The following is a 72089-nucleotide window of genomic DNA, read 5'->3' on the forward strand; positions in this document are numbered from 1 at the left end:
TTGTCAAATAAAAAGCTTTCATTCTAGCTCTGGTGTCAGTGAATATCTGCAAATATTAGCGTCATCTGGATCACTACCTCAGAGAGTCACTGGGTGGCAGCATTGCAGCAAAAAATGCAACACCAACGCTGCTTTATTTGTTGTACTCTTGTGCAACATATATCTGAATATTAAAAAAAATAAATATTTATATATATATATATATATATATATATATATATATATATATTTTAAGGTCCTTTACTTGTTTTTAAAGCTCTAAATGGTTTGGGAATGGACTACATTGCAGACTCACATTGCCTTCATGAGCTCTCAGATCTTCTACTGCCTGGTTTTTAAAAAACACAAAATCATACACACAACAAAATAAGCAGCACAGCCTTTTTTAACTATGCTTTAATATTGTGGAATGCCCTCCCGAAAGCTATAACAGATGCAGTCTCTGGATATTTTTAAACATCTTTTTTTATTTTTTGGCCTATAATTAATGTAATTATTATTATTATTATAATTATATTGTTTTTTAATATTTCGCTCATTTGTATTATTCCTGATGGTCACTTACATTTCTTAGCATCTAGTGTCTTTTTATTGTCTCATTTAATCACATGTTTTGTCCTTGTTGAATGTTTTTGGAGAGAACATCTCTTTTATGAAAAGTGCAAGAGTTACTATTATTATAATTATTATTAAATCAATTATTTTGTTGCAAAGCTTTAATGGTTTGATCACAAAATATATTTCCGCATGGGGGAATTAAAGTAACACTCAAATGTGTTTGATAGTATCTTTATAGCAAAAAACTATTTCCAGATGTGCTCTATTGCTTTAGTTCTTTTTTTAAACTCGGTCGGTTTGGTTTTTGTTTTGTATTTCTAATTTAATACAACATTGAATATAACTTTTCAGGATGATTGTGTTAAGAACAACGTTCCCCATCACGTTCTTCCTCGTCAGCATAATGATCGCCATGATTTGCGGCTACTGTACGATTTTTTTTGATATTGTATTAAATGTTATTATATGCTATTGGCAATGGAACAGTGGGACATTTTTATGCACAAAGGGAGTATATATGGAATTGGGTTGATGCTTTAATTTACAGTAAACTGCCTAGCAGCACCATTAGTACATATACTTTTAAGAATTGATGACTGCACTGGGAACTGAATCACATCTACTGACTCAGTGTGGTCAACGCTGCAGAGCTGCAGAGAAAATATGAGTGTGCGAGACAAATCTGAATGCAGGGCTGTAAGAGCTTGGGAAGTTAATTAGACCCTTTTGTCGTGGAGTGGTGCTGCAGCAGCGCCCTGAGCAGAACTGTACGTTAATCAATACCCCCGTCCTGCTTCCCTCATGACAGACCGGATCATGGGCACTAAATTAGCGCTGGGAGTGCTGGTTGATCAATAGCTATAGACAGGGCAGCTCGAAGGGCAGTAGATGAATGACTCTACATGGCAGAGGGGAAGTATTTGTGAGCCTAAATGAGCAACGAAGAGGGAGATGGGTCACTGTCTGACTCCTGTTATGGGGTGCGAAGATGTTTAACTGTGCCAGGCAAAGACTTAAACCAGCAGCTATGCTTCATGTTGGAGCTCTTTCAGATCTCGTCTGACCTTTCTTGAGTAGAAGCTAATTGTGCTGTGGACCAGAAAATCCACTCATCATCGCTGCTCCACATACATAAAGCATCATGAGTGTATAATTACAACTGTGCTTGAAAAAAAAGGAGGACAAAAAACTGGTACGCTGCCTGTGAAGAAACTTGAAAAGGCAAAGAATTGGCTCCCTTGTGACAACTTAAGGTTTCTTTTACTCCCCCTCCCCTGCTGTTCCTCTGTTAGTCCATACTGTTGTTTCTGATGTTTACTTGCAGTGTACAGTGTGAAGGGAAGAGCATCCCATCTGTTTCAATTTGAGTGAATGTGCGTGTGTGTGTGTGTGTGTGTGTGTGTGTGTGTGTGTGTGTGTGTGTGTGTGAAGATGATAAGGTAAAGGAAGCAGAGATCGAGGTGGATTTCATACTGCTGCTGGTCACATACTACATCCAAAGAGGGGAGATTTCCCTCTTCATTAACCACTGCTCTCACATACATTATGACTCCATCATAATGATACGACTGCAGCCCTTGACTCTTTATCTGAGGAACCCACAGCAGCTTCTTCATGCTTTCGTCAAGCTTATTGAGGTCATAAATATGCTTGTGAGGAGGATTAGGATGACGAATATATAATGAAAACTCTTGTGTCTGAATATTATAGCTGACGATTCTAACTCATAAGATTCACCAGCTTTAAAATGTCATCAGTCAAGACGAATAGGTAAATATCTAGAGCTGCAGTGCATAAAACTTCCACAATGTTTTTGTCATGAACTAAAAAAGCCAAGATTAAAACATTAATAACAGCATGAGACTGAAAGGTATTGAATGAAGCTTGAATACAATTGTACTTCATTGAAAAAGGTATTGAAGGTACAGAATAACAGAGACAATGGACAGTGGCAGTTAAGTAAAAACAGGAACGTGGTCCCGCCTCCTGCCGTGGCCCTGCCTGACACCCGCTGCTCTCTTATAAGTCACATTTCTGTTTCCATTTCTATTACTGATACCATTAATGCTTTTGTTGTCATGATTATCTCCTGAAGGTTTCTTCCTTTTTTCTCCCAGTCTAAGAGTGTTTTTAGGGTGTTTTTCATGTACCTTTGTGACGGTCCTGGGTCAGAGGATGTTGTAAGGATTGTAAAGCCCTCTGTGGCAAATTTGGGTTTTTGGGCTTCACAAAATAAATTGAAAAAATGCACTATTGTAGCATTTTAGTGGCCAGTGAGATGCTTTTTAAAAGCACCATCTCAATAAACTTTTACAGGTGATAAATGCAAAACAGAGTAGTAACCGTACTGACAGTGTTAACAGTGATTACCTGAGGGTAACTCAGTGGGTGGGAGCTGCGCTTATGTGCAAGTGCTGTCAGTCAGGCTTTGTCAGCAGTAAACTTCTGTAAGAGAGATCAGTGCAGAGCGGCAGCCGTGAGCTAGCCAGTGTGGCACGCTTACATGCACTAATAGTACACGTGGTTGGCCCGTATATGTCAACAAATCAAGGAGAAGCTTGGATAACAACACACAGAGGGAGAGTGACGTAATTCTCGGCTCAGGTAGACATTATTCCACTATATCTTTACATAGATAATAGGTATTTGGGTATTAATATTGCATGAAGCATATTTTCACTCTTATTTGCAGGAACAAATCTCTGCGTCACCGCACCTGCAGTGTTCATTATAGTTTTGTTCTCTTTTGTGATTTGTCTGATATTCATCTATCTGCACAGACTGCAGGCAGAACCAACATATCTGTGCAGCGTGTGGTGACAGTTTCCTTTAGTGAGGTGGTGCAATCAGCATATAAATACATGCAAATCAAAAGGTTTGCAGTCGACAAGGACGTAAACTGCTGATGGCTTGAATCCCTCTGCTTTTGAATTGATTCCACCTGTACCATATGCTCAGTCTGTTGAAAAGGATTAACATAGCAGTCTTTACATTTAATACATACATGATTTGTGTGAATAAGCATATTTGTTTATTTATGCTTTCCATTTCAATCTATTAAAATGCTAATGAGTGTATCTTGCCAACTATTCACATGCAGATAAGAGCTTTTGAGGCTCGGATGCTGAAGTGTGCCCCTGCTGCATAGTTGCCTTTGTTTAATAAGGATTTTTTTTGGGGAGCTTTCTTTCAGTCTGCTTGGTATGTGCATACATAACAAGTCTCTCCCTAAGTAGAGCTCACCTCCTGCTGGTAATGAGGCCACAACTCACGGTATTAGTTGGCCTTTCTCCCAAAAATGAACTGCCGTTATAGGCTTATGGAAATTCAGTGTTCTTTTGTAGGAACAGTGTTATTATTATTGCTTTCTGACAATTTATTTTTACTTCCAGTGAGTCTCAACAGTCACCAAACTAACTGGTGGATCAGCAAGATTTCACTGAATTTGGAACAAAGTTCTTCCATTCACAATGTTTCACTTGTGGCAGATGTTTTTTTGCCACATCCTTTTTGTGTTGGTGTTAGAATTGGCTTATTATACATCTGACATAATAGATAAGAGTATGTCGTCAAAAAGTCCCACGATGGAGGTAGAGGCTGAATGTGACGGAGTTGACAGAGTCATGTGCAGATCTCAATGAATATGCCTGTACTCCACAGCTCAGAGCCAGTAGCTGGGAGGTTGTGTTAGATAGATAGATATATTGTGTTGCTCTGTCCTTCCTGTTGGATGGCATGAAAAAGCAGCAGTGCTGCTGCTCATTCAAACGAACTTCCCGTGAAGAATTGCATTGGATTTTGGATTAGAATAGAATAGATGTTGTAGGTGTCGGCATGCAATATAAGAAAAGTTGTCTTTTATCTCCCAAAATGTGTGATATGTTTTCTGTGTATCTGCACAATAAAGAGCTTTTTTTCTACCATGCTAACCTAATGAGTTTGCACAGAAATGTCAAAATGTCTAGTCTGCTTTCATAAAGCTGGCAGGGAATTGAATTTGGCTCTGAGGTTGATGAAGCTTCGGCACACCTTTCAACATTTGCACCCCTTTCGACTTGAGGATGGTGTTATGTTTGCCGTTATTCAATTTAGATGGATTTAAAAAATTTTTAAAAAACACAAGCCAGTTCAATCCATCTTGTTCTTTTTTCCCTACCATTTCTACAAATATGCCCACTTGTTTGCATAGAACTGTTAAGCTCTTTTTGTTATTACACTAACTTGTTATTTTTTCTTTTTGTTATTACACTATTAGACTAACAGACACTTACTTAAGTAATTTGTATCTTTTGAATAATAACATTACAGTTATTTTTATATATATCATATCATAGATATGCTTGTGCTGGATGATATAATATCAACATTATACTATTATACTTTTAACTGAGATTATCTTTTGTTTCATTTAATAGAGATTATCCTCCTAACTTGTGATGCACAAGGACATCTAATCTCACACGAATACACTCAATTTGCTCCGCCTCCACTCATTGTGAACATGATGGTCATCTGCTACTGGTAATCTCCACTTTTGGAATCAATTGCTTATCATCACACACCACAGGGCTTGTTCAGGCCCCATGCAGATAGCTAGTCTGAATGGGCCGTTATAAATCAAGCTTGCCTTGTATTGTTCTATGAAGTTAGGTAACAAAAAGTAAAAGCAGTAAGGGTCCAAACTTTGATCCCTGGGGGACACCTTAAGAAAAAATCAAGTTGATTTTGACACATATTTCTAATATATAATATCAGTATTCTTCTACCTGAATGATGCCAGACAAGTCTTTGGTCCATGGAACTGCTACACTCATAACCCATAAAGCCGTCTGCCTGCTTCCTTAGAAATGTCATCGAATAAGTGTTTGAAGGGAAAATGGCCAACTTCCATACTGCAGCGTACGGAGCTCACTGGGGGGGGCTGTGTCAGACACATTTCCAAATTTCTGAAACCGACATTGCAACAGCTGTGCAAAGGCAAGGTTTGAACTTCTTCCGTTAGTTTTTTAATCATTCTTAAAAATACTTCTGTCATTTGTCTTTTTGTGTGTACAACCAAGACCAATACCATGATGACGAGAAACTGTCTAACAGAGTCCGGGTTATCCCCATTTGTACAATTATTTGTACAAACCTGTAGCCTACATGTCATGAGCAAGCAGTGTGTTGTTAGTGGTATTGAAGAATAAAAGCATCTAAAAAGGCCAAGGTGACATCTGCAGGTACATTTACATACTGTTTAAAATGCTGCAGCTGAGTAGCTAATTAGCTATTTAGCCTGCAAAGTGAAGAACAAAAGCCAAGGTGAATGTTTGTTTGATTGCATATTCAACAAGCTAGGGTGCAGGACAAGACTGTTAGATATGGAGGAAACCTTAGCAAGAAAGCTAATGCGGCTTGCTGTTCAATGTCTCTGGCTCTTGTGTTGTGCAGCTGCCGTCTGGCTCATTTAAACGTCGTCTCTGCCTTTGACAGAAGGTCACTGGTTTGAGCAAGATTTGGTTGGCTGTAACGAAATAAGGTCTCAATATTCCATCAATTTAATGCATCATAGCGCCTAAAATATTAAATATACATTTTGTGGTTCACAGAGCAGATATGTTTGACAAAAACAGCTATTTCATTCCAGTTGGACTTTAAAACAGACCACCAGCCAGGGATGTGCTTCTGTGTCAAACAAACAGCAGTGTTGATTCCTGTCGGTCCTTATTGATTTTACTGTGGTACAGTTACAACATGGAGAAAAAAAACAACACAGAAGTCAACTTCCCTTCCCTTTTGAGGTAATCTGAACGGATCTTATTTATGCTGACAGTGGCAGGAAATACGTAAAGAAGTGAAGGAGGATGTCACTGAGATGAATTGCAACCTGAAGTGGGTCAACTCTCCTGGGCATGCTCAGAATGGATGATGGTGACACAACTGAGCTGCCATTTGACAGCTGCTTCGAAATCTACACATCATTTTTCTCCATTCAGTCTAAGTTAACAACAGACACCCATAGAAACTGTAGTGTGAGTGCTCAGAACAAAAACAATGACTTTTACTGTTATTGCCTTCTGTTTGAGCATGTCTGTACGTGGGTGTGTGAATGACTTGTGGTGATGTATAATTATCAGTAAAGGGCTGCTGTTCTGGGCCTGACTTAACAGTTTGACACCCTGCAATTTCCCAAAGAGACACAAACCCCAATTACCAGAATGAGTTTGTGTTACACAGCTTTCATAAACAAACAAACAAACAAATGCCTCAATGAGCACAGAAAGAAAATCCTTCTCTGTAAAGTAGGTTAATGCACTGTTGGTCAGGGATTGGCAAATGTGTTAAAGTCAATAAATTGGTTTTGGATCGGGAAGCATCATCGCAATTAAAGTAGTTTTCATATCACATGAAGTCATTAGAATTTTCTAGCCTCATTATTTTGTTGTCAGACAGGGATAATTTTGCAGCAGTGTTTGTTATTAGTGCTCACTTAGGTGGCTTTGACTATTAATCAACTCAAGAGAATATTTTTAAATGTCAGTAAGTTGCAAAATAACTCTTAAATCTAGATGAATCTAACATTTGCACAGAAAGTCAGAAAGCACCAGATTTTAATTGGTATTTCAGGCAGTTTAGTTTTAGTTTCTATCCCCAGAGGCAAATATCACTGGAGTTTATCCACATCAAACCGTTTAAAATAAATTACTAAAATGCAATTAGGGCAGTAGTGGTGACCTAAAAGCCCTCAATTAACCCCAATGTTGTACTGGGCAGCTCCCAGGTGTAACTGTGTGAATGTGATCAAGGCATTTCTGAAAAAGAGAGCATTGCTCTCAGGAAAACTCCCTGCTGAATAAATGAAGGTGAAAAAAGCATGGGAATCCAAACATTTCTGTAACATTTGCCAGAGTCTGTTTTTAAAACTTTCTATGACTCTCCCGTTTTACAGCTGTAATGTTTCTAAAAGAGATGGACAGAATACAATGTCCCCTGCTATCTCTCTTTCAGTCACAAATGCACACACACAATCGTTCTCTACAACTCGTGTTTGTCTGTGTCCTCACTCATCATACAGACTGCAGTCATTAATAATACAAGACAAGAGTCAGTGCAGACAAAAGAGAAGAGGTGGAGCTTTGAGACAGTTTGGCAGATATGAGGGACTGCAACAAAGCCACTTGAAAGCATGCATCACATCTGAGTCATTTATCAATGTCTGCAGCTCTTCGCTAGTTGCGAATACTTTTTGGTCTTTAAACAGGAGGAAGCATCTTATCATACTGGTTGGGGAAAGTAGCTTAGATGATATTAACATCTGTATACCCTGCTTTTAAAAGAGAACATGAATGTAAAATTAGAGCCTTTAATAAAACAAGCAGATCTGTACCGAAAATTTGATTGTGTTGAAGTTGAAGCTGTGCGTCACACAGGAAGCGAGGCCACTGATCAAAACATCCCAAAATATGTCAGTTGTAATAACATAATAACATACGACAGGCAGCAGAGTCAAAAGGATCAAATAAAACTCAGCAAAGAATCGTTATTTTTTGATGGTGACTGAAAGATGTAGGTCTCCGGTAATACTACCCCCGGCTGCAGCAACGACATTGAGATGCTCCCTGAATAGCAATTACAGCGCTTGGCTGATTTCACGGCCTCGGTCCTCCAAGCAGAGCAATTTTTTGGGTGAGTAAAACCTACAGTAAAAAGTGATTTGTTCTTGATTGCTGGAGTGCTACTGCCGGGGATTTAAGTTGAATGCTTGGGATAATCTCATCATTAATTCATATTTCTAATTAATTCAGTGTGCCCTTTAAATAATGCAGGATCTATTTTTTTTTTGTAGTAGATCCAGAGAGATTACTGAATTATTAATTCCAGCAGCCATCACCAGGTTTAATAGAGGACTACTACCTCAGTAAATCCTGCTACATCTGGTCCATCCCCTCGACCTTTTCGAAAAAGCAGACCAGCGAGGACCTGTTTTCCCTCTTGTCTACTACGTTATCTGTATCTAGGGGCATTTCATCACTATTTATTATAAAACAACCCAATATGTCATGCTGCTGCCACGTGCTGTCTCAGAGAGCCGCAATCAGTTTCTGTCAGTGCTGCATATGTTATATGAAGGCGAGTGTTAAAAACAAACATGTTTCACAGGAAGGATAGTTCACATCCCTCTGAACAGAACATGCTCTCAATGAAACAGTGACGAATTGAGATATATTCTATATGTAACAAACACAAGGACTTTTGTTTGTGTTAATGGAGCCAAGGGAAGCTCCAGTCTAGGTCCACACAGCTTCTCTGAAGGGCACAGTTTGACGGAAAATAAGTCACGTCGTCACGGGTTCTTGATGTACGACTTCCAGACTCCATTACAGTTTGTCCAGACCGTCATGATCAACACATAGAATATGAAATGACAGTGATGTTTAGTGCGGGTGGATAAAATCAGGATGCAAATGGCTACTCACTTCACTTCATGACACATATTTACTGACTTACTGGTTTCGGTGTTTTTGTGGTTATACTGCATACCGACCATTGTGTTGCATAAGACAAACAGGAAGGTAGAGGAAGTGTACGTGTGAAAGCACGTACACCTCTTCAATCACTATTAGCAGGCGACAGGCATAAGAGAACGGGCGTAAAGCAGCAGCAGCAGCAATGTCTACTCTTTAATCACTCATCATGTGGCTGATGAGCAGAATTGCTTTGCAATTATACTGCCACTTAAAGGTCATCAAGGAATACAATCTGGGAGTTGGAGCAGCATTTTATGGTTCTATGCTTTGTGTCTTCATCCCAGAGGGTCAACACCAAAATAAGAACAATGAAGAATTGCAGTCATAAATCTTCCTTGTTGTCAAAAGTATTTTTCTGTGCTACACCATGTAAGATTTCAAGATGTTTACGTAATGTGAATGAGCTGTGTGGAAAATTGCTAAAGTGGAATTCAGCATGCAAGAGCTTAAAGTTCTTCCAGTGCTACAAGACAAATGTCCCAGAATAGTAAACTGAAAATGTATGCAACAACTTTAAAACAGTCAAACAAAAGAATTGCTCACAACACAGAGCTGTCAAACTTTCTTATGTATTTGCAACTGTTGCCAAAAAGCTTGCTGCAGAGTGGGAAGTAAGTGTTTATTGGTTTATTAAAGGTCAAACGGAGTGCACGGCAACTACACTTATCGATCGTGTCTTATCAGCTAAAAATTATTACCACAGAGCGGGGGGGGGGGGGGGGGGGGGGGGGGCGGGCACACAGAGTGGAGGATTGTCTTTCTTTTAAAAAGACTTAGGCAGTTTCACCATTGATACCATTGAGAATCACTGATCAGTCCCATGGGGACATGGCCACCAGGCAGATAATAAATCACTTCGCAGATCGCTAAACATGACACGTGATTGTCAGCTGATTGACATGAGAAAGTATCAGTTATATCCCAGTGGAAAATGAAAAGAGGAAAACTAAATCAATTGTGTTTGTTGCTTGAGGCAATAGTTGGCTGCAATTATGTTGATACAGGCCTACAAAGTGTTAGCTGAAAAGTTATTTTAGCCTTAGTGAGAAGTGGGGTCATTTTCTCATAGACTTCTCTACAATCAGACTTCCTTTTGTAACCAGCGGAGTCGCCCCCTGATGGCCATGAGAAAGAATGCAAGTTTAAGCACGTCCACATTGACGTCACTTTTCAGACCTGGAGGTTGCCGCCTGGCTAACATGCAACACGTTGAACATCACATCAGCATGCTAGGATTATCAACGTGCGCATGTTAGCATGCTGATACTGGCATTTAGCAGAAAAGTATCACTTTGCAAGTACAGTGTCACAGAGCTGCTAGCATGGCTACACTCTGATCTGGTTCAAATAAAAATGTCAAACAATTGCTGTTTCCAACTTCTCAAATCTGAGTATTAGCTGCTTTTCTCTGTTTTACATCATTGTACTGTAAATATTTAGGTTTTGACCTCTTGATTGGGCAAAACTTGGAATTTAAAAACGCTGCTTTGAATTGCTATGGGCAATGTTTTTTTTAAAGACATACTATAGTTGAAAAGGTAATTGATCAATTGAGGAAAAGTAGATAAAGAATGATGATGATGATCTCAAGTATAGTTGTGATCAGAGAACATAGTTTAGATGTAGGAAACAGCTAGCTCATCCTCACTCATGCTTCTGCCTCTCTGTTACATGCATGTGAAATTTAAACACCTCACCATGCAGAACTGATGTCAACTCTGGATGATGAGCTTGAGTAACAGAGCAGAAATTTCACTGTTCCCGATGTGCTAAAGACGACACTGACACTTCTCAAACTGTGCATTTGACCTGGTCCTGCTGCTCTCATGTGAGGAATAATAACAGTCCTAGCACTTCAATAACAGGCGTAACGGCACTACGACGATAGCGTTTCGGTTTTTGTTATGTGAGAGTTTCCAGCAAGAAACCTAAAACTGAATAATAATCAGTGACGATGAGGCACATGTTGACTTTTGACAGCTAACCGCTCTGCATGACAGCTTGTCTTTCATTCTTTTAGCATCTTGTAAGATTTCGAATGTCTTTTGATGAGCAGCAAAAATGTAGTTGTTCCCAAACTGTAGCTCCAGTAGATTTCTCATTGGGCTCTGTTTACAGCACAAAAGCTAGATCGGTCTATTGGGTGAAACAACAGGTGAATACAAACAGCTGATGTGTGGGATTATGCATAAAATTATCTTTGACAGACTTTGGTCTCATGCTTTGTGATTTAGATACGGGGGTGATGCACTGTATGTGCAAATCTGAACGAGAGGAAAATCCAACAGTAATTTTTCACAAGTTATTTTTTTGGATTGTGTGTGCTCACAACACCCATTTGTCATATGTGACATGAAACGGGCTCAACAGAAGCACCGTTTAACCGGTCACAATCTAAAAATGATAGATCATTTGTTCCCTTTTTCATACCGCCGCCTACGTATCCCTATGAGAGAGCAGAAATTTCATACAATGAACCCATTATCATCTATTTACTTCTGTCCTCTGCATCTGACAGGCAGATAATCCAGTGGTGGTCATGCACAGGCCAACGCACAATACACACAATGGAGCGACTGCAGATGTATGAGAGTTAGCTGACCTGGAGTCTTTATCTCTTGCACCATATGATTTACTCCCCACTCCTGACCTCTAACAATGCATGCATGTGTGTGTATCCATGAAAAAGAAAAAAATACATAACATAAAGTAGGAGAGATGTTTCGCATCTATCTGCAACGCTCCGCAGTTTAGTTACACTTCCTCAATCGTCAGCCTGAGAGTTTTAGGATTCTGTTGTTTGGCCGCTGTCCCGTCCTGTCTGCTTGATTCAGCATGAGTAATAACACTGCTGCACACTGGTGATTTCAAGAGTGTCCCTCTAAGTTGGAGTCCGTTGCTGAGTCACCATGTCGAGGAGAATAATTGTAGGTGACAGCGCTACGGGGGACAGACAGCACAGACAGCAACCAACCCATGAATTGATGCTGCTGAAATGTGCAGAGTCATCCTCTGAAGTGTCAGCACACCATCCCTTAAGGGCAGAGTAGCGTTAAGCTTGTAATAACCGAGTGGCTATTCAGACTGCAGGTGATGGAGCTAGAAGGGACTAAGTAGGCTACCTCACAGGTGAGACAAACCCACAATACTCCTTCATTAAAACATAATCTTTTTGGAAGAGCCATTTACCCAGAAGCACACCAGCCAGGTGCATTGGAGGCTCTAACTATCTATTCTGCTTGCATGTGAATGTCTATTTGTGTACATGCCCTTTAAAAGATCTGTGTAATGCAGTTGCTCTAAGCCATCGATTTAACAGCCGAGACTGTCAGGGACAGAGCGATAAAACTGATTGAAGCGCACAGTTTACACACAAGGAGATTTGCAGTTAAACAGAATGGATGATCACTCCGAACTGCGTCCAGCAGGGATACACACAGCGGCTGAACATCTGGAGGTGGGTATGAGAGGGGTGATGCAGAAATCAGGATTAAAATCAAAGCAAAAAAAAAGAAGCCTCTGGTATACCCATGTTTGGCTCAGAGAGAGGCAGAAAAGGGTGAGTTTTTGAACATGAATTCACTTCAGTGCAATTCTCTCACAGCTCTGTACGGGAATCCATGGATGCTATTAGCACACACATCTCATGGGCAGGGGCGAAAATTAAAATGGCACCAGCTGCATGTGGGGCACCAGCATACAGAAGGCATTCTAGCATGTAGGGCAGACTATATGGCATTGCATCACATTTTCTTTACTAGAACGGCACTTTTTGGGGGGCACCATGTTTCACCACTAGTGACACTTATGTAAGGCATGTAAAAAAAAAAAAGATCAAAATCCTAGAAATTGAACTAAAATACAAATTAAGACCTTACTTATATTCTGTACATTGTTTGTGCAAGTCTACAGTATATTGTCCTGTATATATTGGTATGACTAGTGGTGCTTTATTTGATTAAATGCTGCTGGTACACTGACAGCTTGTCTCCAGGGTCATGGTGCACTCTAAACTAACCCCGAGCCTGCTATTAATACCATTATTATTGCAATATATTGCAATCAGCAGGTTCCAACAGAGAGCCATATACACTGCACCGATCGGACTTCATATTGGTTCAACTTTCCTTTTTAAATAAACAGTATTTGAATGCTTTAGCAACATTTCGTGATTAGTTGTACTTAAAAGAGCTTCATGAAAGCTGACCAGCATGGTGCTAATCAAATCCGGCAACTTGCTTGAATGCGCCAAACTAACCTGGCCGCAGATCTACACCTGATTTTGGATTCTGACTGAAGCCCTCTCACCAAATCAAACTCGGATTGCCCTCCTGTAAGCGGAGATAGTGCCACCGCGTCAAACCTCTCGTGCGTCGCCCAGAGAGCAGAGCGCAGAGCGGCGGAACCAGCGCGCCTCCGCGTGCTCTGCCGTGTCTCTTTAAGTACAGCAGGCAGTGCTGTTGGTCCGTGCGGGAGCGCAGGACGCACGGTGCAGCGCTGCTTCTCCGCGGCGTCAAAACAGCCTCCCTTCACATCGGACAGTCGACAGAGAAGACAGGTCGGCCCTGCAGCCTGCATCACATCTACGCGGTGACCAGCTGACTGCGGCGAGTGAGACCAGAAGTGGACCGTCTCATCGGGGCTGATGTGGACCGCTTGAGCCTACATGGCCATATTTACATTACTCCTTCCTCCTTCGACTGAAAGATAGCAGCGTGCAGCGGTTTATCCGCGGTACCGTACAGTACGTTACTGAGCAGCACTGAGTGGCTACTAACGTTAGTTATCTGCTTATGAAAGCGCAGGTGACCAGAGAGCATATATTTGGCTGAACGATCGTGGAGATGAAACATCATGTCAGAGCCTGTGAGATCCCCGGCTGAGTTGCGTCTTGTGAACTGCATCAAACCATCTGCTGAAGCCTCCCCTTGACTCTGAAGGTAAGGTGAAGTCACTGCACACATTGAATTTGACGAGAACCCAGGAGGAAAGATTTCACAGAGTCCTGTAAGATGTGTGCATAGGTTGTTTTTTATTTGTGGTGTTATAGAAGTCTGTATCTGGAGTCACTGGTGTGATAACTGCTGGTCTACATCCTGGAGGTATAAACCAAATCCCACAATCCCAGAAATCAGTTGTCCAAAATTTGTTTTAGTAATTTTTACTGTTTTCGAATGATCACTGGCATTTTAATACGGAATTGTTGAAGACAAGCCTGAACAGTAACAACCTTTGGCTTTGTCTATTGATGTGTTTTGAACAGACTGAGCCTCAGGTGATACAAACAGCTGAGGGACAGAGGTGGTGGCCTAATCTGCCCTGTACACTCAGAAACATCTAAATGTATTATTCTGTTCATTGGACTAGTTGGCTATTCCAGTTGAGAGGTTTGTCTCGATATTTCTCTGTGATATTTGCATGCTGCTGTGTGACATACGTGAAGGTGTCCCTGCTCTCTACCCAATATACATTATCATGTTCAGTGGGCAGTAAAAATGCATTCATCTCTAACCCAGTGCATGGTTGGTCGGTGGCCCACAGTCTGAACAACTCCATCCTTTTCCCCAAAGTGAGAAGTTGCTGACTTTCATTAGAGCACTCCTGCTAATTTTTAACCAGAGCTGCAAATCATAAACTGGCAGAACCAAGCCCGCATTTCCACCCTTCATTTGTTTCTGTAGTTTAAAAAACAAATTTGTATTTTTCTCGATTTTAGTGTTATCGTTGTGTACAGAACCTCACTTTGTTTGTTCTCATTTATTAATGTTTTAAGCAAGAGTTCAGCTCTGTCTGACTGTGTTTGTCTTTTTGTTTTTTTTATAAACTGTCTCTGGTTCCAGCTTTTCAGATGTGAGGAAAGTAAAAAAATCTGAGAACAAATTATGCAGATGAATCGATAAAGCAAATAACCATTGCAATATTTATCCTCAGCTGCGCAGGCATTTTACTTAAAGGGTAACTCTTAATGACTTTAAGGAAATTATGCAGATTCAGTAGCCTGCTCTCCCCCTCATTGTTTCTGATGACCTCGGTGAGCTGTAGATCACCGTATCGAACCAGCCGCCCAGTGTGAAGTGGAAGAAGAAGAAGAACATAATGGTTGTAAAGATTGATCACTATGCTGTTAAAATCAATTTATGAACGGCACTAATTGCTCATGCTGCTGCTATTTCAGCACTTGGCATGACAGTAAATAGAAAGCACAGCCCACGACAGGCCTCTTGTTATGGCACTCAGTTCATATATAGCTCCTGAATCTAGACCAAGCAGAACTGATCAATATCATGAACGTCACTGTGGAGTAAAAATCAAAGCTCTAATTTTGTATTCTAATTCAACCACTCCGACACTGGGAGTCTCTATCACATCATATAACGTGGTTTCAGCTTCACATGGCAGAAATCTGTGGACGCTCATTTAAAAAATAAAATCACAAAGATTTTATTGTTGCTAACTGCGGCTGAGCTGTCCCGTGAGCTCAGTCCTCCCTGAGGCAGTGAACAGACATCAGTGGAATATTCCATCAACTGAGAAACACATTTGCATGAGAGGGTGCTGTCCACATTTCTGCTGTTGTTTTAGTGAACAATCAGGGTCAAAGTCGCAGTCCCGGAATTTGACTGTCAATTTTATCTATTGCGGCGAAAAGATTTAATCCTAAAAGAAAGATGTTTCGGTCAAATTCGATGCTGAATTTCAGAAAGTGGCTCAGATATGAAGTGTCTTGTGTAACGGCGGGGTGGCCGGCAGCCGAATGGGAAGGCCTTGAATTCCCCCAGAGCTTATCTCATCGTCATCCACTTGGCGACCTTTCAGGGAGGAGCCATGGATCACAGCCAATGGCCTGCAGGCTTTGAAGATCGCCAGAGGAACTGACAAGAGCAGTTTGCATGCTTCTGCCAGCCAACATTACAGTGAAGTACCATTGGTGCAGTAAGAGCTGTGTGTAGGTTGAGTGGTGTACTCGCTCCCGATATATCACCATCAAGAAAAGGATGTCAAGATCCTCATTAGAGCGCCTACAAAAATAGCTTGGTGTTAAACACTCTGCTGTCTTTGCCAAAGATGTGCTGAAAGTTTTAAAATTTTTAGTTTTGTTGATGTGAAACTTCAAGGGGTATGCCCTAATTTATTATGGCTTGGAATAACTTATTTTGCTCTTCCTTGAAAGAAAAGATGATTTTTGAAAGAGGATAATCTTCAAAACTGTGTTACGGTCAAACTGATCCGAGGAGTGGGTCAGCCCCGTTGCATGCGCATCTCAGCCAGATTTTCAGCTTATAGGAGGATTATTCACAGCACCTCTTCCGGAAGACGTATCCAGATAATCACCGCCCAGACAGGTGGTGAGGGAGATACTGGGTGGGAGACAGAACCAAAACCTAAACTTTAATGGAAGTCTATGGGTTGTGTTGACAGATATCGACTTACATGGCTCAGACTCAGACCTAGAATTCAGACAAAACACAGCCAACAAAATATGTTATATTAAAGTCCATCTCCAGTATTTAAACCAAACGCCACTTATTAAGCTTTGATCCCATGACTGAAAACCTAAATGGACTGAACTCAGACCTGCTGTTCAGACTTTTCTCTCAGACAGAGACAGGCACCCAGCTGAGGACATGACTGTTGTTTAATCCAACCAAGGCTAATATGAAGCCTTAAATGGTGTGTGTGTGTGTGTGTGTGTGTGTGTGTGTGTGTGTGTGTGTGTGTGTCCAACCCCCCCAGTTTGAGAACTACTAGCAGTCTTGAATGAGTCCATATACATAACTACTGTGATCAAACAGCAGCATGTTTGTTTTTAAAGTTACAGGATTTACAGTAAATTTAATTTAGAAAAACCTCTCTTCTGTTCCAAGACTTTGTCCCCAAACATGAATTATTACAACATTAGCTGTTCTTCCGGAGGTCAGATGCAGCATCAACTCTGGCTCCTCTCAGTCTGAACCAAACTCTCTGAGACTGACTCACAACTGTGTGAACGTCATCAGAGGAGGCAGTGGGCTTGAAGAGCGAAGACGGGGGAAGAGAGTGTGAAAGCATTGGAGAAAATGGGGGGGGGGGGGGGGGGGGGGGGGGGGGGTGACAAGGAGAAAACTGTGAATATAAAATCCACATTCTCTGTGGTCCACGGCCGACCTTGAGATAGTGCCAGTCGTCGAGATTAGCACATCACCACTGTAATTGCTCACCTCGAGTAGCAGACCCCCTTGTCCCTTTTTCAACTCGATCCCCGCCTTACAAAAAGGCTTTTGTTGGCGTTAAAGTGCTGGACTCTGTTTTCTGTACCTGCTGCACCAACAGAGCTGTGACCTGGCAGTCACAGTGCTGCCTGTGTGTGTAGCTGCACCTCAAACTAAAGCACCATTTATACTCCTGAAAGAGTGCTCACATTAAAGGTATTTATATCCTAATAGGTAGAAAACTGAATAACGTAGGAATAAAGATTACAAATAATTTGAAGGATTTTGACTATGAATGCACAATTGGACAGCAAACATTTAAAGAAGTCTTGTTAAAGCTCTATTAGGTCGATAAAGTAGATATTTTATCCAGTGAGCAACCCTGTGGTGTTTTCTCAGCTTTCAGAACATCACCTCGAGCAATGTTAGTCGATCCGTGAAAACACATCCGTCCAAATCCAGACTGCACTGTGAAGATTTAGACAGGCTTTTTGCTTAAAAGAGGATGTCAGGAGATTTTGATAAGCCCTGTCCTAACAATGCTGCGATACAGCAGCAGGAGCCCCAATGTGATAAAGAGTCAGAAGGGGTGGAGCCCCCTCTGGGTCTGTCAGCTGTGCAGTCGGTGTCAGCAGCGGCTTCAGATCTCCATTCAGCGCGCCCGCACCTAATTGGGCTCTCACACTTGCCAGAGAAATTTGTCAGGTTCCTGTGAAATGAAGTACTCGGCCAAATCAAGATGTGCATCCCTCTGTTCCGCCCCCTCCACCGCTGTTGCTAGCATGGAATAACAGCATACCCTTTTTTTTAACAGATAAACTACTTTTGCTTATTTCCTGTTGGGAGTATGTCATTGAAGGGTAAACAGCAGCAAAATCCCATGTCAGTGTTGTGCTCAGTAATTGCATCTACTGGGATTTCATGTGAAAGATGTGCAACAGTAACCCGAGCATCGTCTATTTATACACACTTTAAGTAAGGGCTTATTATTCTTACACTCAGCCTTACATGTTGTTCCATTAATTTCCAGCAGCAAGTGGGATGAAGCGCCTAAGTCTATCCCCTTATCAGCTACTTTTCCGATCTGGCGGTAAGCAGAGCGCACACTTGAGCTCCTCTGCGGCGCTAATGTCCTCCATCTGTCAGAGGAGCTGCCCAGGTTGGCCGTGATGTTAGGAACCATCACATGCAGTAAATGAAGCACGCCCGGTCAACCACAAGCCCGGTTTGCCACGCCTCGTCAACCCCCATCACCTCCGCTCGCTCTGTGTGACTGTGCAGATGTCTTTCCCAGGTTGCTTGAGGGTGGGATGACTCAGCTCGAGCTCCCGCTCAGCGCCTCACTGACTCCCGGTTCGACCCTCTCCTCAGCCACCCCGGGGCAACTTGAACGCGGTCTGGTGGAAGACTGAGACCACAACACAGGCAGCCTCATTTTGCTGTGTTAGACCCTCGAACGTAGTGGTTCCCAACCTTATTTTTTGTCTGACGCACCGCCGCAGCACTATGAAAGGGGCTCACGCACGTCAATAATTCACCACAAATAAAAACACAGAGAGGCTGCTGTGGATCTGTAAATGACAAAAGCTCGCACTCTCTTTTTCATCATCAGAGGAGCAATACTCGTACGTACAGTATTTTGTGAATTCTGCGCTGATTGAAGCTTAAATGGTCAGTTCATTCACTCACCATTACTGTGATCTAGCCACGCAGATAGTTTCAGTTTTATCTGCAGAAGTTTTGAGATATCTGCCTCTGAAATGTCTGCCTCCACTCCAATTTAATTGAGGTGTGGGGAATTTTGTTTGTGGTGCTCACAGATTTGAAGAAAATTCTTTCCATAAATGTCTCAGTTACTCAGGAAAATCCACAGACCTCACTGAGAAACATTTTCTTTGGAACTGCTTTCCACTGAAGAAAGAGTCCCTTTAAGTTTCAGAGCATGAAAGTCAGAACTTGAGCACATGAAACCAACTATCTGCATGCCTCTACAGGGAAGTGAGAAAATATGTGTTTTGGACATGAACTGACCCTTTAGGTAAAAGCAACCACATTCATGTTGGACTCAAGTTTGGGTATTCTTTTACAAAAATAACCGAGCATTCCGCTGTTGCTCTGTAACTTCAGAGATTTCTGTTTCTGTGTCTGTATGGTCTTTCTTCTGTTGCTTCAGAGATGTTGTCCATGTTGCATCAGGGCAACGCTGAAACACAGCTGCATGCTCGTCATATTTTATTCATCTTAGGAGAGGCAGCAGCGCTGAGGCTCGCTCCTTCTTGCAAGCCCAAAGCAGGCAGCTGCCAGAAAGCCTGAATCCCCAGACACATTGCCCATTTCTACTTCTACACACACACACACACACACACACACACACACACACACACACACACACACACACACACAAAATATAGGCACATTTAAAGCCACGCTATAGTGCTCGCCTGTGAACACGCATATACGTAACCTTTCCATCATTGCAGAAGTGACCCTTTCTCAATTTCCTTTAGGTCTTAGCTCCATGTGGTAACTGATGACAACAGTTTCACATATTGGAAAATGATTTTAATGATTTCTATTATTACAGTAGAAAGTATTACAGAACAAAGTGTTTACATGCAGCGAGTATGTTATCAACAATAGTATTCACAATGTCTACTGATAATAGATTTTGTCCTTCAGCTAGGTCCGACACATTGTTCGGCTGTCTTATGTGGTTTAAAATCAAATCAACAAACAAACAAAAATGTAGGTTAAAGAAGGAAATAAAATGGAATATCTTTATACTGTATACACACATATTGTATACACATACACACACACACACACACACACACACACACACACAAACACACACACACACACACACACATATATAACTTAAACATTCATAGCCTCGTTTGTAGACTTCAATATGTATATATTTCAGTTCAAGTGAATCAAGCTGCATCCATGTGAAAGTTGTACTGCCATCACTTCAAGATTTGGCTTAAACATACATTAAACCCACCTTTTAGTCCAGACTTAAAATACATGTGTTTATTTGCTCAGTCGTGGAATTGTCATTCCATGTAGAGCTGATGGGACCAACAATGAGGACGTAGTGACAACTTGTCAACAAAAACAACAACAGTTGACTAAAAATAGGACCTATGAGCAACAAGGCTTCAAATGATGTTCATATTTAATTGAAGAGGAAATGTTGACAGCAGGCCTCTGGTGCTGCTCGACCTTTACAGGCTGATTTGCGTGATGCTAATGAGGCCCATGGTTCAGTACACACTTGCACTGCAAGACGTGCGTACAGAGCACCCATCTACAAACACACTCCATGTTCTGCAGATGAATGCATCCAGACCAGTGAGCCCAGCTTGCTGCCCTGCGTGACTGTGCACATTGAAGAGCTCATCAAAAACAGCTAAATAGCTTGTGTCCAACAACAGTCGGAGTGGAGCTGACTGCTCTCATGGCATCCTTTCATTCTCCTTTTAATAAAGGGAAAATAAAGCTTCTGAATTGCATTAAACACTATCAGTCTGTGATGATGTTTAATGTAATTCAGAGGCTCTTTTGCTGTAAAGTTGTCTCGATCGTCTCATCTTCCTTCATTTGACTTAGTGTTCATTTCCCCGACAGACTTTGCGCAACTCCACAAGCACGGGCATCAAATGCTTTCGATTCTGCTGTGGGTTGTATGTGTAGGTGGTGAAAGCAGTATAGCCTGCATACTAATAGCAAGAGTATATTTTTCCAGTGGAGAAAAAAAATGATTTGTGTTTTTACTCAAAACATGTGTTTTGGCTGCATTCTACTCTGTTCTGTTGAGGCTACAGTCTGTGAAAACAATTGAGACCTTTTGCTGTTTTTGCTAATACAACTTTCAACTATATCATTACAATCTGGTGAGAAAACAGGCTCAAAATATTAGTTATTTAACTCTGCAGTTTTATTTCCAACCATCGCTGAACCTAAAAAGAAGCAGATGCACTTCACATTTGCAATAAGTGTTTATAAAACACATCCTTTTGTCATTTGGATTACAGCCTGGTGCAGTGTAGGTCAGTGGTGGAAAGTAACCAAGTACATTTACTCAAGAACTATACTTGCAAATACAATATTGTGCATTTTTAGAGATTAAACTACACACAACAGAATGTAAAGTAAAATCCAACTACAGAGCATCTTGCTATGGGATCACACACCATGCTGCAACGCCAAATCAGGCCAGAGCGTTAAAGTGTGTGTGTGTGGGGGGGGGGGGGGGGCTTCTATCTCAAAACAAATGCAGCCACTCCTTGGCCCCCTCACTCCCAACGTGAAGTCAGCCACAAAGAAATCTGGGTGTTATCCTAGAAAGCAACTGGAGCCTGGAGCAACACTTGGAGAGAGTAGTCCAGTAGTATTTTTCATCAACACAGTAATATCTCCAAAATTAGATCAGTTCTGTCTTTCAGCAACACTGAGAAAATTATTTATGCCCTTATATCTTCCCGCCTCGCTTACTGTAATGCTTTGTTCACTTGCATAAACAAACAAACGGAGCGGCTCCAAATTGTTTAAAATCCCGCAGCTAGACTATTGACCAAAACAAAACGATTTTCACACATCACACCAGTTTTGGCTTCACTGCATTGGATTCCAGTCTCTTTTAGAGGCCATTTTAAAGTGCTTGTATCACATATAAGGCTCTGAATGATCTGGCACCAGAGTATATAACTGAGCTCTTCACACTGTTCTGTCCAAACAGGCCCCTCAGGTCTGCTTTGTGCTTCGGGCTTTAAAAGTGCTCATAAATAAAATTAATATTATTATTATTATCTCCGTGACAAAATCTGTTCACAGACAGAAATATAAACAACAGCTTTTGTGGTAGTTTGCGCTGCAGTAGGTGTCTCCAGGACCACATTTAGTCATGATGACACACACTCAGACTCACAAGGTGAAACAATACCAGCGACGGCATCTCGGCTTGTAACAAGGAATGTTGTTGTTAAAGTATACGCTATTTGTCTTAAACTACAGGGCTCTAGGACAACTCTTTTCTCTTTGAAGACCATGAAAAGTAGATTTTTATTTTCACACAAAAGTCACATACAGTGACAGTATCAAGGGGATACATTTGATTCCATTTCCGCTTCACAAAACACTTGACTGTTTTCCTGTATTGCTCCTGTGCTTCATGCTGTGACAGCAACATGCAGTTTCGGGATCTTGTATTGTCTGAAGTGATCCCAGCATGTGGTGCTGTGGCCAGGATCAGCCTTTTATTCCAGACAACATCTTTAGTAGCCTCTCCAAATCCTCTTTTTGCAGACTTATTTACCTCACAAGGAAACTATTAAATGTAAAATTTGTTGACATTGAGCTGAAAAATGCAATGAATCAACAAGGCAGTTTTGCAATGATTTTTCCAGCTGGAAATGGATTCAGCTTAGTAGGATTAGTCTGTGAGACCACACTGTGGTTTTCTAAAAGGAAAGAGAGGACTGAAGCAAAGGGGAAGTGAGATTTTGTCAATACTGATAACTTCAAACGAAACCAGCCTCCCCCTGGCACCATCTCATTTCACCCCGACTGTCTTTCAGCACTTCTGAAGCACACATTTACTGTAGCAGTTGGTGCATTTGGCAAAAGTAATTCCAAACTGAACCGTCACTCATTATACTTCTTGAAAAATAGATTAAAAATGCTCTTTTCATTTCCCTCTCAGTTAGCTGCACAACAACAGTGTTGGAGGGTTCAGCTTCTTGCTTAAGGACACTTCAGCAGAGTGCGAGCTCGTTGACACAGGAGCTTGAATGTGTAGAGGGTCTGTCTCCCTTCTCACTGCACCGCTGAGCACTCGGCTCGGTTTTTCTGCTCTTACTCTGCCCAACAGAGCAGAAGAGGCTGTGTGATACAGAAGGACAGTCGTGTCATCATCTTCCTCTGTGAAGAAGTTCCCCCAACAACACAGTTATTACACCATTGTGGGATGCTGCTGTATTCATCTTGGTAAAATCGTTTTGTGGCAGCAGGTTTTAAAGCTGCTCTAATGAATATTTTATATCACCAATGGATCGAATGACTACGTGTAATGTGAGAGGGGTCGCTAGTAATGATGAATGATGAATTGGAACCAGCTGGTGAACATAGTGGAGCATTTATTAGCTAAAAAGTCAGATATGTGAGTCACGATGTTGTTGGAGACCAAAACAAATTTAAAAGAGAGAGAATATTGGACTCACGTACACCAGCTGACCAGAGACACAACTCCAAACTAATGCTAATGTTGCTCTGTAAGTGCTTAGCCTAGCATAGAGAATGGAGGTTACACCTATACCAAAACCTCAAACATTTACTCAACATTGACATGACGGATTGAAGTTGTGTTTTTCTGGCCTCTTATTTAACAGAACAAGTGTTCAAGCTCAGAAATAGTAAATACTGAGTCACATTAATGTTCAAAATATGTAATATCAAGTTGTTCCAGAAATAACTGAGCCAAACACCCACTCTTCTCTGGCTGTCCAACATGGAAAAAGAAAGTGCCCGATTCTCAGTTAATGAATAACTGTAATTCTTAGCTGCATGTTGATTGTCTCATTTGTGCTTTCACACTTTAACTTTAATGTTGTGATGTCGAAAATCGCCTCAAGTTCCATTCAGAGGCATCCGCCCCCCTCCACCACCCCCCACTACAATCCCCTCTTAAGTCTATTCAAGCAGAGAGGACTGAGATCTGCAGCAGAACTGAGCCGGGAGAATTCACTTTTAATTAAAGCAGAGAGACCGTCTGTGCTTAGTGAAGGTGGGAGAAGAAAAAGGGGGAAAAGCTCTTTTCCTCTTTGGAAAAAGAACTGAGCTGCAGATATTCTGTAAGGCCCTGAATGAAGAGCTTTGTTAAGGTTGGATAGTGGAAGACATCATTTGATCTCCCATTGACAGCGCCTCCCCGCTGCAGAATAATTACTTCTTTTATGAAGCCATTAGAGAGGACCGATTCAAGTGATTGTTTCTCAAATGTCCGTCCGTGTGGCCAACTGGGAACTGGGAGGGGCAGCTACCGAGGGTGGGTCTGAAACTCACACAGCAATCTGGGATATGTCTCTCTGTTTGGAGCTGTGTGACACCTCATCCATGTCTTTCCCGTAACCATCAAAGATTATTTTCTAGCACATCTCCCTAAAATAGCAGAAGTTCTCTCTCCTTTCTTGTCTTTCTTTCCCTCAGATTTAGAAACAGACCAAACAGGTCTACAAGTAGAATGATAAGTGCTCATCCTGATTTTGAGCAAATGACTTGTTCAGTTTTTGTCTTTCTGCTCATTCCTATAATTTAACTCTGTTGCTTTGTGTCCACAATCACAATGGAGCTATTATTCCTTCAGCCCCATTTTCTTTCTGACTGTGTCAGTTGCTTATCACCGTGTTCTGGTGGAAATGATGATCATCAGTCACTCAGTTACAATGCCGCAGCTTAACGCTACTGTGCACCAGTCAAAGAACAGGATTACATTATTTTTAGACCCTTTAATTTACCTCTTCTCTTTCAGAATAAAAGGTCACCACTGAGCTTAATGGACCATTGAGTATCATCAGGATTACAAAGAGCTTTTTCCCTGCCATCATGGGCTTATTTTTTAAGCTTTATAGGGTCTACTTAAAAACCATAACTGGGATTGGTCTGTTCAACCGCTACAATGCCAAATGTACTCGTATTTCTAATTACCTCCGGGCTTTGGGAGAGCGTAACGAACAGGGCTAAACACAGCAATGGGTTTCATTACAGCAATAGCTCTCTTCAGTAGGTGCCTCACATTTTGCACAAATAACACAAACAAGAAATGAAACCTAGTCTGACTATATATTTATATCTATGATATATAGATATAAATATATCTATGATATATAGATATATAGCCTCTAAAGACTTTTCTCGCTGCAAAAGAACACACTTACACCCACTAACACCTGGCTTTTGTCTTTAGAGGGAAAAGTTACATTCAGCATTCATTTTCGAACAAATGACTCTGCAGTAGTCAACGTCTTTTATTGGCCAATGCAGCCATGACGTCAAAAGTGACAAACTTGCAAGGAAAGGAGTCTACTACCTATTTTTAGTGCGTGTTCTTGTGTTTAAAAAAAAAGGGTATTAAAGACCATCTGGGCGCTCCCTTACTACATATAACATTCCCGTCTCGTCCTGAAGTAATGATTGGCTGCTCAGCTGCTGAAGGAATTAAAAACATATACAAACAACCAACCAGCCAAATGCTTTGACTCTGTAAACCTTTGATGGTTTAGGACTTTAAAACCCCACATTTTACCATTTATGCATACATTTCTGTCAGACCATTCGGTTGTGAAAAAATGTGTCTGTGTGTTTTGTCTTTTCTGTCCATACCAAAACTGGCAGCATTCATACATAATACTGTTTAGTTGTACTATGTACATATAATAAATGAATACATTTTATAAAATTAAACCACACTGGTAATACATCTAAAATGTATCAGTTAACATCTTGTGTCATTAACCTCTCAGCAGGCCATTAATGAGAGGTTAATAAAAAGAGAGTGGGGGCACTGGATGTCTAACCACCAATCTGCAGCTTGTCTACACTCATTACAGCACTGATTTGTCTACTTTTATCTCACGTTTCTTCCACATTTTCAAAACCTCCTGACAGATTTCAGACAGAGGTTTTGGTTACAGATAGCCAACTGATGAATAACATACAGTACAACGCATATAGTGGAACACTGTTATTAGAAACTTTGTCACAGGGTATGTGAAGTGTCCACATTGAAGCAGAGGTGGGTGTCCTCTTCAGTAAATGGTTCATATTCTTGTTGTTGTTTTGGGAGAAAGTGTATTAAGGAACAATAAGTAGCATAAGCTTGTCAGTAGTTTAAAACTGCTTTCCTAGCTTTGTATAATGTCTCACTCTACAGAGATTCTTTCAAACATCTTTGCTGATGAGCTTCCTTTTGAATGGCCACCCGTAATTAAGTGTATTGGGCATTGAGCCAATCACTAATGCGAGCACACGCTGAGATCAAACATAGTTTAATTAGAATGGCTGACAGGAAAATGGCAAGCCAAAACTGTACTCATACCGTGGAAACTTTTGCCAATCACCAAGCCAAAAACACAGCTCTGGCAGTGCGATGATGTTGCTGTTATTCAAAGTAGTCATGTTCACACTCTAGGTTTCAGGGGTCATGCACACCACAGAGTGAGCAGCTTCAATCTGTTCTGCTGAGCAGCAAAAGTTTGGCATCTAACTAGTTTGCTTGAGCTTTCTCACTTTTCCGTGTGAATTGACGTCTTTTTCTAGACCGCAAATGTCTTCAAAACGCTTTCTTATTGTTTCACCACCGCTATTTACAACAGTACATTCTTTAGTTCTATTGTTATGCTTTGAACACATATTACATCCTCAGTCAGAGATGCTCTCTACAACCTCGCTACTTTCTGCTGGTCTGTCGAGTTCGCTCATGGACCGGTAATGAGGCACCAGGCAACTTTGCAATAGGATGGTGGGGAACAATCTGTGTAAACTTGAATGCAAGCGTGGCCAGCGTTATCACCGGGGGAGGAATGTGATCTTTAGTTTGATTTGATTTGACAAACACGGCTAATGCGCACTGGCAGGCCAAACACACCAGGGAAGCGGAAAGACAGGCCCCAGGGTGAGGGGAGGGTCAGCCAGCACTGTTAACCCTTCTGCTGCCGAAGAAGCAAAAGCATGTTACAGCACAGTACTTTTACAGGATGGGACTTACTGTTGAGTGCTCAGGGAGCTGGACAAAAGGCCAAGGAGAGAAGACTCAAATGGTTTCCTTTCCCACTATTGCCGGTGCAGCTGATAACTTTGTCTTCCTGCCACTGTTGACACTGAACATTTCTATCACAGTAATGTGTGCTTCTTTCCTCTAGAAGCCCACTATAAATGACTGTTGGTGTTGATTTTACTGTGGACTTCGCTGACATTTCACCACACATATATTTTCCTGTATTTTTCTAACTTTCACAACTGTTAAAACACAGCAAGAAAACCCACTTTAAACTGTGGGAAAACAAATTTAATTCAGCTGGTGTTATGTGCACTGAAAAAGTCACCCACGTTGGAGTGAAAAGAATGCTTTTTGGCAGGGGGGGCCGATGGAAATTGATTACATCTGCAGAACCAAGTAACAATGTTTTAACTGCTTCTATCGTGGCAAAATATCCTACTCACAAATATTCAACATCTACAGAGTTCAAATCTTGTCGCCACTTTTTGAAGATATAAAAATGACTATCAGAAACATGCATCTATTGTCTTTTTACATCTTTTCTTGGCAGTTTCTTTCCTTCAAACTACAAAACAATAAAGCACAATCCCGCTGTGAGAAGTTTTTTTTACTGTCTCTTTGTCGTACCAGAGTTGAGCTAAAGGTCAGGCAGCGACTCAATTGTTGAACCCACCAGTTGTCTGTGGTGGCTGACAGTTAAGTGTTGTCTCTGAACTCGAGAGGTGTCACAGAGTTGAACGCAGCTCGTTCTTGCTCAACCCTGCCCCCCCCCCCCCCGGTCAATGAGTCCCGGGACAGATGTGAAGAATAGTTATGGTCTGACTTGTGGAGCCCTTTGCCTGCAGCACAAGCTGAGTTGTCTGTCTGACCACTCAACAAAGATTAACTTTGACGTTTCCTCCCCTAAATCCGCTCTGATTAAATATTTGCTGGCTCATTTAATATGAATGTGAATTAATGGTCAGTCAGTGAGTTCATGCCGGCTACACTTGAGTAATTGCCGTGACTTGGCAGAAAGACCGCTGCACCTCCTACTCCTGTCTGTTGCGTTTCCTTTCCGTCTGTCCATCTGTCTGTCTGTCCGTCTGTTTCACACCTGATTTGTATCCACGAGACCCTTTTTTAGCTCTACAGTAAATGTTGTGAAATGTGAATGGCACAAACTTGCAGTATTTGAAGCTTGAATGTGAAGGCCTGACTCTGGGAATTTAAGCCACATTAGACTGTAGGGATGGCAATGTTGTTCCGTCACTCACTCTGTCCACCACTTTGGTCCAGACTGAAACGTCTCATACACTCTACACACATGACTTTGATCACCCCCTGACTTTTCCTCTAGTGCCAGCATTACCTTCACATTTGTGTTTTTTGATCAAATATCTTAACTATTTGATGGATTGTCAGGAAATTTAGCACAGACTTGTGAAAACCCAAATAACTTTGGTAATCTCTTAACTTTCCATCTGGCATCATCAAGTCCACATTTTAATTCATCCAATACTTTGGTTAATGGCCAAAGAAAGCTAATGGCGTTATACCTGCTAAACATCAGCATGTTAGCATTGTCATTGTGAGCATGTTGATGTTAGTGTTTAGTGTCACAGAGCTGCTAGCGTGACAGGTTTGTCTCTTGTTTCTTTTTTCCCTCATGAAATATGACAGATCTATACAATTGCAACAAGAGTCCAACCACGCTCTTGTTACTGTCATTTGGACCTGCAAATTAGCCACGAGTTCAATTTCATTTTCGTAACTTGGGGGATTAAATATTCACACCAGTAATTAACCTGTGTGTGGGCCTGTTGCAGTGTACGTGAGAGGCAGAGTAAGGAGGTGTCACTTGTACTTGTCATTTTCTCCATCTGCTCAGCCTCTTAAACCACCATACCATGGCCTGTACACACACACACACACACACACACACACACACACACAGCCACAGGACTCCCACCAAGAGGCCGCCACACATTTTCAGGATACTGTTGCCCTGCACAGTGAGATAGGAGTGAGAGGCATGGTGAAATATGTATGTTTTATTTTTCTATTTAAGCCTTGTAACCCTAGGAAACCTAACCTAGATAGGGTTAAATATCTCCAAGGCAAACAAATGATTGGGTTTGAAACAAGGACTAGCTTGTTTGAGAGTTACTGTGTCGTTCGTCCTGAAATATGAATCATTTCTCTGTCGACGAGGAGCAAAATACTGACACAGGACTGAAGAATCGCCATGGTTACTGAGAGAGTAGAAGTCAATTTTCAACAATGTTTATAGCCCACTTCTGTTGCAACGAATATCACAAATGATCTACTGTGTAACTGCATCGATATGAATCCGTGCAAAATATACGCTGTTCGTGGGAACGAGAAGATCACTGAAATTCATCGGCGTTTCAGACATAAATGTTTCAAGGAATAGTTTGGGGAAATTTACTTTCTTGCCGAGAGTGAGATGAGAGGATTGAAGCCAGAGCCGACGGCTGAATAGCTTAGCTTAACTTAAAAAAATTGTCAGGAATATAACACACCACAACCGTAGTTTTTTACATTTCTGTTTGTGTATATACAAACGAGACGTGTTCTAGTAATTAGTTAAATTTAAAGTGTTTGTTTATTTATCCAGACCAGCAAGACTAACCGTTTCCCCTGTGTACAGCACTTTCTTGTACCAGCAATGAGACATCAGATTTATTTCTAAGAAACTGAAGCCTGGACAAATGAGACTATTATATATTTTATGTCCTGAGTGTGAAACCTACTCATATGATTTACTTTTTCTATTAAAATCAGCTACAACACCCTTGCAGACAAAGTGCATCAGCAATGAAAAACATCCTTGCAGGTGTTTAGAAGTTACTGATCAAGATACAGAGTCAAATTCAGACAGGATGTGGAATGTCTTTGGTTCAAGCACATGAGCAGAATGTGATCCATTTCTCCTTGAGGGTCCCAGCCTCGTCCCAGACTACGGGAGGGAAATGTAGATGGGGCGGAAAGCCAAGAGGGCCTGCTGTGCCATTGAGGTTTCAGGTGACAAGTATTCTGCAGATTTGTCTCGGGGCAGACAGAGAGTCACAAGGGCGACTGTCCCTTTGAATGTTCTGGAAAATTCCCTGACCCTGAGGAGTGTTGCGTTACATCTTCCAATGTAGCCTCCCGGGCTCGTCCCAGAACAGAGACTCCTTTGAGAGACGCTGCCGAGAATTTGGGAAGTCGGGATTCAGCCAGTTTATGAAAATGCAGTTCATCAGTGTAAAATCATCAAGGTACAATGTGTAAGATATCGTCACATGCTCCAAACCATTTTCATCTACTACTCTATAAAATTAAAATTTACAGCCATGGTTTTTTTTTTAAAACAAACTACTAACTAACTAACAAACAGCAGGGCAAGAATATGCAAAATTCAACCAAACTACTAAAACATGTGCCGTCGGCCTACAGCAGGGGAAGACAATGAGTCGCATGCTCGCTCTAAAAATAGCACAAGTCAGCAGTACAGTTGTTTGGTCAAAGTGTTTTTTCTGAGGCCAGTGTAACAGACTACAAACACCAGCAGCATGACGCGCGTACCTTTGGAATCTTTTTTTCTGGCCACTGAGAGCTTCAAAATGTTCATCTTTGGTAAACACTGTCACTTTTGACCCAGCCAGCCAATCACAGTGGAGGATGGGTGGAACAAATACCACGAGAAGTAGCCTACTCCTTGAACTCCGCTCTGTCCAGCTTCAGCTCTTGAACCAATCGAGCGTGGAGTAGAATTTGTAGAATAGAACTTGTAGAATTTTCAACAAGTGATCAAGTGAGCCTGTTTCCGGTCACACATTCACAAAAATGATCATCACCTTAGATCATCTGGAATAATGCTTTTATTTAATTCTCTTCAATTCCTGCACACATTAGTTCCATCAGTGAAAATAAACAGGGTAGAGGTTTGGTTTTGTTTTTTCTGCATAACTTAATTTATTGAAGATAATGTAGAAGTGTGAGCTTATTGCAGTGAAGCTTTACTGTTTTGTGCACAAACTAACACCAATGGCAATGTATATGGCACATTTCGTTACACTTAACTTCAAAGTGCTTTACATTTAAAGACAAATTATGAAAATACTGAATAGGCATAAACATAAGAACATAGGTAGCATAACAAGCATCTATGTATGTATGTATGCGTGTATATATATATATATATATATATATATGTGTATGTATATATATATATATGTATATATATATATATATATATATATATATATATATATACATACATATATAAACAAGCATACACCCAACCACACGGCAATGAAAACCAAAATATCTACACAATCAAACAAAACGCTTCCCAGATTAATCTCCGTTTCAAATTGTATTCTTTGACAAACTATGAGGACAGGTTAACTTGTGATTCTCAGTAACAAAAGCATTATTATAAGGCTGATTTATTGCCTTGAAGGTGACGCATCAACTTCATCCTTCATTCTTAACATGCTCATGTTATTTCTCCTTTTCCATGTGCGATAAAGCTTAGTCAGCTGTGTACTTATTCTTTCTGTGTGTCTTTATTGCAGATGGAGAGTCACGCCCTCTCTCTCAGTGAATAGCCGGCCTCAACAAAGCGAAAGGATCTCCGTTCAGCCTGTAAATAAAACCCTCTTCCTTCTGCACAACGTGGGAGAAAGTGCCACTGTGGGTGCTGCTGTGGCGTCTCTGTAGGCTGATAACCGGAGTGAAAGCGGTGTTGTTGAGGGATCATCTTTCACTCTGAACCACTCAACTTTCATGCCGTGGCCCCGGAGCCGGCTCTCGGGGCTGAACTGTCAGCGGGGAAGGCAGAGAGACTCTCACGTGGATTCATTGGACAGGGCAGCACAGAGCACAGGTGTAGAGCCTCTTCCTCATGAGACTGAAGAGGCTTACATGAGGGAATAGTCATGCTATTGTTTGGAGGACCTTCATACAGGATTAAGACACTTTAACAGACTTTTTCTTCATTTTCGTTGGGGCTGTGTGGTGGGAACAGGGGCAGCTGGTGTTGATTCTTCTGCTTTATGAGTTTTCATCACTGGGAAAGCGTGTCTGAGTGGCAGGGGGAGCCAGCATGGCCAAGCCTCTGCTGAAGATACAGCGCTATTTCCGCAGGAAACCAGTCAGATTCTTTTCCCTCATCCTCCTCTACCTGACCGCCGGGAGCCTCGTCTTCCTGCACTCTGGCTTCGTTGGGGACAGCGGCCCCGGGGCCAGAGGCGGCCGAAACGCGGTGGTAGCTTCAGAGATGGGAAGCCGCCCTTCGATGTCAGGCGCCCGGGGGCTTGGCATCATGAGCAGAGTGTTTAAAGAGACCCGCAGGTCCGGGCGGAGGTATGGCCCTCCGTGGATGAAAAAGGCCAGACAGGAGGGCCAGGAGACGGTGCGTAGGGGGGGAGACTACACCAACAACTGGAACCGTGCCCTTAAAGGACGCAGTGCCAAAGACGTGGACAATGGAAGAGGTGGGTCGTACCAACAATCCTTTACTATACTGTTGCAATGGTTTTGTTTTCAGCTGACAGTTTTACAAATTCATCAACAGATAAATTGTAAAAGAGGGTTGAAATTTGCCTTTGGCTTCTCCCACATAAAAAAAATAAATAAATAATAATAATTTATCAAAAGAAATACATTAATTCAATGCAGTGCTCCCTTAAGCAGATCAACAAAGCAAAAATAGAATTTACTGGTACAGTAAATTAATTTTAAATGAAGGAATAATCACAATGTGTGCCAGCAATTGCAGTGCTGCAACATTAATGACTTCTCCGTGTTTACGACTGAATTCTTGTGTAAAATATTAAGAACAATGATTATAATAACCCATTGTTTTGTGTCATAGTTGCTAATGAGAATTCAACAAATTATAAGAATGTAGGACATTTTATTACAGGCTGATTTATAATGCATATTCCCTGGCAAACACACAGGCAGCACTTGATGTTAATAAGAAATTGATCCAACGTAATCTCTAATTACAAACCGCATCATCTTAATGACTCAGAATTTCAAGTTGTAATTGGTCATGTAGGAAATCTTTTGAGAGTGGAGTGAGATGATGATTATGATTAAGTCCTCTGTCTCGTCTCAGAGTGAATCCTTCAAGGGTCTCACTCACAGAGCTTCAGCTGCAGCTCGGCTTTGTGCCACTCGGCACATGTTCGGCTGATACACAACCGCAACATCTAACTTCATGATCACAGGATTTACGGTTTTCTCTCACTGTGGGATTACATAATCCTGACAGAAACTGTTTACATATAAACTTCTGACTGGCATGTGACATCTTATCAAGTCACAAAAAGGTTTTGAAAACACCAGAGTGAGCACAGGAAATGTCTGACCAGGGCTGACATCTCTGACCTTGGATGGCATGAGTATCGTGCTTACTTATTCCTTTCCAAATGAAACATGATCAAATGAGCAGATAAGAGGATATCATTTACACCTGACTCACTTCTCTCTTGCTCCTCTTGGCCATTCATTCCCTGTCAACCTCTGCACTGTTGAATTAAGTATAAATGATTAAAAACAAAGTCAAACAGTGGATTTCTCCAACATCTATATCTGTTAATTAAGGAGTAATACCAAAGTACTTTAGATATATTAAGATACAAGTAAATGTCCTTCATTCAAACTATCCTCATCAAAATGTACTTGTCTACTTTAGTCTGTAAAATCTTAATCTTAAGTAACTATAGGTGTCAGACAAATGTGTAGGGGAGTACAATAGCAGAGTACAATATTTTCTGTGAAATATGGTGAAATAGAGGTATAAAATGGATTTACCCAAACACTGTAGTTTAAGTACATGACTCGAGTAAATGTACTTAGTTACTTTTCCACACTTAAAGCATTCCTCCAAACAGATGTCATTTCCAGTCCGCCAACAGAAATGAATAAAGCTTTGCATGTTACATGCAAAAAGCCTTTCCCCACTCAGTGGTGGAATAATTATCCAGACACTTTGCTTTAGTAAATTCAGCAATACGACAATGAAAATCTGCTATGTTACAAATTTCTTATTGTAATTTTACCTTAAGTAATATGATGGGCAGTTTAATCTATAAATGCATCATATTTAAAAAAAACTGGTGATATGTTTTGCAAAATCTTAAGTAACTTGCAACTAATGGTGTCAAATACATGAATTGTTTAGTATAATGTACAATATTTCTCCCCGGCATATAGTGGAGTAGAACTAGAAAGCATAAAATAATAAATTCTCAAGTACAAGTACACCTCAAAATTGCAGATGAGAACAGACCTGAGTAAATGTTCTCAGTTATTAGTCCACCAGTATGAAACATTCAGTTCAGCAGTTGTAAACATCTGGTCCAGTCTCAATACATGCTATTTTGGGTTGCTATTTATTCATATCCACAACGCCATAAATTTTACTACAAGTCCATTGTGGTTATGTGGGTTTCTGGTTTCCCTCCAGAGAGCAGTACGGGCAGGTGGAGAATATAAACTGCCCATGAATATGAAACACAAGTGTGAGTGACTACTGCTCCGTTTGTGTTAGCATTGGGACAAAATGTGGAGGCAGCTTGCCTGAATTTGTCTCCAAGCTCTCAGAGCCAGAAGAGAAAACAAATAAGTGCTTCTTTTACAAAACCTATGAGTAACAGCACAGTACCTCTCTGCGCATTAGAGTATTGAAGACCAATGTTTTTCTAGTGCACTGCTGAGTTATTTTTTTCCAATTCAAGGCCAGGAAAACAAACATGTTTACAATGTCTATTGAGGCTTTGGGATATCTGATAGTCTGGCTCAGTCCTCCTCCTCCCCTCCCGTTCAGAAACACTAAGCTCGCAGGACTGCAGCAGAAAGTGATGATGGAGTAATTAGCAGCATCAAAGCACTCGTTTGCTCCCATACAGCCAGCTCCACTCATTACTCCGCAGTTTGTTTTTTTCTTTCCTCTCCTCTCACTGCAAATGCACTCATTCCCACTGGCTCTGGATTTAATTTGGAGGGGATATTGGAGCATAAGATGCAGACCGCAGCATACAAACCCATTTGCACTGTGTGGTGCAATGGCACAGAAGCATACTGTGTTGAGGGCAAAACTAAAAGGAGTGGACAGAGGGTAGAATACAGCTGAACAAACACTTGACATTTGTTATTGTGATCCACCAGTTACAAGTTATTGTGGAATGTTTGCTTATAGAAAGAATAAAACAGGTAATAGGACCGTTTCATCTTTTACCCTCATGTCATACAAAGCAGAAATACGCCACTCAAAATGAGGTTCCAGCTTGATATAAATCAGCGTTTTCCTTCATCGTGAAGCCGATTATTATATCCCAGCTCAACAATAGTTACGAGGAAGATTACAGCCGAGTCCTGCAGCACACCACATGCTGCACAAATGCAGGTCTTTAGTCTATAACAATTAAAGTAATGCGGGGGGACCGGGACTCGTTCAGCTCGGAGGCTTAGAGGGGTAATGGCACAGCACAGATGGTGAGATGTTTGTTAAAAGGTAGAGTGGAGCCTGTGCAGCTCGGTTAAACAGAGACAGTGTGTTAATGAGAGGGAAGAAGCTGTTGAAGGGTTGCAGTATCCCTCTGCAGAGGTGCACTGAAGCCCAACCCCCACACACTACTGGAGAAAATGCAGAGAGATGACAGTTACAGTTACAAGCCACTAGAAGGGGATGTGTGTCATTATAAATAAATAAAGATTTTGCCCCACTTTGGACTCCTCGTGTGCTCCGTTACTACACAGTGTGGCATGGGAGGAAGATACTGTTGTGGACAGCTCACCTTCTACTCTTTTGTGGCTGAATGTGTTGGACATAGCTGACGTAAACATCATGTAGTTTATTGTGTCCGTCTCTCTCGATAACTAACATGTATGTTTTCTCTTTTTCAGCCAAGTATTTCGGCTGCTACACTGATGACACACAGAAAAGAGCGCTGAGAGGAGTTTCCTTTTTTGACTACAAAAAAATGACCGTATTTCGTTGCCAGGACAACTGTGCAGAAAGGTATGACAGCAGCAAACACAAAAAAAAAACACTCTTCCATTAGATCATCTCGTTTCTACTTGTACTGTCAGGCTGATAAATGAAAGTAGAGCTGATATTAAATTAAAAACCCCAGATATCGATTAAAATGGGTCATGTGTGTTGTTTGGAGCTGGAATCATAGATCCAATTGATCCAGTTAATGACTAACACAGGCCTGTCACATGTATTAACATCAAAATATGTGCAAAATAACGTCCTGTTCAAGCTTTCAGTCATATCACCTTATTGAGTTTTTGATTTTCACATTTCATTTGGAAAAAATTTGACTTAAATTATGCTGAAAAAATGGGAATCTGAGCATGTATGAATCTCAGATGATATGGTCAAAAGCTCCAGGACAGCCATTAAATGTGCCTTAGGGGGAGACTGAGATCATGGGTTTTATGATGAAAACACTACACTAAAGAATAACATTACCGTCCAACTAAAATACACTATATGGCCAAAAATACAGTATATGGATGCCCATATTGTGTACTCTTGGACTGGGGCTGTTTCTCTTGGTTTGGACTTTGCTCTATTTGTACCAATGAAGGGAAATCTTCATTATATTTGAGGCAACGCGTGTTTCTGACAACTCTGTGTCAACAGTTTGTTGAAGGCCCCTTTCCTGTTTCAACATATCAATGCACCCCTTGGTCCATAAAGAAATAGTTGTGTTTGATGTGGAGGAACTTGCCTGGCCTACAGATTCACACCCATCCATACCATTCTATCATGGTGCCACCTGCTCATCAGGACTAACTAACATTTTGCATCTTGAGATGCATAACAATCAATATATTCCATGTTCAAAAGGTGATACAATGGTGACACTTTTAGTCAGATTTTCTTATATTGTGTCACTCTTTGCACATGGAATCAATCAAGAGCCTCTTTCTTTTTTTTTCAGTGTGCCGGCAATTTTTCTATGAAATGAGACTGCTACTTTTGGCCACACACACTGGAAACTCTTTTGAAAAGCCTTGTTTCAAGAGCGCAAAACCTTTGACAATTCTTTGTGGCTGTGGTAGCTGCCTGCCTTTCCTGGTTTATAGTCCAGCCGTGCATGTAACGCCTTTCATGATTGAACAGGAGAGCCGACTGTGAGCCAGACCAACATCAATGCTCAACCTCAATTATGTTCTTCTGGCTGAATGGAAGCAAATACCTGCAGCCAGGTTCCAAACTCCTGGAAGGCCTTCCCAGAACTGATGCTCTTAACATTCTAATCCAAATTTGCTTGTATTAGCATAAAAATCAAATCCAATCCTGGATTTTGTACAGGGTTGAAACACAGAAAACAGTTATGTATGCAGTTTTGGAAGCATTTATCTCTCTGCTCCTATCATCCATTTGTCTCCCGTTTCCTCACATCCTATCTCTCTCTGCTACCTCACCCATCTTTCTTTCACTCCCTGTGGAATACCAGAGACGGCTCTATCGAATGCATTGAATTACACCCATCACTGATTCACAGAGCAGAGAATAGGAGCAGAGAGAGCAATTTTTTTCAGCTTCCTTCCTCCTCTTGGATCTTGCACCCTGCTCGCCTCCTCACCCAGCGCAGCGGGTTAATAGGAACAGACAAACAAATGAGGGGCAACAGAACACAGCAGAGCACAGAGGTTTGGGTTTGATTGACAGCCCAGGGGATTTGTCCTGTGCGAGGGGCGTGTTGGACCTCTAATTGCAAACAAAAGGCCTCTTGGGAGTCCAATCCTCCACGCAGCAACAGAGGGGAGAGAAGAGACCTTCTGTGATGGATTCAGTAGATGTATAATTGCCTCAAGAGAGTCTCACAGCATCTTCACCAAAGAGAGAGATGTTATTCCAGAGTAACGTTTGGATGTGTTCTCATTTTTACTTCAACATCCTCTGTGCACCATTTGCTTGGTTTTATTGATTACTGCTTATCCAGTTGCTCCGCATGCTAATCTGCATTGGCCTGTGAAGGATTAAGAAATGTCAAGAAGGCTCAGAACAATCACTTCAACCTCTCTCTGTCTCTCCTTTACTAACGATGCTAATGCTTGTTTCTCCTTTCTCTTCCCTCCAGAGGGTACATGTACGCAGGTCTGGAGTTCGGAGCAGAGTGCTACTGCGGTCACAAGATCCAGGCCCCCAACGCTTCAGACAGCGAATGCAATATGGAGTGTAAAGGAGAGAAGAGCAACCTGTGCGGAGGAGCCAACCGACTGTCCATCTATAGGTTGGAGCTGAGCCAGGAGTCAGCACGCCGCTGTGAGTCTAACACTCTGCAACAACAACAAACACCACCCCCCACCCCGGTCTCATAGGAACAACAAGCCGCTCCACACAGGGCTGTCAAGTGAAGACAAGAAAGCACGGCCACACTTGAAATTTGGTTTCAAAAAGTTGTAGTTTTCTTTCTTTTTTATTTTCTATACTGTCGACCACAGGTATTCTCCTACGCACCTGTCGACCTACTGGTGTGCAACATTTTGCTCTTTTTAATTTCATATTGAAAAAATGTGATCATTAGGGCTGCCTCCTCTTGGTCAATTAGTCGACTAAGATCTCTTTAGTCGATAAATCATTCTTTATGCTTTTTTCATGCTGAATGGCTTATTTCCAAGAAACTGATGAGCACATTTCTGGCAAAAACAAGATTTGAAGTGGTGCTTTTGTGTGATTCTTTGTGGAGAAAAATTGTATTGTTAGTCAACTGAGAATTTGTTTAGTGGAGGACAGCCCTAGTGAACATTGGTATTGATGTCCATGAGCTGAGAATGAGCAGACCTGCGTATACCAACAGTATCCACTGAGCACCAAGATGCTATTCTGATTCAGAAATCTTAACAAGCCAGGCTGGTTCAAGGAAAAATATTTGTTTTATTTTGGGTTAATGCCATAGAGTTGGTAGCAGGCTTCTTGGTTGTGTTACCTCTTTCCCCGGAGAGCTGCGCTACCTACGTAGCCCAACCAGCCGTGGTCTGCATCCTTAACTCTTGCTGCTGCAAAAAACTCAACGGAAGTGAAGTGATGGGCTAATTAACAGAAGTGAAAAAGATCTGTGTGCTGATTTAGTTTGTTCAAAATCTCCCCACCACGGGGCTGGCAGCTTTTCACACCTTTTCTGTTTGCTCTTCCTTTTTCTTTGTCTGCCAACTGCTTCTCAGAAACAACCTGCTAATGTGAAAGGAAAGAGTTCGTACACACATCAATGGCAAATATTTAAGCTCCGTTCAATTTAAATGATCTTACTGTCCTCGTCCAGTTCAGTTCTGTTTGTTTATTATGATTTTCATTTCTGCTTTTCTTTCCTCTGTTTGCCGTCAGACTGCTGAATAAGCTCTTCATGTTTGTGTTTTCACCTCTGACCCTGATCTCCATCATGTGAACATCAAAGAGGAAATGCAGGAAATGTGTCGAGGTGGCTGTTTTGTGGTTTTCACCACTTGGAGGCCATTACGGTCACATGGTTGAGTGTTTTCCATAAAACTTAACTATGGTAATCCTGCAAAATATTATTCTGCATTCATTTCCTTTGCGTCGTTGTTATACAACCCAGATTATGTTCTTCTACATTTCCCTCAGCTATGCGTTTTCATCAGATGATGTCATTATTTGCTCGAGACCTTGTTTGAGATATGGGTTTGAATGCTGCATACGGGTGATGCTAGTCAACGGAGTGCAAACAAAAAGCATCTCAGGTTGATTTAAAAAGCTCTGCTACATGCGAGGGCAAAGAAGGGTAACTAGAAAGAGGATGCAGCGAAGATATACTGCAGGGAAATAAAGAGAGCAAGGACATGACCTTAAAAATGAAACCTTTAGTCTGGGAAAAAGGTCAAAAATAAATAAAACATTAGATACACAAATATGGCTACAGGCGGTTTTCATCGTGGTGTCACAGTAAAAAGCTTTTAGTTTTCTTCCTCTGCTGTAAATGCTTAACAGTCTGTTGAGCACTTCATATTGACATCAGCATGGCTGACGTGTTGACAGGCTGAAATTAAGCTTTTCTTCTGCAGTGACTTGTAACAGCGGTTTTCAACCTGTAATGAAGCAATGCTGCTCACGACCTTCCTGTCACAGGCGGAATATGACAACAGTTCAATCGTGATTTAAAATCACTTTGTCTTTTCATGCTGTTTTGATTGTTCATTGGAAAAAGTGGTCCAATCATTCTGTAATTAAGATGTGTGTGCAGGAGAGCAGTTCAAAAACAGAAACAAAGAAAAAAGTACGACACCGAATTTTACAGCTAGACTAACAACTTCCTGCGAAGGAAAGAAGCAGTCGTGATTTATGGTCCGTCCATCCGACCAGAGTTAGGATCTGAGATTAAAAGGTCATCCACACACGGCAGGGATGTTAGAGCTGCTATTGGCTGACGCTGCTGGCAGGTCAGGGCCTCAGTAGACTGGAGAGAGTCCCAGTGGGATCTCTTCATGAGGGTCAGTGAATAGAGGCCAATTTGATGGAAGCTGTGCTCAGTAACCATAAAACTGGAGTGTTTGTTGTATTTATTTTTTTCTTCCTATTGGTGAATAACATTTTGGGTTGTTCTGTCTGTTTCAGATGGCAGTGCCATTTTCAAAGGGTGTTTCCACAGACCAGACAATGTCACTCTGGCACTTCCCTTCAGCGCGGTCATCCAAAACATGTCTGTGGACAAATGTGTGGACATGTGCACGGAGAGGGTGAGGGAGGGGAGGGGGTTTGGATTCATGCATTGTACATTTGTACACCTGAATGTGTTGAATAGTGTTTAATGGCGGCTGTATTTCAGGAGAAAACGCTGGCCGCCCTGGCTGGAGATCGGTGTCACTGCGGCTTCCCGACTCTTCTCTTCTCCCTTCATGAGCTGGAAGACGAGGGCATGTGTCTCAACCGCTGCCACGGGGAAGAGTTCGAGAGCTGCGGGAACGACGAGTACTTTGTGGTGTACCAGACACAGGTTCAAGGTAACGTTTGGTGGCTCACAGCCGCATATAAAGGGCGCATTGGAATGTGAGTCATGCCAGCCACAGTGTGCAGGAAATACATAGATGCACATCGACAACAGGGTGTACCAAGTGTGAATATGCTGAGTTCTTCTAGCAAATACCTGACTTTATATAAACTGTTGACAATCATCCATCTAATATAGAAATGTTTTATAACCTACTTTTTGTTTATTTGATCTAAATTGGATTTTTTTTAATCATTTAAAATGATTCAACTTCCAATAGTTTAGTTCAGCTGTAAAATATCCTGTCACAGATGTAGACTACCTTTATCATAACAGTTTGATCTGGTGTCTCTAAAAAACTGTTTGTTTTTATTTTCTATAAGAGATATGATTATTTTTGTCTCTAGGATATGCATTTTTGTTGACAAAGTTTCCTCAACGCAGCAGGCAGCTGTAGCTTGGATCAGCAAAAACACAGAGCCCAGTAAACAAAAAAGGAGGTTTAACCCTTTGAAGCAAAAAAAAACAAAAAAAAAAAACAAGAACAAGCTGCAGCAGGAAGTGAACTTTATGTCAATATTTTGGACAAGTTGTTCTCTGAAATCTGTTACCTCGTAACGTCACACTTTAATGTCAGTAAGTGGGCATTGTTAGGCAATTTGGGCTGAAGAGGAAACAGTCAAGCTAACCCCCGCAGAACAAAACATAACACCACAATGTGTCTCTATCCCTGTATTTTCTAAACTTTTTCTCCAGTGATGTTAAATATCTTTGCCACAAACTTCCAGTGTTTCATCATAACGTGTTTGTCTTTGTTATTACAAAATAAGTCAATAAGCAGGAAGTGACTAACTTTCAGTGTCTATTCGAAGCTCGATTGTGTTGAGCAACTTGTCAAATACTTTGCATCGTCATAATTCACTGTCTTTCGCCCCACATTTCAAGGCACTGTCACATATCTTGCCCATGTTTATCGCTGTACAATTTTTCAGTAATTCTATATATAAAACAAATCTATAATAATACATTCTCTCTGTCTTTGTGTTTTGTCAGATAACCGCTGCATGGACCGGCACTTCCTTCCCATTCGTGCCAAGCAGCTGGTGGCCCTCGCCAGTTTCCCTGGAGCCGGCAACACCTGGGCTCGCCACCTTATAGAACTCGCCACTGGTTTCTACACTGGCAGCTATTACTTTGATGGCTCCCTTTACAATAAAGGTAGCCATCGACATTCATCTGATTCACAAACATATTCATTGACGAATATACCTCTGTGGATTAAATGTATCCACTGTGGGATTGTCGTTGTTTCACAGGATTTAAAGGGGAGCGGGACCACTGGCGGAGTGGGAGGACGATCTGCATTAAGACGCACGAGAGCGGCAGGAAGGAGATCGAATCCTTCGACTCCAGCGTCCTCATGATCCGAAACCCCTACAAAGCCCTCATGGCTGAATTTAACAGAAAATACGGCGGACACATTGGATTTGCTTCTCAGGCCCACTGGAAAGGGAAAGGTGAGCGGCTGTAGCCAGTAACAGTGTTGTTGTCAAGACCACCTAAACCAGAGTGTATCAAGACAGAGACAAGTCCAAGACATAGGCAGGGCGAGACCGAGTAAAGACAAAGACCAGTACGAGCACCACACTGCAGGTCACACTAACCATAACATGTGGAACATGCAAACCATATACGCACTCATCACATTGATCTGGAATATCTGCATTCCCCACAGAAAACAAATAAAGGTTCTCCTCTTTTACTGCCAAGTGTACCACGAGAAATGTCAATGCAGAGGTGAATTTGATGAATGGGAATTTTCCTTTGTTTTCTTTAAGCAAACCCAGTAATGAACAGCAGTTTAGCAATCTTAATCAGAGACAAGTACAAATGCGGTGGAATTCAAGACAAGACCTTCAAAAAGTGGTCTTGAGGCCGATCAAGTGCTACAACACAAGTATTTGTAACAATGCATCCTGTGTTGTGATTTAAACAAACAAAAAAATATTTTCCAAACTAAACGACTGAAGACGTTTCAGTTTCAAATTGACTACGTCAGATTCTGAAGCTTTTTCAGCTTTTTACATTTTTGTAAACTAAAAGCAAGACTTGAGATAGATTTTTTAGTTTATGAGGCACAATGTAAGAATCTGTGAACATAAAGCCAAAATCTATCCAGCTGAAGGACAAATCAGAGTCTTTGTCTTTACACTGTTGTTCCTCAGCAGTTTTAATTTTATACAATCAGAAAAGGAAAAAAAAATAATCCAGGCCTACTGAATTAAAATAAATGAAAAACTAAATGTGTCACCAATGTGGTCACTGTTAGTATGTGGTAATAATAAAATAATTGAGAAATGGTCTATGGTGACATAAAATGGTTAGAAAATTGAGGAAATGAGCAATAAAGGGTGGTTTTGACCTTATAAACCGATGTGGCTGAGCACAAAGAGCACAAAACGGCTGAAAACCATTTTGAACATGATGTAAAAATGAGAAACGAAACAATTAGCCAGCCAACAACAACCTTAGTCCCTCTGGGTCAGATCATGAGTTGTGTCACCAGCTAAAACATGCACTGTTAGACTTCATTTGTCACTTTTAGACCATTTGGACATTTTGTTTTACGCCCTGTATCCACCTGCATTGTGAAACCATTCAGTAGTGTGTTGTTAGTCAAGTTAAATTCCTCTTGCGTTTATGTGATGATTATTATTGAAAGGGTTTGTTCATGGCATCATTTAAAGAAATGAAACCCCTGACTTCAGTAACCCTTTGTCTATATAATGGAATGCCCTTTACTGAGATGTATTTATATTTCATGCATATTCCGCTTCTTTTAGCTCATTCACTTAGTGTGTCTCGGTAACCACAGCAACTGGTTTTGTCTGGTCGGCGTACCGCTTCGCTGACTTTCTGCGAGACTTAAATCGATTTTCCAGAGGCTGGAGAGTTGCCGACCCAGCAGTTGTCTCTCTTTGTGGAAACATCAGCACATTTGGCCTGCCATTTCCAATGCATGTTCACTCCGTCTGTTGGTGGGGAAATGATGCAGTGACATCAGTTAAGAGAAGAGCTTTTTGACAGCTGCCACTTCCAATACAGCAAGAGGATCCAGTTTGAGAGTCAGTGTGACATTGTGTTCAGGGCGCCACATGTACGATTTGATGCACCTCTGCGGGGGGGGGGGGGGCCCGCTGATGCCCTCCAGTGTCAACTCAGGGGCAAGTGTAACGCATTTTGGAGGGCATGTCCTTTTACAAAGTGCTCCGTTATGTTTGAGTGTTATCAGGTGGCTTTATTTAAAGGCTCTTACATAAACCCCTTTATGTGGGGGTTTTAAAGTCAAACCCCTGCTAATAAGAACATAAGTATCTTAACTAAATCTGATATTCAGTCAAACATTATGTTCATGGTAGAACTGCAATTATTTTGGCTCCTTATTTTAAGCTCTGGCTGCTTTTGAAAGCTTGATAACAAGGAGAACAGACCTTGCAGTTCCTCAGCGTCTCTATACCGCTGGTTGTGTTTTCAGATGCAGCATATAATATTCTGTCCACTGTGCTTCTCTCATTGGTTTCTGAGACAGCACTGCAAACTCAGCAGGCTTTAAACTTTAACGACAACAGTGAAGTTGTGTGCTGCTAATGCAGCACGGCTCCTGCCAGCAGACGCTTTTATGGGCCAGTAGATTATCAATGAGTAAAAGTTGCAAGCAAAGGCTTTTCCTACAGTACCGCTGCGAGTTTGACTGACAACCAAGAATGTCCACTTTACTGTCCAATTATTTCAGAAATAACTTCATGTACACCGCCGTAAATTGCGCCACACTCCTCAAGCTAAATTACGTCAGTGTTTGTCCATCATGACTCTCACTTCAACTCCATTCAGTCCCCAATTTGATGACTTAATTTATTTTTTTTATCTTTTTCCATTCGTTCTGCAGAGTGGCCCGAGTTTGTGAAGAACTATGCTCCTTGGTGGGCGTCCCACACGTTGGACTGGCTGAATTTCGGGAAGATCGTCCACGTGGTCCACTTTGAGAATGTGAAGAGGGACCTGTTCTCCCAGCTGAAGGGAATGGTGCAGTTTCTGGGTTTGAAGGTTTCGGAGGACCGCCTTCTCTGCGTCGAGGGCCAGAAGGATGGAAACTTTAAGCGATCAGGGCTACGAAAGCTTGAATATGACCCCTATACTCCAGAAATGCGCGCGAACATCAATGAACTGATCAGAACAGTAGACGCTGCCTTGAGGAAAAGGAACATGTCTGGAGTTCCAGAGGAATATATGCCAAGATGATATACGTGATCACCTCATTTTCTTTTTTTCCCCCTCCTTTAATTGGAGTGTTGTTAACAGTCTCCGCATCATATTTTGTAGGACTATGTTACTGAAAAAGTTTTTTCAATTATTTTTCTCCAAACATAGGTTGAAGCTGTCTTCTTTACCCTCCTATTTTGATTTTCTATTCATGTTCCTTTCTTTTTCTGTTGAACCTCAGCAACTTCATGCATTAATAAAAGAGGCAGTTTTAACTGCAGAGGTTGTTTTTCTCTTTGGCTAAATGAAAAGCACTCCTTATCCTGCTCTATGCACATGTGCTGTGTGGGCATGAGCCCATGCCTTAACATGAAGAAGGTACAATGGCTGTGGCTACAGAGAGGCTCATCTGACTGTGCTGGGTGATCTGTTGCCAGTGAAGAAACATGTGACCCGAAATATACATGGGCTTATTTTGTGCAAAAGAGAAATATGAGAAAAGAAAAACACTAACATGTATGAATCTTCTGCTGCTATCACAGTTCCAGAATAATACTATTTTATACATGAAAACTTTGAAACGTTGAGCCCTTGGTCAGAGGGGAAAATGCAATATGCAGGCTATAACTACCTGATGGCGATACGGTGTGTTTCCAAGTTTTTGTAAGTTATTCAACTTACTGCAAGTAAGAAGAACCTTGTTTTCAATGATGAAGAGGTAAAGAACTCAGCTCCTCGTATTCAAGATGATGAATAATCCCTCTTGAAGGCACTGACTCAAGGAGAGAAGAGGATTTATCTCAACAGCATTTATTTATCTCTGCTGTGCAGTGCACATGTCAAACTAATTTGGTTGTGAATATGTTTTCTTAACACTGGACTCGATGCAGAAATCCAAAAAGCACTTTGCTGTGCAACACTCGCCCCAAAGATCACGGAGAAATTAGGCGTTACACTTGTGTTATAGATCAGAGGTAACCGTTAGCAGTAGTGATCAGAATAGATTTACTTTACAACAGTTACTGTATTCATCAATAAAAACTTTTTGTTTTATTGCTTTGTTGTAAGAGGAGCTATGAAACGGTTAAAACTGGTGATTATTTTACTCATAATTAAAAAAAAATCTCCACAAATGTGTGAAAAATTCTGCTCAAATTCTACAAGCAGCCCGTCTTATAACGGTACTCAATGTGCTATGACATATGCTAAAAAAATTATATATATATATATATATATATATATATATATATATATATACATAAAAATAAATAAAACGCTGGTGACAGAGCCAGGCAACATTAACTGACTTCCAGTTTCAGAATGATATAAATATATTTTTATAGTGATTGCCAACACATCGATAACATTTGTATTGCAACAAGCAAATGGGGAGAAGTTGTTTCTATTTTTAAACACATGCTTTAAACTTTATTGGCTCTCACTTTCATTGACAAGCCGGCACTTTCTGAGCATAGGTGTCACAAATGAATGTATTTTCTATGGAATGAATGTAATGTGGTAAGGCCCAATAAATGAGTGCATAAAATGATGTGCTATGGTTGACTGTAATTTCTGAAGAAACTTTGGAATTCAGATGACTACTAAAAAGATGATTGTGTTTTTAAAAATCAGAGAAAATGTGTTATATAAGGATCTCACTACAGTCTCTCCATTATTCAGTAGTACTTAGTGTACTTAATATACCCTAACATATATAAATATATTAGTCAAAGTAAAGTTATTACTATGCAGTGGTTTTATGGTCCTGTGTGCACATCACGGACCTCCTGTATAACACGGATAACCAGCTTCACATTTTAATGGAATACGATATATAAATCTACCATGTCCACCATTTTAGTTTAGCCCGTTAGCATGCTCACATTTTCCAATTAGCACTAAACCAAGTACAGCTGAGGCTCATGGGAATGTAATTTGCTTTGCAGGCATTTGAGTGTTAACCAAAGTACTGGTGGTGGCACTAGAGGATCTAACCTGAGACATGAATGTCTGTACAAACATGGTAAAATACATCTTTGGCGAACATGTTAGCATGCAGTTGCCCATATATAAACCCAGCAGATATGGAGCAACATTGTAATTTATTTTCCACCTCACAAACTCAAGTCCAGAATTCACTCTCCCTTTAGCTTTATTTTTGTCTCTACCAACATGCTGCACATGAAATGCACATATAATACAACTTTGATTAACAAAGCTTAAAAAAATAAAAAAAATAAACTGTGCCAAAGAGTCATTGTGGTTCACTGCCAGTGACTCAAGTAACCTCTGCAGTCTGGGTCTTCCTCCTGCTTTCTGCTGTTTCAACATGAAGAAAATTCTTGTGGTTCTTATTCCTTTTATATTGTAGGAAGTGAGATTACTTCTATTCAAAGGATCCCAGTTCACAACACGTGAATCTTTTCTTTTTGTGCATTTTAAACCTTCAGGGGAAGAATCACTTTACTTTTCTTTGTCTAACAGAAGATTAACTCATATTGCTCTTTCAGTCTTCAAAGGTCTTGGCAAAAATGCAGCGGTCACACTACTCGTAATGAGAGGGGTGATATCTGCATTTGTTAGTGCGAGTGAGGCACCAGTGAACTGCTGATGCTTGTTGGCACTTTTCGACTTCAAATAAATCAAACTTAATTCAACTTGACTCTCAAATTAAAGCTCTTTGAGCCATAGTTTTCCAAAATCATCTGATCATACCATCATGACTGTGGATAAATTATAAATGAATACATTTTGCTTCAATAATGAGAAATTAAAACATCAAAGAGCGGATTCGTTTTTGTAGTTACAGCTTTATAAAAAAAAAGACATTTATTGCACAAATCACATTCACTGAACAGCTCTCATACATGAAATGCAGATTAAAGTCCATCCAACACGCTCTTTTTGTCACCTGGTAATAAAAGCTGGGTGTGCAGTATTTCTATGATTCATGAGAACGAACTACACTGCACATATCTCAACAGCAGTCCTTTTTTGCACTATATCTGGGTCAGTCTGACACAACATACAGTAATGCTGCAACACAAAAATATTGCGTACTGTGGTGTCGTAAATAAAACCCCGAAACATCCCTTTTTGGACAGTTGAGGTTTTATCTGCCAGAAAAAGAAATACTAGAAATCAGTTCTTGGCTTCGTTTCTTCAGCGAGTGTTCTTCGTGTCCAATTGCGTGGCCTGGTGCTTAATATTTAAGTTCCGGTTAAATAACAAAAAAATTACAACAACCAATTCTACAAACTGATGAGCAAATATTTCCTGCAGAAAGACTGAAGCCCCTTCCACCAAATTTGCAAAAAAGAGATTATTTCCTTTTGTACACATTTTCTTTGGTTTCACTAATCAAAATAAAAGCCATAAAATCGATGCATGAGCATGCAAGAGCTCTGAAAAACTCACACATATTATCTGCAATTAGTAATCTACTGCCACCATTTGTGATAAAAAAATACATGCAAATTGTTTGTGAAAGGAGCCCACTGAATGTCCCTTTAGCATAATATAATTTCAGACAATGCTTAATATAATGATGATACATATATTATCAGAAAGTATCCTTCGTATTTTACAGTCTGTATTTGACAACAATGAATTCCTCGACGTGTTGCAGTTAAAACTGCCTGCAAAACTCTCCACAAAAACTGCTCCGAAAACATTCCTTCTGCTGCATGCGATTGATGTCACCCATGCAGTGCACAACGAGTAAAGTACATGTTTAGATATTGGCTCAAGCTCTCAGATTCTTCCACTACATAATGTGTTGTGAGCCTGGGTCGGCAAACCGCTTTCTGCATGCTGCCAACAGCAGAAAAATGCAATGAAAGTACTCATTAGCACTGTGAATGTATATATATTTGACATCTTGTGTTAGTTAATTGCATTTCAGAAAACAGTATTTTCGATGTCACGTGGGTGCCCTGAGTGAAACAGTTTTGGTTCTAGATGTGTGTGGAAGCTCTGCCGTCCATGGAGCTGGACCTGGACAGGTATCGGCTGGTGGTGCGGCCTTCCTCTGCCATGGCGTTCTCCATCTTTGAGAGCATGGAGCTCCTGAACTTCTGCTTGAAGTCGTTGCCCATGAAAACATACAACACCGGGTTGAGGAAGCTGTTCGCTGCGGCCATCAGAGTGCCTATTTTGAGTCCGGCGTTCAAAATGCTGTGGTCGTACTTTTGATGGTCGAGCTCGAGTAGGACGGACACGTGGTAGGGCAGCCAGCAGATGAAGAAAGCAGCGACGAGTGCAGACATGACCTTGAAGGGTTTAGAGGATTTCATCATCCTGTTGGTTCGCAGTTTGAGGATGATGATCGAGTAGCAGACGATGATGACAACAAAAGGGACGACAAACCCTGTGAGGAAGCGGCTCACTGCAACTACCTTGTGACCGTGTCGGTATAATGTATAATTGTTGTAACAAACGGTTCTGCCCAAGTGGGTCTTAACCTCCCGGAAGATGACCGAGGGAACGCTCATTCCGATGGCGAGAAGCCAGGAAATAATAACGACGACGGACGCCTTTTTGACGGTGCGATGGTTCTGAGCCCAAACTGGAAACATGACCGACACGCAGCGGTCGATGCTGATGACGACCAGGAGGAAGATGCTGCTGAACATGTTGAGGAACATAACGGAGGAGGCAAATTTGCACATGAAGCGGCCGAAGATCCAATCCTCCATCGCCATGTTGGTGATGCTGAACGGGAAGAAGGCGCAGAAGACAAAGTCGGAGATGGCGAGGCTCATGTACCAGGTGGTGTTGACGGTCTTCTTCATCTTGAACCCAGAAATCCAGATGACCAGAGCGTTTCCACAGAAGCCCAGCAGAAAGACGACCACACTGCCCACGAGCAAAGACACACACAAAACTTGCTTCACGCACATCGATTTGTGCTGTGAAATTGCCTCCTCACGTGGAGTGAAACTTTCATAACTGTAGTTATAGTCCTGAGGATATTCATAATCTTCTAACGAATCCATTTTGCCGTCTTAAGAGATTTCTGTGAAAAATTAGAAAGGAAAACATTTAAAATGACCAGCATTTTATCACATTTAACATAATTTTCCAACAGAGCTTATTAGATGAAAATGTTTTTGAATCAATACATTTTTATAACAACGCCACCGTACCTGAAGCACAGACCTTCCACTGCTGCTGACTTGATGGTGTCCAGAGGTTTGTGTCAACACAGCTGTGTCGCTTCCTTTAGACGTGTTAGAAACACCACGCAAACCATCTGCAATCAGCTGACCGGGTGTTTCTCAACACTTCCATCCCATGAATACTTTCAGTACTGCATTTTGACGTCTTAAAAGGACTTAAGGACAAATTGTTTGTGGCTGAGAAAGCTCTTTGTATTAAATACATGATATTAAACCCTTCATTTAACCAAAATACATAGACATGATTGTGTTATTAAAAGTAATCTGTATACCGTTGTTGGTAAGTAAATTCTATGAATACCTTTACACTAGGTTCTTCCTCTGGTTCGTGGAAAAGAGAAGCATCATGTTACACTTCCCTCTTAGTTTTAGCTGATGGCTCTCATGATTACATTTTCTCTGCCAGATGCATGGTGTTGGCCAGATGTAACTGTGCAAGGCAGTCAGAGGGGGAAGGCATGTAACGGCTACAGCATTCATTAAACCATGAAGCATTTCTCAGGCAATGAACACGCCGATTTCAATTTGATATTTCAGCCCCAGCTTTTGATGCAGCTGTTTCTAATAACACAACACGAAAAGCAACAGCTGTTGTAAATCCAGGCCTCAGAACGTCGCTGCCACCGTTAATGACCGAGTCAGCGCTCCATGTTGCCCTGTTTCACAGAGTGATGATTATCGAGGCAGATGCATCCGCAGCAGCAGCGAGATGAAGAACCGCAGATGGCAAAATTACTCAATTTGAAAGACGTTATAATGGGTGAGGAGGACAGCGATGTGCTCAAACATTACCCTTGAGTCCTGATTTCATCTGAAACTCCCACATTTCTAGAAAGTAACAAACTGATTAGGTTTAGTGGGATGAGGAGTCGCAATCAGAGACGGAAATTTGGACACCTTTATCATCCATATTAGTGGATGCAGTCCAGTGACCTCACATGATTTACAGCATTACAACAACCTTAGCAGAGGTCTAATCAACAAGAAACATTTATTAACAATTTCTTGTTGTTCTACAGTTTACTTTGTTTAAATTAGGAGTGTAATTACAAGTTTAGTCCTATGAGATGTATTACCTTGTTCTAAAAAGAATTGTTTGGGAAGCTAACAAAGCAGTTTAATGTTCAGTAGAGAAAAACATTAAAAACATTTCTTTTGTGTTTCCTCACGTCTTTGTGTTCTGTTGATTATTATGATGAACGTGCAAATTTCATATTTTCTGGAAACAAGCTTATGTGTGTAAATCCGGAGCCACATGCAGCTCTCTGGTAAATTAGGAAACATTTAATTGCGTACTGCATGCCCACCTGACCTATTTAGATGCATTTCAGCAAAATCCCTTTCACTGCAGAGGACGCACAGACCTGCTGGTGCCCCGCAGATTAGATTTCCTGATAAAGGCTGAGGTTATAAATAATCAAACGCACAATAACCATGTATAGTCTTTCTCTGGAAAATGCACTGCTAAGCTTAGCGAGGAAATGCAATTCATGCTTCATATTTCAGAAGACACTTAAAACTTTGATAAAGAACTACGAGGGTATTTTACGACCTACTTCCTATCAAAATACAGTGAAGAGTAACTTAGATTTGGTCGAGTTATTTAAGGAGAATTTACTGCACTACGCTCTTGTTGGTTTCAAAAATACTATTCTTGAGGGTTAGTAGAGTGTATAGAGCAATTCATAACAGCATTCAATTTACAAGTATCTTTGGTCCATTCTGCATTATATCATACACTCACAGAGAGCTTTTTGTTTGTAAGCTGAATGCATGACAGTGACACCCAGGGTTCAGCAGGGAGGCACGGCAAAAATAAGGAGGCCATCCTTCAACAGATGACATCAGTTCAAGCATCCTTTGAGAAACTGGAGCTGTGCTGCACTCTGACTTCTCTTTAGAGCAGGGACGCCGAGAAGAAAACTCCCCTCTGAGGATAGATAAAAGCACTAAAATACCTTTAATTTATTTTGTATCTTTAATTAGATTTTTTTTTCAGTATTCCTGCAGAGTTCTAGAGTAAACAGGGAATGAGCATGTTACTACTCTGCGTCTCACCGGACCACAATGCGCTGGAAGAATCACAATACAGAAGTGATTTACATTTGATTCCTTTGTCCTAGAGAGATGTCTTGTCTGTGCTAACAAATGCATATCTTCACAGTCCAAACACATTGTTACATCCAAAGCTCAAGCAAATCCATCTAGTATTTTGTGTGTTTTTACAGGAACTGTTGTAAAACAGAACAAGTATCTTTATATTTCTTTTCTCATCTTTGAACAATTACAGTGTTGTATAAAATGAAACAGAGCTGATGTGTCTAACTTTTACCTTTTCTTTTGACTACACTATTTTGCAAAGTCAATTGTTTCTCCAGTTAATAACAAACAATTCCCCTCCTTCACCCTTTTATACTGTTACTTTAAGATTGTTCTACTTCCCCAAAAGATATGAATGGTAGTAAGGATTGTCATTTTGTGTTGTATGTAAATCTTATGGAACAGGGATTGAATGAGTTAGATCCTTTAAACTAGAAAAGTGCGCTCAGTATAGTGCAGATTTCCAAAAGGTGTGTCTGCAACAACCACCGCTGTAATGTTTGATTGAATTACTACAACCTAGAATTGGCTATTGCAGATTTATTAGCTGTTAGCTGAGCGCCAAACACACCGTCCAAAACAATAAAACTGAGCGAATCATTTTCCCCCACCGCGTCTTTCTTGTGGCCCCTACCTGCCGGGGGCCGGTTTAGAGTAGTGAGTCAGCAGTCAGTCAACGGTGGTATCAGACAGGCAATAAACGGTGTTTTGAGAAAATGTGAGTCACACTGCCACCACGAAAGGTCCTTGAGCATGCAGCCATAAATGAGCACCTAAAATATTATGCAGTTTGGTGCAGCAGTATGCAAGATTAGCCATGGACAGACAAAGATGCGCGCACACACACACACACACACACACACACACACACACACACACACACCTACCTTCTGGCAGAGATAATAAATGTTAATAAATATGCACTGCAATTAGAAGATTCTTCATTAAGTCACTGTAATTAATGCCTCTCGTGTTTTGTAAAATACATGCATTGTTCTTCCTAAAAAAATCTTTGAGTGTATGTTTTCAGCTGATGATGCTTTCATTGAGCAATCCCGACATTACTCACTGACATTTTGACAGGACATACGTACATGTGGCTGATGTGGGAACAAACTGGTCATGTTCTCTTTCCACAGAAAGCCACAACTGGAAGTTTCTTCCATGAAATGTAAATGAGACAAGTGAGTTGATCAATAGTCCTCAATACAGAACCTTGGTTCCATGTGGTTCTACCTGACTGTTTGTGATCCGTTTTCATACAGAATACAAGTTAATTATTCCCTGATCTTTCAGGGTCAAATTAAGAAACTTGGCTTTAATTATATAACCTCTGACATCATTAATGTAAATCTGTGGTTTCCATGGCATCCCTGTGGTCACAATAGTTCTAGTACTGATTCTCTTCCTCATCTCCACCGATGACTGTACACAGGTCACGCACTGCATTACTCATCTAAAGGATGATTTTATGCTTTATTAAATCATTTGTCCTCAAGCTTGACAGCCACCGCATATACAACAATGACAGCATGTGTCCTCATTTATGAAACTTTTCTGTGTGAATATATACATTTTTTTCCCCAATTTTAAAACTCAGCAACAAGCCAGCGAGCACATGAATTTATTCCTGCAATCAGAAATGGTCTCCCCGTGCTCCCCTGCAGTTTGATGGAGGGTACAATATCAGCTTCCACTCCATGCCAGTGCGCCATTTGAATTGTATTTTAAAGTAACTTGAGTATTATCGCTGCATTAGTATCTTCTGTTTGAAACCCATTATATAGATTAGAGTGTAGCAGAGACGCACCAGTCAACAGTATAAATCTGCTTACCTAAAATCCACCTCCACAATGCAGATTAAAGTGGACTGAGTCTTTGAGACACAACATCAGAAATAGATAGTAATCACGTTGAAATGATCCGTGGAACAAAGCGCTGTTATCAACCTCAGGAAGTGATGTTGTAACTTCATACGTCTGAACTCATACGCCAGTTATTATTAGAACCACAAACTTTGCAGTATTTCTGCATGAGTCAAAAGCTACAAAGTGCATATTTTAATTTGTAAAGCAGCTGGGCTGAAACAGACCTTTTAACAGCAGACATTTTTGCTCTTCATAGCACAGAGAATGTGACAGAGAAATAAGAAACTCTTCTCTGAGTCTGTTTTTATGACTGACGATATCTGCATTTCCCGGACGTGCTGAACCCTTCACAACCGTTCTGTTACACCAGGAGCAGAGATAAACAACGGTCAAGATTTCTTTGCATACTAATTTTATTGCACTCATGTGTGACTGACTGACCCAGTGGCTACAGTCTGTCATCAACGCAGCTTCATGTAGGCAGGTCAATCACCGGATCCCAGTTCACTATTGACCATAGAATTATTGATTATTGATTGATAGGCGCCTCAGCCAATTCAAAGTGCTTCACATAAAACCATTAAAAGCATCAAAACATAATGCAAAAGAAAAGAAGATTTAAAAACAATTAAGAACATTCATTAAAACGCTAAAAAGCTAAAAACAGAATAATAGTTGCAGTGCAGTTTAAGAAATAAAATCAAGCTTAAATTAAAAAGCATCAAGAGGGGTGTGGGGGTAGGATAATGGTAAAATATAGATATATACGATGATGATATATGATAGACCTAAAGAACACGTTTAGACTATACAAATAAATGCATTAGCATGTCAACATATGACCCACACATCTCATCACAGAGCCCCAATGTCCAAACCAACAACATATTCCTTTCCTTCTAGAGAGGGCACTTTGCATGCTGCGCATACAACTGATGATACTTAGTTATACAACCAGAGAAGGAGGACAAAACTCAGACCATTACACAACAAATAAAAATAACTATGGACACCACGGCAGGTGAAACAAGATATATTGGACCACATACATTAAATAACTCCTTTCTTATAAAATCAACAGCGAAATAAAATGCCACCAGCAGATACAACACAAAGATGTATAAAAAAGATTAACTCCACAGCTCCTGCAGCCACAAACCAACACAGTAAAGCAAAAGAGAGATGCATGCATAGTTATGGCACAACCTCCTCGTGTGCACACACACGCGCGCACACACACGCAACACTTGCCTGTTGACATTACAAACATCACAGGTCGTTGTACTCACCTGGATGTCCCCAACAGTCTGCCACAGGTCCAACTTCTCTGTTCCTCCATTCTCAATGTAGAATATAGTCCACTCAGTTACAGTGCTCTCCTCGGAGTTTTAAAACATTTTGGAGCTGAATGAGGCTCTGAAGTCACATCAGGGTTTTACGGTCACAAACAGAGAGGCCTCACACTCCCCACTGAACATAATAGTACTACAGTGAACGCCGACGCAGAAGTCCCCTGAATGAGCCACCATGAGCATTTTTGGCACATTAGCATGTTATTTATTTGACACACAACGCACACCTGTTGGCGACGTAACATCGTAGGTGTTTAGCGCGGTCGGCGGGTGATGCGTTAAATCAGTGATTAATTACGGACCAAGGGCGGCCAACTGTCAATCATTGACTGTGAGACTCACACATTAACACTTATATGTCTTCTCATATCACACGTCCATTTCCTCACGCAATGAACAACAAACATAACTGGCGGCGGGCAAGAGGGTTGTCGTTTGGGAAAACCCGGTCAAGTCAACCGCCGCTTGGATGTTGATGCCTGTTTAATCGTGCTATTACGGTATTGGTACTTGGAACGACCAAAAAGGACAAAGAAAGACCTGTTTCTGCAACAATTTCTCACATATGATATACCTTTTTTTTAAATAGATAATCAAAGGGAAAATCACCTCAGAGTATATTGCAACACATAGGAAATGTCGTCATGTTTAAATTCTCATAAAATATTTTCCTTCAGAGGTTTTCTGACATTTCAATATAATCAGAATGGCCCTGACTCCTCAACTTATTATTAATATAGAATAATATTACTGTACAGTAAAATCATATTGCATGTGTGACACTGTGTGAGAGTGAAGAAAAAGAGTCATACAAAATAAGTTTAGCAATTGACTTCCCATGCTCATTAGAAGCTGTACAGTACATTGTTTTGTATTTTCTTATTTAAATCGATGTGATGAATGGATTATCAAGTAGGCACCAATATGTTTTTAGAAAATTGAGCTGAGATCAAAAGATGCTCCATGAATGTTTATTTGACTTGTGATTTTGTTTAGAGGGAGGCGAGGGAAAAAGACAGACGGAAGAGGACATGCATTGACATATGTGAGTGTGTACACACATACACACTTAGGAGGATTAGAGCTGGCTGTTTGCACAGATGGACCAACATGGCTCTATGTTAAATCTTTACATTAACAGTATTTAATCCATCCAGACCACAGTGGGAGCAGAAGAGTTCATCTAGAGATACATCTGCCTCTCATTCATGAGACAGTAGGACTACATCATCATCCCTGACTTCCCCACCGTGTGACAACAATAAGCTTTTCATCCCACATAAAGATAAAAAAGTTCCTGCCAGGAGCAGGCATAGCAGGTCTTCATCGGGTTCACTTCTGCTAATATGGAAAACCCCACATGCATATGCATATGCTGTAGCTTCCTGTAAAAATTAAACTACCTTTTGTTTTTTTTCCACATTGCAAGTCTTGCTGTTCTGTCACTGTGGCAAACTAAAAATTCATGAGCTACAAGAAGCTGGCAGAGATGAACTGCCTGTGAATCCCCTGCAGAAGTGGAGGTCATGTGACACAGGAGTAGCTGAGGAGAAAACATTGAAGAGAAAACATGAGAGCATGAAAATAACGGCTCTTCTGACCTTTGACTTCTCTGGAGAATACAGCTTTACCACAGAGCTGATGCCGACCGATAGGTCAGTCTGTATTGGGGACCTCTGATAGACATTAATACAGCTTGAGGGAAAGTAAAGTGCAAAATACAGAGGTTGAGCAACCGGCAACAAAAAATATGAAGCAATATTATAATATTATAAAATTATCTATTATGGTTAATTATGGTTTGTTCTCCATTTCTCTCTTCCTTTTTTCATCCCTCTTTACCCTTTTTTATTGGTGGATGTTTTTTATCGTTATTCTATTAGGAAAACAGTGACTGAATGACGTTGCTGCGTCACTTTTCTTTTTCAACTAAAAAGTAACTTATGATGAATTAACTCTATGATAAAGGAAAATTAATATAAATATATATATAAAATAGATATAACATATATCAGGAGGTTTATATCTTCTTTCATGTTACCAAGTGCAGCATCGTATCTTGTCTCGTTGTTGTATAACTAAATTGAAAGCAGGCATCTTACAAAAAGCTAAGATGTCTTGACATCTTTTTGGAAAATCCTCATAAATGTGTTTGTACCATAACACCAGTACTTAATCGTATTGCACAGCACACATATTTTACATTACAGTATTTGTGTGAATACTAGCTTTTAGATCAGGGAAATTTAATTAATAGGATAAAGTATAAATGTCATAAATTGCACAGCTATGATAATCCAATATGTCTCTGGATCTGTGGATTTATGTGATCATCTGTGTAGCTTTTAACCATCTAAATCCTGTTAGAGCGATCAGAACAGATCCTTTGGCGCTGAAAAAGTCAATTAACAACTCTTATCCTCAAAGTGACCCAGGCTCATGATCATGGGATTTCTGCCTGTCATCACAACATTGGGTTGTGCCTTTTAGTTAGATATCAGCACAATTCATACATCTGTAGCATCATATAAATCAGAGGAATAAGAGGATTCTTAAATGCTTCTATGTTTAAAATCTTTCTTTTGCTGGGGCCCATGATCTCACCCATGTTAGCAGGTATAATGTTTACCTTGTTCATAATTTTAGTTTAGAGTGTAAGCATACTATCATGCACTAAACACAAAGTCATTACATTTTTAGGTATTTGGTCATAAACCTGGACAAACCACAATTTGAACCTGCTGGTTGAGCAAGAAGAAGAATCTAATGAGACATTTCAGTCTAGACCAAAGCCAAGCGGCTAGACAGGCTAAAAACGACATGTGTACGAGACAGGTGTTTTGAATTAATATTTGTATTTTTCAGATTAAAACCGGGATGCTGTTCATATGATAAAATCAACATTATACTGATCACTTAGCTGTCACTTAGCTGTCACTGACCATTTGATTGGTAATGAAGCACAGCGACAAAATTGGTGATTGAATTGTGTCTTTTAAGGCAGTAGGCATTTAATACAGACATTATGATGGACTTTTATAATATTGTATGTATGTGTCTGACAGTTGGAGAGCAGTTTCACTGAAACAGTGTGATGAGTTTCCCCTGCCACAAAATCATGTTGGCATTTGCAAAGTCTCATAAACCAGTTACGAAACAACTAAAGGGGAGCACACATAAGCAAACATTGTTATCCGGTAGTATTGTGTTAAATTTAATCATGTTATAAGGAGCTATAATTTTATTTTGTACTCCCCCTGATCATTACCAAAGAAACCAAACAAAGTCTCCGGCCAGTCATCGCTTGGAGGCTGAAGAAAATAATGAGCTGCCCACAGCTGCTGAGTCATCGCTGTGTGCTGAAAGATATGCCTGTTAGTGCTGGAATTGGTAGATTTGACAAAGCTGGCGGCTTGCACACCCTCTTCTCTGAACGGCACAGGCCAGTGTGGACGAGAGATAATAAGTGAAACAGCAAGAGGAGCCCGAAGGAGGTCCCTGGTAATGACTTCCCCTCAGTGGAGACCTAATTATTTCTGTCTCTGGTCTTTCTAACAGATCATTTACTCATCTGTTGGGTCTGCTGTGGCCCTCGAGCAGGTGACCAGTCTGAAGGACCTGACCGAGCATGTGAGACCGGGCCTGAAGGGAGAGCGTCTAATCTCAAGGTATATGTAAAACTAACAAACAAGCACATTGGACAATGTTGAACACATCATGCCTCACACCAAGACCACAGATCAGGTACAAAAACCTGCCTGTCTATTCTACTGGCCCCAAAACAAACACAAATCATCGTTTTTGTTCAGTCATTCATAAAGGGTGTTTCTATGTGAAATGGCTCCCTTTAGGGCGTTGAGACAATGAGAAAGAGGACAGACAGCTATATAGCATGGATTGAATAAATCATGGCCAGTCTCTCCACGCTTTAGGCAAGAAGTCATGAGGAAAAGCCATCCACGCCGCCTTCTGCACAATCATTCAGTAAAATTAATTATCCATGATCCTCCTGGTTTATGTATTGCTGCAATTTATGGACTCTCTGCAAGATGTAAGTTCAGTCAGCCGACTGTATTCCTGCACAAAGTCTTCATGAAGCTCGTGGACATGACGGACTGTAGGACAGCTTCTTTAGGAAATCCCAGATAAGACACATAAGTGGTAGCAGCAAGTGTATGCAGTGCTTTGCAGCAGAGTTCAGAAAAGAAGTGAGCAGGGGAGTGGGAGTGGGAGTGGAGAACCAACAGCTTACAGACAACCTATTGTGAAGGCTGTGTTGGATAAACTGTATTTTGTAGCCAGTAGAAGACTCTCAAGCCCCACTTGAGTAGTCTACCTGAACTACCTCTCAGACATTGATGTATCACGGACCAAAGGTCAGGGACAGGCAGATGTAACTCACAAACTCAGAGTAGCCTCATGCAATAATAGTCACATTATGTATGAAAACATTTTGCATTAACAAAACATTATTTTATAAACAGTTTGTTTTCCAGTGACTCGGCTTGCAAAGGGATATGGACTTAGTAGTCTATTTCAGAAGTCTTTTTATATGTAAGGAAGAGGTTGTGGATCGCTGGACTACTTATTCAGCCATAAGCATCTGAATAAACAAAGGCTTTTCATTTTCAGAACTTAAATATATGTAAGACTTAGCTATAAAAATCCCAAAATGTTCATCATTCTACCTAATTTGAATGATTCAGGCTGCTAAAGTTTCATATTGTAACTAGAGATGCACCGATCCGATATCAATATCTGTATTGGTCCCGATATAGGAACAAATTCTAGATCGGGTATCGGTGACAATGTGACCGATCCATAAAGGCAAATCTATTCAGTCCAATTATATGCGTTGTGCTCTGCGTAACGTCATGCGCTAGCGAACTGGCCGCATAGATTGTTTTCAAAATGGAGCGAGCGAAAGGATCAGCCATCTGGAACCGGGCAGCCGCTCTCAGTTGTCGGGGATAAGGGATTCCGGCTGCTAGTTAACCACCTGGAACCACGCTACGACATGGTAAGCCGAAAATATTTGTCGGAGACGGCGCTACCTGAACTGCACGGTAAAGTGTGCAAACACATATTGAAGGCGATAAAAGATGTCAAATCGATAAGTTTCACGACAGACATCTGGAGCTCCGACGTTTCCCCTGTGTCACTTTTAAGTTTAACAGCACACTGGCTGGATGAAACTTTTGTGCCACACAGTGCAATATTAAATGCAACAAACTTTCGTGGGTCACACACCAGCGAAGCGATAGCAGCTAGCCTGAAGGAAATGTTTGACAAGTGGCAAATTCCGTTGAGCAAAATCCACGTGATTCTGAGGGACAACGCCAGCAACATGAGAAAAGCGATGGACAACCTGGGGGCGCGTAGCGTCGGCTGCGTTTTTTAAATCGATTCAGCACTGTTTTTCTCTATTAGATCGGTATCAGATCGGTATCGGCCGATACTAAACCTCAGATATCTGTATCGGTATCGGAAGTGAAAAACGTGGATCGGTGCATCCCTAATTGTAACAGCAATGGATCTCCAACTAGATGTAACATTACACTACCTTATGACCAATGCAAAAAAAAGTATGTGTCTCAAGAATCAAAAACGATTATTTTTACAAAACAAATTTGCTAAATTAGTATTATTTAACTTTGTTGCATTGTTGATTGCAAAAAAAAAGTGATTTGTAATTATTTTTTTACTGTCAATTGTTTGTATGTCATATGTTTGGTTTTAATTTATTTTATTGGGTGGAGTGTAGCGAAGATATTCAGCTTCATTTAATGTGAGTAGCGAAGGCAAACATTTGTTGATTATACTGAATATTTGACACCCAGTGGTTGTTCTCCCAGTGCAGGAAAACTGTTCGGACAGAGCTCCAGTAATTACCTGTTTGACACTTGGGGAGGCCACCACGTCTCTTCACTTTCCTCTGACCTACTCTGGCGACAGCAGAGGGGAGTCTCAGCATGCACAGGACGAAAGAGGGAGATGGAGGAAACATCAGATTACTATTGTTGTGAAACAGTACACTGGTTATTTTGTTGCAGGTGTTTTAATCTCTCTGATTTCTTCCCGGATAGGCTGTCCTCGGCTCTCTTGTCACCAGTCAAAAACAGACAGACCTCCCAAATCGTCCTGTAACAGCACCTATCAGTCTGCCCATGCCTGTGTGGATCTTGCATTTTGGAGCAAACCCTCCTTTTAGATATTTTGTAAGGTGACAGTCAAGGACAGTTGTTGCTCCCAGTGTCGCTCTCCTTCACTCTGTCATCCATTTTACGGCTCCCGCATCCCTGCTTTCTGAGCCATCCATACTCAGAGAGTGGAAAGAGAGCTACCATTCCTCTAACAAGATCCTCTATCTTGGACACCCAGCTCTGTCACCCAGAACAAAGCCTCTTCTCAGACAGAAAGACAAGCAGGCTGATGGCTCCACAGAGGCTGGAGAGAAGAGCACGAGTCGGTATGGGAGGGGGCTCCTGCCGGAGGGATTTATTTCCTGTCCTAACAGGTCATTTTTTCTAGGTGGGCAGATGGATTTTCTACCTCTTGAAGCACAGTTCCAGCAAGTACTGAAAAGACAGGGTGTCATTTTAACAGTTAGCGACAGGTCATCTCTTGAGTGTGCTTCACGTTAACGTGTCAGCTGGTGTGAGGATCATGCTGATGCATGAAGCAACCTACTCATTTGCATACTCTGAAAAATATTCAGTGGAAACAATTGTTGTTGTTTTTTTCCTCACACAGCTTAATGAGAAAGCGTGTAATTCATGTTCCATGCATCACAGTCATTTAACAACACTGATAAGGAAGATAAAAGCACACTGCAGGAATGCATTACAGATAACAGACGCCTAACTTTTCATAAGACTGCTCCATTCTGACAATAATCCCAAAGTGACATGAGGCATTTAATTGCATAAACACAGCAAAAGTGGAATTAGCACTCATCATCACTGCAGACTCAGTTTTATCTGTTTCCACAGCTGAGGGGGCTTTAGCTCATATGAGCATATGCCAGATGGGCATAGAATTAGTCCACAAAATGACCCGAGGGCCGTTTATTTCATGCCATCATTTCTCCTTCTTCAGCCGCCCATTCTGCCATATTTGTCCTTTTTCTCCACTAAAGTCAAGTCTAAACTCAACTGCGGCAGCACTTTGAGAAGTGGCAAAGATATCACTGCTTTTATGCCCGTCTGTGGTTTAAGCAACTAGACTGCAGCCAGATAACAGAATTGATGTTCCACTCTAGTTTAGTGTCAATGAATTCTGTTAACTCTCAGTTTAAAGAAAACAGATCTTAATTAATTTCCTCCTCACTTTGGTTTTTTGGTAATAACAGACCCAAAAAACTTTTTTCACTTTGAAAAACCTAGATCACAATCACAAAGTCAGCTTCACAGGAAACCTTGTTAAGATAAATGGACATTAACTTTTTCAAAACACAAAGCAAATAAAAAAATTTAAAAAAAATCTAAAAGTCATAGCCTGATCTGAAGATACATAATGAGTCTCAAAACGGCAACTCATTTTTTAAAAGGGCTCTTTAATGAGTTTGGTTAAAAATAAATTGTCAATTGTTCCAGTAGAAGAGGCTGAGATATCATGACTTGTAGTTGTAGTTTAGCCTTTGGGTTAAACTACAACAACATTCCTATGTTTCCCATAATACAACAGAGGGCACCTTCAAATGTTCTTTCAAAGATGGGACAACTCTGATGACATCGTCATGACATCATCTGGGTTATTTTCTCAGATTTGACAAAGCTCCTCCAAAAAACACACAGAAAACCTTATTCAACCTTTTACAGGCTTTGAAGTGCTCCTCATGGCGAGTAAACCTTGCAAGACTGCTGACCTCCTCAGAGAGCACTTCTGCATTTTAGTAAGCACATTTTCTGCATGACACTATAATATAAGAAGCTAATGCTCACATCAACACTGAACACCAAAATGAAGCCAGGACCTTCGTAGGCTCCCCAGATACCTGATCTGAGATACACCATCGAACCCTTTCTGTGAGGTTGTGGAGGTCAGAGTTTGAAGTGGATGATAAGACCATCCCCCAGAAAAGTGGAGTCTTTCCCTCATCAGTCTGGTCTCTCTGCAGTGGAACTGAATTAGTCTTTTGACATGAGAAGTGTTCTCATATTGCCCACCGTATATCTCCTTCTCTCTGCATTGTCTGTTACTTTTCAGATTTTTTACGTTATCTGTAGTTTTAGATAATTATAATAACCAGTAATACATACTCATATATTGACGCCCTCTGACCATGTTATCTGCATAAAAACTTTTTTGAATATATTTATGAAGATGTATGGTTTTGTTATCAGTGACACTGTTCACTGCTGACACATTGCGTAAAAACCATAAATACAGCTTTTACTATTATTCATTACAAAATAAGTCTTCAGGAAGTGGAAGATCTGGCAGACGATTTGGTATTCTGCTCATTTTTGTTGTAATAGAAAAAACACAAACCAGTAAAGGCTTTTTTTTTCTCTCTCTCATTGCATCCAGCAGCTGTGGGCCTGCGTGGTTTTATGCATTATGGAGTGAAAGCTGCTTCCAAGCCAAAGAGTAATAATAAAAGTGTCTTGGTGCAATCGCAAAATTATACAGCACTGAGTCTAATTTAAGCAAAAGATACTCGAAATTCAGAGCCAGTATCCCACAGGCAACTGTAAGTCGTCCCTCTTCAGTTAATCATTGGCAGCATGTTGATTAAATATTCCCACTTGGTTTCTTACTTTCTTTCATTGAATGAGAAATAAATGCAAACATACTTGCTACAGACCCCTCTTTGCTTTGACTGTTGGGTGACAGAGCACATGAATAACAGTAAAGAAATAATGCAGCTCAAGCATGGCTGCTCCATTATCCTCCAAGGTGAAATTGCTGTGGGTCAGAGCAGCACAGTGGGACTCTGTGGTGGTAAATGAGGTTAGTGTGCAGCTCCACAGCTCACTGTGAGTACAGTGTGCAACATGACTTGACAAATTTAACCCTACCAAATTTCAGACAGGTCTACTAAATCTTTAACTCCACACAAAATCATCCACATGGTTGTTCATTCATAACTTCCTCTGCACTGTCTCTGTGTGTCAGTGTGTTGCTGCAGTCTCAGCCTGTGTGACTATCAGCTAGCCTGCCATCTGCTGAAGATATGTATAATAGTGTTGGCTCTGGCACAAAGCCAGGAATCAATCCTCATCACCACAGGCTGTTCCCAGCTGGTGGAAATGTCCCAAAGGCATATTCACTATAAATAGACGATGCATATAAAGTATAAAAGTTCTAATAAAAATTCATGAAACCTAACATAACTGAATACCAATGATACAAAGGACAAATAGAAATAGAACTGACAGATTACCAAATGTTAATGGAAAGAAGAAGCACATGAAGTTGAGCAGGAAGATGTTAATCTCTGCACAAAGCTTCATAAAAGTATATATTTCATTTCATGGCATTCACAAACTGGATTGCATAAGAATCTTGATGAAAGTGGTTTTGAGGCCAAGAGTGCTACTGCAGTCTTCAGAGGATATGCTGGCTGTTTGAATAACAGAGCAATGCTGCCCTCTTCTGTTTGTTGGTATATTTATATTAAAATGAAAGCGGGGGTCAACTGGGAGCAAAGCTTTAGCTGCATAATCAAATAATACTGAGTGTAAAGGACCTCTGAGAGTGTAGAGTATTTTAATAGTGTTCCTTTTTTATGTCTTTTATTTTGGACGTTTTGTCACTGCAGTCGGTGCATTTCCTGTTGCGCTTTTAGTTTGAAGGTACAAAACCGGAAATAAGAAGCGGTACAAAACGAAAAGTCGCTAAAGGGACGGGAAAAAGTTTTAAAAACAAGGAAAAGGTTACGGTTTTGTTAGTTTAGCACCTGGCCGATGTGGGCACAAGGTTAGTACCTGTTCAAGCTCATTCTTTGGAAAATGTTGTTTTAGGTTGCTACGGTTTGTCTGTTTTTGTGTCAGCTCAAGCTAAGAAACTGCCTTCAGCTCGAAGGCACCGCCGTGTGGTCAAATGTAGCATGTTATAGGAAGGATAGGGAAGATGCTAAACAGTGTTCAATAACGTTTGTCTTTACTTATTTTTCTTCATAGCTCAATAAAGATGTATGGACCATCAGTTCAAGACTCCAGACCATTATTCAGCCGGGGATGCTACACTGAGTAATTAAACTTAGCATGGCAAAACTAACTTTCAGTTCCTTAATGCAAATTAAGTAAAGTAGAGCAAACACTTATTTTTATACTTCTCACTCCTAGAACGTGTAATGTTGGAGGACAATGCCACCAAGTCCCCAATACCTCTTTTAATATGGATATCGTCTTTTCCTTTAATACTTACTGACAAGAAAACTTTGATAGGTCAAATAAAATGCAGATCAGTTAATTTTCTGTATCCAATAAATACCTGATTGTATGTCATGGGAGGTGGGATTGAATGGCTTCCTGTGATGACCAAATGAAGTGCAAAAAGTGTCAAATTGGTAGGTTTTTTGTTTGAAATGGCAAAACCACTGGCTCGCCTACAAAAACGGTGGTTAAAGTAAATATTAGCCTTGGAATCAGAAGCTCCAAAAGTATTTGCCCCACCTGTTTATTCCGATGTAATTGTGGTGCCTGTAAACATTGAGAACAACGCAACATGGTGCGCCACCTGTTCGCAGAAACTCTGGAGTTGAAGGAGACACACGTTGCGTTGGTGTCAGCGTTGCCTGAAAGCCTAAACTTAGGGAATCAGTTTATGTCTCTAGCCAACCAGAGACCTTTACGAACTATTTGTTGTATTGCTGCGTTTTCAGCCAATCAGCACCACCCTTCAATATGTTTTGACCAATGATATTCCAGGATGTTCAGACGTTCAGACCGACGAAGTCGATGATGTTTCATGTGTCCATATTTTGTACACAACTGTGCCGACGAACGAGAACAAGTCAGCTGTCTGCTAACCGTCAATTGAGTCGGTGTTTTAGAGTTTCAGCTAAGAGTCACATACAAGTGACAGAGAGTTCAGTTGAGCTAACGCTAGCTACCGTTAGCTCACTTACGAGCGGTACAAGTTGGGTAACTGAGCTGAATCTCCTCGGCAGTGTTGGTAAGTCATGTTGACCATATCCTCCTTCCTGTCAGCCGCCCTTCAGCTCTCCTAGCTGGGGTGGAAATACATGGGGAACCGTATCACTAGAAGATGGAGGGTTTGACCGGGGCTTGTCATGGCTGCTGTGAAGGTGTGTCGTTACACCAGCGGCCGTTTCCTCGGAGGATGGGGCCCGCTACTGTGTGTCCTCCTCGGCTCTCTAGTGGCCGTCCTGATGCCCCTGGTGGGGGAGGAGGACCGGTGCTGCGCCGTCCTGAAGGGTTTCGCGCAGCTCCGCTGCCAGCTGTGGGGAAACTCTCAGCAGCCTCCAGCTGTGCAGTCCACCAGCCTCACTGTCCCCTTCACTGCGCTGGATGTGCTGCCTCTGAGGTCCAAGCCGAGCAAAGGTACGAACAGAATTGGTGTACTCTTTCACAGTTCAACTCAGTACCGGATGTTTAAGACAAGATTACATTATGTGAACATGATCACTATTACCTTTCTACTGTTTCACGTGTGTTAGCATTGACGCTGTCCTTCGTGTTCTGGTTGCAGAGATGAAGCTGGAGGCCAAAGCAGCACTGCAGCTGGCTCTTGAGATGAGGAAACTGGGGAAGAGGGAGAAGGCTCACAAGCTGCTGGTGCATGCACTCAGCATGAACCCGGACTTTGTGGATGCCCTAACGGAGCTGGGGACCATTCTGGAGGAGGAGAAGGATGTCGTCCAGGCAGACCACCTCTACACCAAAGCCTTGGCCATCTCGCCATGCAATGAGAGAGCTCTGGTCAGCCGGGACCGAACTCTTCCCCTGGTGGAGGAGATTGACCAGCGTTACTTCAGCATCATCGACAGTAAAGTTCGCCGGCTCATGTCCATACCTAAAGGCAACTCTGCACTCCGCAGGGTGATGGAGGAAACCTACTACCATCACATCTACCACACGGTGGCCATCGAAGGCAGCACGCTCACTCTGTCCGAGATCCGTCACATCATCGAGACTCGTTATGCCGTCCCCGGGAAGAGCCTGCAGGAGCAGAACGAGGCCATCGGCGTGGATTCAGCCATGAAGTACATCAACACCACGCTGTTGTCCAGAACAGGGACCATGACGGTCAGTGACATCCTGGAGATCCACCGGCGGGTGCTCGGGCACGTGGACCCCGTGGAGGGAGGGAGGCTGCGCACCAGCCAGGTGTTTGTGGGCCACCACATCCCTCCACACCCTCAGGACCTGCAGAGACACATGCAGGAGCTGGTGCAGTGGCTCAACACCGAGGAGGCCCTGCAAATGCACCCTGTGGAGTACGCAGCTCTCGCCCACTACAAACTGGTCTACGTGCACCCATTCGTGGACGGAAACGGACGCACATCGCGGCTGCTCATGAATCTTGTGCTGATGCAAGCGCGATACCCACCGGTCACTATCCGCAAAGAACAAAGGGCTGAGTATTACGCGGCTCTCGACACAGCCAACGAGGGGGATGTACGGCCGTTCATTCGCTTCATAGCCAAATGTACAGAGATGACACTGGACACGTTGCTGATTTCTACAACGGAGCATGCTGTGGGGCTGCCGGGAGCCAGCCAGGACCACGCCTGCCCCGACTGCAAACAGACCATCCCGATTCACAACTGAGCCGGAGGCCAGAGGAGAATCTAGAAGCATCATGTTGCGTTTTGAATCGCCTCGTCCTTTGTCCCTTATCACCCTTTGCTTCAGTTTGGGTTGTGGACTTGCTCAATTCATTGGGATTCTCCAGGATGTTGAATTGATTTGGCTGTTTTCCTTTTAGTGTGTAACCATATCTCCATAGGAGTGATAATAGACTTCTATTACCGTCAGAATACAATCTGAAGTTTGACTACTGGTGATGTGAGGAGGCCAGATAGAGTTCTTGTCATTTGACTTGAGATGCTTCAGTTTGGTGAAGTGTGTAAACATTCAGTTGATTATCTACCTTTGGGATGAAGGTGATGTCTTGTAACACTGTAAAGCATTCTTTCATGTATATGAATATTTATTTTAAATTAAATGTTCTAATAAAACTGTTTTACAATTGACAGACTTGTCATGTTGGGAACAAAGATGATTTACATGACTTTATTAAAACAAGTTTTAGACCAAAGAGAAATACAGAACTTTTTTTCCCTTTTACAGAAACCCAAAACACAAGGGTAGAAAACAGAAGATAATGAAACGAGCAGGTAAATAAAGACTGATTGAACACCAAACAAAGCTCTATTTAGTATTTACCTCTAAACCAATTTCAAAATGTTGACTATAGAACTTATGTTATATAAAACAGGAGCAATGCACACAAACCATCTTAGTATTGACACTAAACGCAAAGTGACTTTAGAGACCACAGATACTTTCACATTAGGCCACTGTGGTGAGAGCAATACATATAGCTTGTATTCCATCTGTTTTGAAAACTTTATTTGTATTACAAACTATGGTGACCTTTTTGAAATGAATGTACTGAACATTATGTACACAAACAATTGTTAATATCCAAACATGAAAAGTGGACAACCGGTCGACTTCTAACATGAGAAAGCAGAAAAAACTGCATATGTTCATTCTGAGGGTGAAATCAACTCTACCGATTACAAAGAAAATCATATTTATGAAACTGCAGCTGGCTTCCACGTTCTAAGGATTCACTTTTACAACAGTTTCACATGTACTTTCTAGCATTCAGAATATCTTAACCCTTTTTAACACCTAAACTAATTCATGCCTCCTAATTGACTCCTACAGGGCTGCAAGTACAACTATCATTTTTAATTATTGATTCATTTGCTAATTAATTTCTTAATTTATTCTACAAAACTTGAGAAAACTGTGAAACATGCCTATCAGTTTCCTCGGGCCTAAGATAAGGTGATCAAATGTAAATGTGGTCCTATTGTAAGTCTTAAACCCAAATACATTCTAACAAAATGTAAGAGGGAAACAATGGAGATGTAGAAACTGCCAGTAAATATTCTGCTGTTTGACAAAGCAATTAGACATTTCTTCAGCCTCATCAACACCCTGCCTGAGCTTCACAAGGACCAGGGAATCTGGTTCATATTTCCCTCTGAATCGCTTTCGGTACAAAGTACATAAATCAGACTTATATAGAAAACTACATAAATGACTTTTGTTTTTACCCTGAACAGACGGGTCACGCTAACAGTGATGTACGGAAAAAGAGAAATCATGAGAAAGTAAATTTGAGCAGCTCTGTAAATATTATAACTGATATCCAGCGTTAGCAGTGTGATGCATTAGGACAGTTCTATACTGTAGTAACATGTCCACAGGCCAAGATAAAGCCAATCAACTAATACTGGACTACTATAGATTTCATAACATAACACTGAAGACGAATAGCAGATGGTAAATCACAGACTGGATTATGTAAAAATAACTATGAGTTGTACTACACTAGTCTTGTTAACTTTGTCCTCAGAGGTCAAAAATAAGTTACTTAACAGAAATCCTAGGTTTCCTAAAAACATCTGACTGTAGAACATCTTCTGCGCGCGCGCGCAGAAGACACACACACACACACACACACACACACACACACACACACACACACACACACACACACACACACACACACACACACACACACACACACACACACACACACACACACACACACACACACACACACACACACACACACACACACCATCTATATTACACCACATCTGGACTTTTGCATATATCCTTAAAACAACATTCACAAGGTTGGCTGTTAAGAATATTTATGTATAAAAAATACTCCCCCATATGCTTCTCTCAGGTCCCGTCCACTTACACAACAAAAGACACTTTGCAACAATTTTAGATACAGTCTATTTACACACAAATATGATACAGTTTTTTTTGTAATAAAATATCCACCAAGACACCTTCAAACAAACCAAATGAAAACAATCCGTCACACTGGGGAAAAGTCTCGGTTGAAAAGGCTTTCTGATGGAGGGCAGGAGCTCGGCGATTAAGGCAAATCTCGCCGAACGGATGAAGAGAACAAGACTGAGATTAAAGGGAAGCCGGGTAAGCAAGTACAGGAAAGTAAACACTAATTTGTTAAGGACACGAGATGGCTTTCAGTGTGACGGCGGTCACAATTCTCTCGCTCGTCTCCTCACTTGCTGAGAAGCATCTTGGCAAAGTCTGAATTTGACAACGGTTTCGTCTCTCCGGCTGCTGGCACCTGCTCAGCCGCAGTCCCATTCTCCACTTTGCTTCCTAGCCCACTTTGTCGGTGCAGGGAACGAGGGAGCAGTGAGAGCTGGGTGCGTCCTCTTCCTCTACTGGGAAAACAAAAAAAGAACAGCTTTGTTTCTGTACAGTCACTGTTCACAGAATGGCAGACTTTCACAACATGTCAGTTGGCATGACAGACAAATGTGCCAGTAAACTTACGCTCCATAGACCTGGTGAGGCATGTCCATCATGGGCCTGTTGGAACCGGGTTTATCCATGGTCCTGCGAGGAGGGTTACTTATGGCAACAGAGATTTTGTTGTCCTCGACACACATGCCGTCCATTTTCAGAACTGCCTGAGAGGCCTGGGCTTCATCTGCAAACTCAACATATGCCAGACCCTGCAGAGCCACACAGCAAGAAGAGGGTTAACACATCTGCATGGTCAAAGGTGGTAATCGTTAGTTTGATCAGGAGGACTATTCTTAGCCAAACATCTGGACACCGTCCTCCTCCTAATGTCTCACCTTGGGTTTTCCTGAGCGATACGTGACCAGACGAATATCTTTGATGGTGCCGTGGCTTTTGCAGAGTTCCTCCAGTTGCTCTTTATTGCACGAGAACGGCAGCCCAGAGATGAAGATCTTTTGTTTCTCCATGGCCGTTTGGTATTTAAACACCTACGCAGACATGAATGGTAAGTGGTCACGTCTGCAGGGTTCGCCAAGTTAAATTTAAGACGCAAGACATTTTTACTACCACAGAATTTAACACTGGTTTATCGTTATACTGGCCAAAGTGTGATGGAAAACCAGTAGTGACATTATAATCTACAATTATTGATTACACCACTTTTTTTTTAACAATAATTCCTAATGACATAATTAAATTATTGAAGCTTGAATAAGTGGCATCAAATGGCAAAACCAATTAAGAACAACACATTTAAGGCAACAGAAAATATTTGAGAATTTGTAAATTAAGAAAAAGATTATTTAAGCCATTTTTGA

General features: G+C 41.2%; 4 protein-coding genes across 4 annotated transcripts in view; 2 read left to right on the plus strand and 2 right to left on the minus strand.

Annotated features, from left to right (window-relative positions):
- Window positions 1–13595: 13595 nt before the first annotated feature.
- Window positions 13596–46808, plus strand: wscd2 (WSC domain containing 2). The gene is made up of 9 exons (XM_068703989.1): window positions 13596–14008; window positions 31601–32521; window positions 35943–36057; window positions 38138–38322; window positions 40627–40748; window positions 40838–41012; window positions 42053–42217; window positions 42316–42516; window positions 44946–46808. The coding sequence occupies exons 2-9, from the start codon at window positions 32131–32133 to the stop codon at window positions 45296–45298; spliced, it is 1707 nt and encodes a 568-aa protein (XP_068560090.1). The 5' UTR covers window positions 13596–14008; window positions 31601–32130; the 3' UTR covers window positions 45299–46808.
- Window positions 46809–48049: 1241 nt separating this feature from the next.
- cmklr1 (chemokine-like receptor 1) lies at window positions 48050–50516 on the minus strand. The gene is made up of 2 exons (XM_068704019.1): window positions 50407–50516; window positions 48050–50276 (listed from the first exon to the last, which is right to left on the minus strand). The coding sequence occupies exon 2, from the start codon at window positions 50254–50256 to the stop codon at window positions 49216–49218; it is 1041 nt and encodes a 346-aa protein (XP_068560120.1). The 5' UTR covers window positions 50257–50276; window positions 50407–50516; the 3' UTR covers window positions 48050–49215.
- Window positions 50517–66586: 16070 nt separating this feature from the next.
- ficd (FIC domain protein adenylyltransferase) lies at window positions 66587–68927 on the plus strand. The gene is made up of 2 exons (XM_068702946.1): window positions 66587–67272; window positions 67421–68927. Exons 1-2 carry the CDS (start codon window positions 67002–67004, stop codon window positions 68500–68502), a joined length of 1353 nt encoding a protein of 450 aa, XP_068559047.1. The 5' UTR covers window positions 66587–67001; the 3' UTR covers window positions 68503–68927.
- A 24-nt stretch (window positions 68928–68951) lies between these two features.
- The window catches only part of sart3 (spliceosome associated factor 3, U4/U6 recycling protein), a 10218-nt gene continuing 7080 nt past the window's right edge, over window positions 68952–72089 (minus strand). Inside the window, exons 17-19 of the mRNA XM_068702945.1 lie at window positions 71607–71759; window positions 71299–71480; window positions 68952–71186 (exon numbers count right to left, since the gene is read on the minus strand). Of these exons, the coding sequence (XP_068559046.1) occupies window positions 71018–71186; window positions 71299–71480; window positions 71607–71759 (504 nt within the window). The 3' untranslated portion in view covers window positions 68952–71017. The remainder of the gene's footprint in view (window positions 71187–71298; window positions 71481–71606; window positions 71760–72089) is intronic.

Source organism: Cebidichthys violaceus, unplaced genomic scaffold (genome assembly GCF_023349555.1).
Source record: "Cebidichthys violaceus isolate CVI_PGR_0920_01 unplaced genomic scaffold, fCebVio1.0.p SCAF_9, whole genome shotgun sequence".
Lineage (NCBI taxonomy): Eukaryota > Metazoa > Chordata > Actinopteri > Perciformes > Stichaeidae > Cebidichthys > Cebidichthys violaceus.

Bases quoted from the DNA above. Each gene is read 5' to 3' on its own strand.
- cmklr1 (XM_068704019.1), bottom strand. From the start codon at position 50,256: ATGGATTCGTTAGAAGATTATGAATATCCTCAGGACTATAACTACAGT.
- wscd2 (XM_068703989.1), top strand. From the start codon at position 32,131: ATGGCCAAGCCTCTGCTGAAGATACAGCGCTATTTCCGCAGGAAACCA. The intron at 32,522-35,942 runs GTGGGTCGTACC...TCTCTTTTTCAG, and splicing joins AGACGTGGACAATGGAAGAG to CCAAGTATTTCGGCTGCTAC. The intron at 36,058-38,137 runs GTATGACAGCAG...TCTTCCCTCCAG, and splicing joins CAGGACAACTGTGCAGAAAG to AGGGTACATGTACGCAGGTC.
- ficd (XM_068702946.1), top strand. From the start codon at position 67,002: ATGGCTGCTGTGAAGGTGTGTCGTTACACCAGCGGCCGTTTCCTCGGA. The intron at 67,273-67,420 runs GTACGAACAGAA...TTCTGGTTGCAG, and splicing joins GAGGTCCAAGCCGAGCAAAG to AGATGAAGCTGGAGGCCAAA.